At 40.0% G+C, this 60948-nt stretch overlaps 2 protein-coding genes, 1 long non-coding RNA gene and 1 pseudogene across 4 annotated transcripts; 1 reads left to right on the plus strand and 3 right to left on the minus strand.

Annotated features, from left to right (window-relative positions):
• Nucleotides 1-28067: 28067 nt before the first annotated feature.
• hsd17b10 (hydroxysteroid (17-beta) dehydrogenase 10) lies at nucleotides 28068-33928 on the minus strand. Its single transcript, XM_039653072.2, has 6 exons — nucleotides 33801-33928; nucleotides 32683-32847; nucleotides 32419-32583; nucleotides 31370-31498; nucleotides 28939-29047; nucleotides 28068-28581 (listed from the first exon to the last, which is right to left on the minus strand). The coding sequence occupies exons 1-6, from the start codon at nucleotides 33822-33824 to the stop codon at nucleotides 28391-28393; spliced, it is 783 nt and encodes a 260-aa protein (XP_039509006.2). The 5' UTR covers nucleotides 33825-33928; the 3' UTR covers nucleotides 28068-28390.
• Nucleotides 33929-34332: 404 nt separating this feature from the next.
• Nucleotides 34333-36356, minus strand: LOC148970623 (uncharacterized). Its single transcript, XR_016148028.1, has 2 exons — nucleotides 36307-36356; nucleotides 34333-34780 (listed from the first exon to the last, which is right to left on the minus strand). It is a non-coding gene; the product is annotated as an uncharacterized LOC148970623 (long non-coding RNA).
• An 824-nt stretch (nucleotides 36357-37180) lies between these two features.
• Nucleotides 37181-56107, minus strand: fam120c (family with sequence similarity 120 member C). Its single transcript, XM_039652884.2, has 16 exons — nucleotides 54788-56107; nucleotides 51157-51403; nucleotides 50980-51062; nucleotides 50712-50840; nucleotides 50490-50592; nucleotides 49897-49970; nucleotides 49136-49422; nucleotides 48789-49035; nucleotides 48121-48292; nucleotides 46809-47058; nucleotides 46568-46682; nucleotides 44434-44643; nucleotides 44131-44350; nucleotides 43907-44039; nucleotides 42435-42498; nucleotides 37181-42324 (listed from the first exon to the last, which is right to left on the minus strand). The coding sequence occupies exons 1-16, from the start codon at nucleotides 55307-55309 to the stop codon at nucleotides 42043-42045; spliced, it is 3138 nt and encodes a 1045-aa protein (XP_039508818.2). The 5' UTR covers nucleotides 55310-56107; the 3' UTR covers nucleotides 37181-42042.
• LOC120463635 (isocitrate dehydrogenase [NAD] subunit gamma, mitochondrial-like) lies at nucleotides 55746-60040 on the plus strand (annotated as a pseudogene). Its single transcript, XR_016147956.1, has 8 exons — nucleotides 55746-55756; nucleotides 57380-57508; nucleotides 57590-57723; nucleotides 58370-58476; nucleotides 58862-59008; nucleotides 59096-59194; nucleotides 59357-59417; nucleotides 59591-60040. The product of XR_016147956.1 is annotated as an isocitrate dehydrogenase [NAD] subunit gamma, mitochondrial-like (transcript).
• The last annotated feature ends 908 nt before the right edge of the window (nucleotides 60041-60948 follow it).

Genomic DNA, 60948 nt, shown 5'->3' on the forward strand with positions numbered 1-60948 from the left:
GATAGAGGGCCATGAGACTTAGACCTGAGTGCAAAAATGGAGGCTCTAGCCCCTTCCAGAGCTGAGATATCGAAACTCAAAAATTCGGCCCGAAAAAAAAAACGACAGTGGTACCCCTTACGTTTTTTTTTTTGGGCGAAAAATTAAGTTTCTCCAATCTTCCCAAAACTCTGGATTCTGATAGAGGGCCATGAGACTTAGACCTGAGTGCAAAAATGGAGGCTCTAGCCCCTTCCAGAGCTGAGATATCGAAACTCAAAAAATTTTGCCCGAAAAAAAACCGACAGTGGTACCCCTTACGTTTTTTTTTTTGGGCGAAAAATTAAGTTTCTCCAATCTTCCCAAAACTCTGGATTCTGATAGAGGGCCATGAGACTTAGACCTGAGTGCAAAAATGGAGGCTCTAGCCCCTTCTAGAGCTGAGATATCGAAACTCAAAAATTCGGCCCGAAAAAAAAACGACAGTGGTACCCCTTACGTTTTTTTTTTTTGGGCGAAAAATTAAGTTTCTCCAATCTTCCCAAAACTCTGGATTCTGATAGAGGGCCATGAGAATTAGACCTGAGTGCAAAAATGGAGGCTCTAGCCCCTTCCAGAGCTGAGATATCGAAACTCAAAAATTCGGCCCGAAAAAAAAACGACAGTGGTACCCCTTACGTTTTTTTTTTTGGGGAAAAAAATTAAGTTTATCCAATCTTCCCAAAACTCTGGATTCTGATAGAGGGCCATGAGACTTAGACCTGAGTGCAAAAATGGAGGCTCTAGCCCCTTCCAGAGCTGAGATATCGAAACTCAAAAATCCGGCCCGAAAAAAAAACGACAGTGGTACCCCTTACGTTTTTTTTTGGGGGGCGAAAAATTAAGTTTCTCCAATCTTCCCAAAACTCTGGATTCTGATAGAGGGCCATGAGACTTAGACCTGAGTGCAAAAATGGAGGCTCTAGCCCCTTCCAGAGCTGAGATATCGAAACTCAAAAATTCGGCCCGAAAAAAAAACGACAGTGGTACCCCTTACGTTTTTTTTTTTGGGCGAAAAATTAAGTTTCTCCAATCTTCCCAAAACTCTGGATTCTGATAGAGGGCCATGAGACTTAGACCTGAGTGCAAAAATGGAGGCTCTAGCCCCTTCCAGAGCTGAGATATCGAAACTCAAAAATTTTTGCCCGAAAAAAAACCCGACAGTGGTACCCCTTACGTTTTTTTTTGGGGGGGTGAAAAATTAAGTTTCTCCAATCTTCCCAAAACTCTGGATTCTGATAGAGGGCCATGAGACTTAGACCTGAGTGCAAAAATGGAGGCTCTAGCCCCTTCCAGAGCTGAGATATCGAAACTCAAAAATTCGGCCCGAAAAAAAAAAACGACAGTGGTACCCCTTACGTTTTTTTTTTTTTGGGCGAAAAATTAAGTTTCTCCAATCTTCCCAAAACTCTGGATTCTGATAGAGGGCCATGAGACTTAGACCTGAGTGCAAAAATGGAGGCTCTAGCCCCTTCCAGAGCTGAGATATCGAAACTCAAAAATTCGGCCCGAAAAAAAAACGACAGTGGTACCCCTTACGTTTTTTTTTTTGGGCGAAAAATTAAGTTTCTCCAATCTTCCCAAAACTCTGGATCCTGATAGAGGGCCATGAGACTTAGACCTGAGTGCAAAAATGGAGGCTCTAGCCCCTTCCAGAGCTGAGATATCGAAACTCAAAAATTCGGCCCGAAAAAAAAACGACAGTGGTACCCCTTACGTTTTTTTTTTTGGGCGAAAAATTAAGTTTCTCCAATCTTCCCAAAACTCTGGATTCTGATAGAGGGCCATGAGACTTAGACCTGAGTGCAAAAATGGAGGCTCTAGCCCCTTCCAGAGCTGAGATATCGAAACTCAAAAATTCGGCCCGAAAAAAAAACGACAGTGGTACCCCTTACGTTTTTTTTTTTGGGCGAAAAATTAAGTTTCTCCAATCTTCCCAAAACTCTGGATCCTGATAGAGGGCCATGAGACTTAGACCTGAGTGCAAAAATGGAGGCTCTAGCCCCTTCCAGAGCTGAGATATCGAAACTCAAAAATTCGGCCCGAAAAAAAAAAACGACAGTGGTACCCCTTACGTTTTTTTTGGGGGCGAAAAATTAAGTTTCTCCAATCTTCCCAAAACTCTGGATTCTGATAGAGGGCCATGAGACTTAGACCTGAGTGCAAAAATGGAGGCTCTAGCCCCTTCCAGAGCTGAGATATCGAAACTCAAAAAATTTTGCCCGAAAAAAAACCGACAGTGGTACCCCTTACGTTTTTTTTTTGGGCAAAAAATTAAGTTTCTCCAATCTTCCCAAAACTCTGGATTCTGATAGAGGGCCATGAGACTTAGACCTGAGTGCAAAAATGGAGGCTCTAGCCCCTTCCAGAGCTGAGATATCGAAACTCAAAAATTCGGCCCGAAAAAAAAAACGACAGTGGTACCCCTTACGTTTTTTTTTTTGGGCGAAAAATTAAGTTTCTCCAATCTTCCCAAAACTCTGGATTCTGATAGAGGGCCATGAGACTTAGACCTGAGTGCAAAAATGGAGGCTCTAGCCCCTTCCAGAGCTGAGATATCGAAACTCAAAAATTCGGCCCGAAAAAAAAACGACAGTGGTACCCCTTACGTTTTTTTTTTTTTGGGGCGAAAAATTAAGTTTCTCCAATCTTCCCAAAACTCTGGATTCTGATAGACGGCCATGAGACTTAGACCTGAGTGCAAAAATGGAGGCTCTAGCCCCTTCCAGAGCTGAGATATCGAAACTCAAAAATTCGGCCCGAAAAAAAAACGACAGTGGTACCCCTTACGTTTTTTTTTTTGGGCAAAAAATTAAGTTTCTCCAATCTTCCAAAAACTCTGGATCCTGATAGAGGGCCATGAGACTTAGACCTGAGTGCAAAAATGGAGGCTCTAGCCCCTTCCAGAGCTGAGATATCGAAACTCAAAAATTCGGCCCGAAAAAAAAAACGACAGTGGTACCCCTTACGTTTTTTTTTTTTGGGCGAAAAATTAAGTTTCTCCAATCTTCCCAAAACTCTGGATTCTGATAGAGGGCCATGAGACTTAGACCTGAGTGCAAAAATGGAGGCTCTAGCCCCTTCCAGAGCTGAGATATCGAAACTCAAAAATTCGGCCCGAAAAAAAAAACGACAGTGGTACCCCTTACGTTTTTTTTTTTTTGGGCGAAAAATTAAGTTTCTCCAATCTTCCCAAAACTCTGGATTCTGATAGAGGGCCATGAGACTTAGACCTGAGTGCAAAAATGGAGGCTCTAGCCCCTTCCAGAGCTGAGATATCGAAACTCAAAAATTCGGCCCGAAAAAAAAAACGACAGTGGTACCCCTTACGGTTTTTTTTTTTTGGCGAAAAATCAAGTTTCTCCAATCTTCCCAAAACTCTGGATTCTGATAGAGGGCCATGAGACTTAGACCTGAGTGCAAAAATGGAGGCTCTAGCCCCTTCCAGAGCTGAGATATCGAAACTCAAAAATTTTTGCCCGAAAAAAAACCGACAGTGGTACCCCTTACGTTTTTTTTTTTTGGGGGGTGAAAAATTAAGTTTCTCCAATCTTCCCAAAACTCTGGATTCTGATAGAGGGCCATGAGACTTAGACCTGAGTGCAAAAATGGAGGCTCTAGCCCCTTCCAGAGCTGAGATATCGAAACTCAAAAATTCGGCCCGAAAAAAAAAACGACAGTGGTACCCCTTACGTTTTTTTTTTTTTGGGCGAAAAATTAAGTTTCTCCAATCTTCCCAAAACTCTGGATTCTGATAGAGGGCCATGAGACTTAGACCTGAGTGCAAAAATGGAGGCTCTAGCCCCTTCCAGAGCTGAGATATCGAAACTCAAAAATTCGGCCCGAAAAAAAAAACGACAGTGGTACCCCTTACGTTTTTTTTTTTGGGCGAAAAATTAAGTTTCTCCAATCTTCCCCAAACTCTGGATTCTGATAGAGGGCCATGAGACTTAGACCTGAGTGCAAAAATGGAGGCTCTAGCCCCTTCCAGAGCTGAGATATCGAAACTCAAAAATTCGGCCCGAAAAAAAAACGACAGTGGTACCCCTTACGTTTTTTTTTTTTGGGCGAAAAATTAAGTTTCTCCAATCTTCCCAAAACTCTGGATCCTGATAGAGGGACATGAGACTTAGACCTGAGTGCAAAAATGGAGGCTCTAGCTCCTTCCAGAGCTGAGATATCGAAACTCAAAAATTCGGCCCGAAAAAAAAACGACAGTGGTACCCCTTACGTTTTTTTTTTGGGGGCGAAAAATTAAGTTTCTCCAATCTTCCCAAAACTCTGGATTCTGATAGAGGGCCATGAGACTTAGACCTGAGTGCAAAAATGGAGGCTCTAGCCCCTTCCAGAGCTGAGATATCGAAACTCAAAAATTCGGCCCGAAAAAAAACCCACAGTGGTACCCCTTACGTTTTTTTTGGGGGGCGAAAAATTAAGTTTCTCCAATCTTCCCAAAACTCTGGATTCTGATAGAGGGCCATAAGACTTAGACCTGAGTGCAAAAATGGAGGCTCTAGCCCCTTCCAGAGCTGAGATATCGAAACTCAAAAATTCGGCCCGAAAAAAAAAACGACAGTGGTACCCCTTACGTTTTTTTTTTTTGGGCAAAAAATTAAGTTTCTCCAATCTTCCCAAAACTCTGGATCCTGATAGAGGGCCATGAGACTTAGACCTGAGTGCAAAAATGGAGGCTCTAGCCCCTTCCAGAGCTGAGATATCGAAACTCAAAAATTCGGCCCGAAAAAAAAACGACAGTGGTACCCCTTACGTTTTTTTTTTTTGGGCAAAAAATTAAGTTTCTCCAATCTTCCCAAAACTCTGGATTCTGATAGAGGGCCATGAGACTTAGACCTGAGTGCAAAAATGGAGGCTCTAGCCCCTTCCAGAGCTGAGATATCAAAACTCAAAAATTCGGCCCGAAAAAAAAACGACAGTGGTACCCCTTACGTTTTTTTTTTTTGGGAAAAAAATTAAGTTTCTCCAATCTTCCCAAAACTCTGGATTCTGATAGAGGGCCATGAGACTTAGACCTGAGTGCAAAAATGGAGGCTCTAGCCCCTTCCAGAGCTGAGATATCGAAACTCAAAAATTCGGCCCGAAAAAAAAAACGACAGTGGTACCCCTTACGTTTTTTTTTTTTGGGCGAAAAATTAAGTTTCTCCAATCTTCCCAAAACTCTGGATTCTGATAGAGGGCCATGAGACTTAGACCTGAGTGCAAAAATGGAGGCTCTAGCCCCTTCCAGAGCTGAGATATCGAAACTCAAAAATTCGGCCCGAAAAAAAAACGACAGTGGTACCCCTTACGTTTTTTTTTTTGGGAAAAAAATTAAGTTTCTCCAATCTTCCCAAAACTCTGGATTCTGATAGAGGGCCATGAGACTTAGACCTGAGTGCAAAAATGGAGGCTCTAGCCCCTTCCAGAGCTGAGATATCGAAACTCAAAAATTCGGCCCGAAAAAAAAACGACAGTGGTACCCCTTACGTTTTTTTTTTTTGGGCGAAAAATTAAGTTTCTCCAATCTTCCCAAAACTCTGGATTCTGATAGAGGGCCATGAGACTTAGACCTGAGTGCAAAAATGGAGGCTCTAGCCCCTTCCAGAGCTGAGATATCGAAACTCAAAAATCCGGCCCGAAAAAAAAAACGACAGTGGTACCCCTTACGTTTTTTTTTTTGGGCGAAAAATTAAGTTTCTCCAATCTTCCCAAAACTCTGGATTCTGATAGAGGGCCATGAGACTTAGACCTGAGTGCAAAAATGGAGGCTCTAGCCCCTTCCAGAGCTGAGATATCGAAACTCAAAAATTCGGCCCGAAAAAAAAAACGACAGTGGTACCCCTTACGTTTTTTTTTTTGGGCGAAAAATTAAGTTTCTCCAATCTTCCCAAAACTCTGGATTCTGATAGAGGGCCATGAGACTTAGACCTGAGTGCAAAAATGGAGGCTCTAGCCCCTTCCAGAGCTGAGATATCGAAACTCAAAAATTCGGCCCGAAAAAAAAAACGACAGTGGTACCCCTTACGTTTTTTTTTTTGGGCGAAAAATTAAGTTTCTCCAATCTTCCCAAAACTCTGGATTCTGATAGAGGGCCATGAGACTTAGACCTGAGTGCAAAAATGGAGGCTCTAGCCCCTTCCAGAGCTGAGATATCGAAACTCAAAAAATTTTGCCCGAAAAAAAACCGACAGTGGTACCCCTTACGTTTTTTTTTTTGGGCGAAAAATTAAGTTTCTCCAATCTTCCCAAAACTCTGGATTCTGATAGAGGGCCATGAGACTTAGACCTGAGTGCAAAAATGGAGGCTCTAGCCCCTTCTAGAGCTGAGATATCGAAACTCAAAAATTCGGCCCGAAAAAAAAACGACAGTGGTACCCCTTACGTTTTTTTTTTTTGGGCGAAAAATTAAGTTTCTCCAATCTTCCCAAAACTCTGGATTCTGATAGAGGGCCATGAGACTTAGACCTGAGTGCAAAAATGGAGGCTCTAGCCCCTTCCAGAGCTGAGATATCGAAACTCAAAAATTCGGCCCGAAAAAAAAAACGACAGTGGTACCCCTTACGTTTTTGTTTTTTTTGGGGCGAAAAATTAAGTTTCTCCAATCTTCCCAAAACTCTGGATTCTGATAGAGGGCCATGAGACTTAGACCTGAGTGCAAAAATGGAGGCTCTATCCCCTTCCAGAGCTGAGATATCGAAACTCAAAAATTTTTGCCCGAAAAAAAAACGACAGTGGTACCCCTTACGTTTTTTTTTTTTGGGCGAAAAATTAAGTTTCTCCAATCTTCCCAAAACTCTGGATTCTGATAGAGGGCCATGAGACTTAGACCTGAGTGCAAAAATGGAGGCTCTAGCCCCTTCTAGAGCTGAGATATCGAAACTCAAAAATTCGGCCCGAAAAAAAAACGACAGTGGTACCCCTTACGTTTTTTTTTTTTTTGGGCGAAAAATTAAGTTTCTCCAATCTTCCCAAAACTCTGGATTCTGATAGAGGGCCATGAGAATTAGACCTGAGTGCAAAAATGGAGGCTCTAGCCCCTTCCAGAGCTGAGATATCGAAACTCAAAAATCCGGCCCGAAAAAAAAACGACAGTGGTACCCCTTACGTTTTTTTTTTGGGGGCGAAAAATTAAGTTTCTCCAATCTTCCCAAAACTCTGGATTCTGATAGAGGGCCATGAGACTTAGACCTGAGTGCAAAAATGGAGGCTCTAGCCCCTTCCAGAGCTGAGATATCGAAACTCAAAAATTCGGCCCGAAAAAAAAAACGACAGTGGTACCCCTTACGTTTTTTTTTTTGGGCGAAAAATTAAGTTTCTCCAATCTTCCCAAAACTCTGGATTCTGATAGAGGGCCATGAGACTTAGACCTGAGTGCAAAAATGGAGGCTCTAGCCCCTTCCAGAGCTGAGATATCGAAACTCAAAAATTTTTGCCCGAAAAAAAAACCGACAGTGGTACCCCTTACGTTTTTTTTTGGGGGGGTGAAAAATTAAGTTTCTCCAATCTCCCCAAAACTCTGGATTCTGATAGAGGGCCATGAGACTTAGACCTGAGTGCAAAAATGGAGGCTCTAGCCCCTTCCAGAGCTGAGATATCGAAACTCAAAAATTCGGCCCGAAAAAAAAAACGACAGTGGTACCCCTTACGTTTTTTTTTTTTGGGCGAAAAATTAAGTTTCTCCAATCTTCCCAAAACTCTGGATTCTGATAGAGGGCCATGAGACTTAGACCTGAGTGCAAAAATGGAGGCTCTAGCCCCTTCCAGAGCTGAGATATCGAAACTCAAAAATTCGGCCCGAAAAAAAAACGACAGTGGTACCCCTTACGTTTTTTTTGGGGGGGCGAAAAATTAAGTTTCTCCAATCTTCCCAAAACTCTGGATTCTGATAGAGGGCCATGAGACTTAGACCTGAGTGCAAAAATGGAGGCTCTAGCCCCTTCCAGAGCTGAGATATCGAAACTCAAAAATTCGGCCCGAAAAAAAAACGACAGTGGTACCCCTTACGTTTTTTTTTTTGGGCGAAAAATTAAGTTTCTCCAATCTTCCCAAAACTCTGGATCCTGATAGAGGGCCATGAGACTTAGACCTGAGTGCAAAAATGGAGGCTCTAGCCCCTTCCAGAGCTGAGATATCGAAACTCAAAAATTCGGCCCGAAAAAAAAACGACAGTGGTACCCCTTACGTTTTTTTTTTTGGGCGAAAAATTAAGTTTCTCCAATCTTCCCAAAACTCTGGATTCTGATAGAGGGCCATGAGACTTAGACCTGAGTGCAAAAATGGAGGCTCTAGCCCCTTCCAGAGCTGAGATATCGAAACTCAAAAATTCGGCCCGAAAAAAAAACGACAGTGGTACCCCTTACGTTTTTTTTTTTGGGCGAAAAATTAAGTTTCTCCAATCTTCCCAAAACTCTGGATCCTGATAGAGGGCCATGAGACTTAGACCTGAGTGCAAAAATGGAGGCTCTAGCCCCTTCCAGAGCTGAGATATCGAAACTCAAAAATTCGGCCCGAAAAAAAAAAACGACAGTGGTACCCCTTACGTTTTTTTTTGGGGCGAAAAATTAAGTTTCTCCAATCTTCCCAAAACTCTGGATTCTGATAGAGGGCCATGAGACTTAGACCTGAGTGCAAAAATGGAGGCTCTAGCCCCTTCCAGAGCTGAGATATCGAAACTCAAAAAATTTTGCCCGAAAAAAAACCGACAGTGGTACCCCTTACGTTTTTTTTTGGGGGGGGTGAAAAATTAAGTTTCTCCAATCTTCCCAAAACTCTGGATTCTGATAGAGGGCCATGAGACTTAGACCTGAGTGCAAAAATGGAGGCTCTAGCCCCTTCCAGAGCTGAGATATCGAAACTCAAAAATTCGGCCCGAAAAAAAAAACGACAGTGGTACCCCTTACGTTTTTTTTTTTGGGCGAAAAATTAAGTTTCTCCAATCTTCCCAAAACTCTGGATTCTGATAGAGGGCCATGAGACTTAGACCTGAGTGCAAAAATGGAGGCTCTAGCCCCTTCCAGAGCTGAGATATCGAAACTCAAAAATTCGGCCCGAAAAAAAAACGACAGTGGTACCCCTTACGTTTTTTTTTTTTGGGGGCGAAAAATTAAGTTTCTCCAATCTTCCCAAAACTCTGGATTCTGATAGAGGGCCATGAGACTTAGACCTGAGTGCAAAAATGGAGGCTCTAGCCCCTTCCAGAGCTGAGATATCGAAACTCAAAAATTCGGCCCGAAAAAAAAACGACAGTGGTACCCCTTACGTTTTTTTTTTTGGGCAAAAAATTAAGTTTCTCCAATCTTCCAAAAACTCTGGATCCTGATAGAGGGCCATGAGACTTAGACCTGAGTGCAAAAATGGAGGCTCTAGCCCCTTCCAGAGCTGAGATATCGAAACTCAAAAATTCGGCCCGAAAAAAAAAACGACAGTGGTACCCCTTACGTTTTTTTTTTTTGGGCGAAAAATTAAGTTTCTCCAATCTTCCCAAAACTCTGGATTCTGATAGAGGGCCATGAGACTTAGACCTGAGTGCAAAAATGGAGGCTCTAGCCCCTTCCAGAGCTGAGATATCGAAACTCAAAAATTCGGCCCGAAAAAAAAAACGACAGTGGTACCCCTTACGTTTTTTTTTTTTTGGGCGAAAAATTAAGTTTCTCCAATCTTCCCAAAACTCTGGATTCTGATAGAGGGCCATGAGACTTAGACCTGAGTGCAAAAATGGAGGCTCTAGCCCCTTCCAGAGCTGAGATATCGAAACTCAAAAATTTTTGCCCGAAAAAAAACCGACAGTGGTACCCCTTACGTTTTTTTTTTTTGGGGGGTGAAAAATTAAGTTTCTCCAATCTTCCCAAAACTCTGGATTCTGATAGAGGGCCATGAGACTTAGACCTGAGTGCAAAAATGGAGGCTCTAGCCCCTTCCAGAGCTGAGATATCGAAACTCAAAAATTCGGCCCGAAAAAAAAACGACAGTGGTACCCCTTACGTTTTTTTTTTTTTTTGGGCGAAAAATTAAGTTTCTCCAATCTTCCCAAAACTCTGGATTCTGATAGAGGGCCATGAGACTTAGACCTGAGTGCAAAAATGGAGGCTCTAGCCCCTTCCAGAGCTGAGATATCGAAACTCAAAAATTCGGCCCGAAAAAAAAAACGACAGTGGTACCCCTTACGTTTTTTTTTTTGGGCGAAAAATTAAGTTTCTCCAATCTTCCCCAAACTCTGGATTCTGATAGAGGGCCATGAGACTTAGACCTGAGTGCAAAAATGGAGGCTCTAGCCCCTTCCAGAGCTGAGATATCGAAACTCAAAAATTCGGCCCGAAAAAAAAACGACAGTGGTACCCCTTACGTTTTTTTTTTTTGGGCGAAAAATTACGTTTCTCCAATCTTCCCAAAACTCTGGATCCTGATAGAGGGACATGAGACTTAGACCTGAGTGCAAAAATGGAGGCTCTAGCTCCTTCCAGAGCTGAGATATCGAAACTCAAAAATTCGGCCCGAAAAAAAAAACGACAGTGGTACCCCTTACGTTTTTTTTTTGGGGGCGAAAAATTAAGTTTCTCCAATCTTCCCAAAACTCTGGATTCTGATAGAGGGCCATGAGACTTAGACCTGAGTGCAAAAATGGAGGCTCTAGCCCCTTCCAGAGCTGAGATATCGAAACTCAAAAATTCGGCCCGAAAAAAAACCCACAGTGGTACCCCTTACGTTTTTTTTGGGGGGCGAAAAATTAAGTTTCTCCAATCTTCCCAAAACTCTGGATTCTGATAGAGGGCCATGAGACTTAGACCTGAGTGCAAAAATGGAGGCTCTAGCCCCTTCCAGAGCTGAGATATCGAAACTCAAAAATTCGGCCCGAAAAAAAAACGACAGTGGTACCCCTTACGTTTTTTTTTTTTGGGCAAAAAATTAAGTTTCTCCAATCTTCCCAAAACTCTGGATCCTGATAGAGGGCCATGAGACTTAGACCTGAGTGCAAAAATGGAGGCTCTAGCCCCTTCCAGAGCTGAGATATCGAAACTCAAAAATTCGGCCCGAAAAAAAAACGACAGTGGTACCCCTTACGTTTTTTTTTTTTGGGCAAAAAATTAAGTTTCTCCAATCTTCCCAAAACTCTGGATTCTGATAGAGGGCCATGAGACTTAGACCTGAGTGCAAAAATGGAGGCTCTAGCCCCTTCCAGAGCTGAGATATCAAAACTCAAAAATTCGGCCCGAAAAAAAAACGACAGTGGTACCCCTTACGTTTTTTTTTTTTGGGAAAAAAATTAAGTTTCTCCAATCTTCCCAAAACTCTGGATTCTGATAGAGGGCCATGAGACTTAGACCTGAGTGCAAAAATGGAGGCTCTAGCCCCTTCCAGAGCTGAGATATCGAAACTCAAAAATTCGGCCCGAAAAAAAAAACGACAGTGGTACCCCTTACGTTTTTTTTTTTTGGGCGAAAAATTAAGTTTCTCCAATCTTCCCAAAACTCTGGATTCTGATAGAGGGCCATGAGACTTAGACCTGAGTGCAAAAATGGAGGCTCTAGCCCCTTCCAGAGCTGAGATATCGAAACTCAAAAATTCGGCCCGAAAAAAAAACGACAGTGGTACCCCTTACGTTTTTTTTTTTGGGAAAAAAATTAAGTTTCTCCAATCTTCCCAAAACTCTGGATTCTGATAGAGGGCCATGAGACTTAGACCTGAGTGCAAAAATGGAGGCTCTAGCCCCTTCCAGAGCTGAGATATCGAAACTCAAAAATTCGGCCCGAAAAAAAAACGACAGTGGTACCCCTTACGTTTTTTTTTTTTTGGGCGAAAAATTAAGTTTCTCCAATCTTCCCAAAACTCTGGATTCTGATAGAGGGCCATGAGACTTAGACCTGAGTGCAAAAATGGAGGCTCTAGCCCCTTCCAGAGCTGAGATATCGAAACTCAAAAATCCGGCCCGAAAAAAAAAACGACAGTGGTACCCCTTACGTTTTTTTTTTTGGGCGAAAAATTAAGTTTCTCCAATCTTCCCAAAACTCTGGATTCTGATAGAGGGCCATGAGACTTAGACCTGAGTGCAAAAATGGAGGCTCTAGCCCCTTCCAGAGCTGAGATATCGAAACTCAAAAATTCGGCCCGAAAAAAAAAACGACAGTGGTACCCCTTACGTTTTTTTTTTTGGGCGAAAAATTAAGTTTCTCCAATCTTCCCAAAACTCTGGATTCTGATAGAGGGCCATGAGACTTAGACCTGAGTGCAAAAATGGAGGCTCTAGCCCCTTCCAGAGCTGAGATATCGAAACTCAAAAATTCGGCCCGAAAAAAAAAACGACAGTGGTACCCCTTACGTTTTTTTTTTTGGGCGAAAAATTAAGTTTCTCCAATCTTCCCAAAACTCTGGATTCTGATAGAGGGCCATGAGACTTAGACCTGAGTGCAAAAATGGAGGCTCTAGCCCCTTCCAGAGCTGAGATATCGAAACTCAAAAAATTTTGCCCGAAAAAAAACCGACAGTGGTACCCCTTACGTTTTTTTTTTTGGGCGAAAAATTAAGTTTCTCCAATCTTCCCAAAACTCTGGATTCTGATAGAGGGCCATGAGACTTAGACCTGAGTGCAAAAATGGAGGCTCTAGCCCCTTCTAGAGCTGAGATATCGAAACTCAAAAATTCGGCCCGAAAAAAAAACGACAGTGGTACCCCTTACGTTTTTTTTTTTTGGGCGAAAAATTAAGTTTCTCCAATCTTCCCAAAACTCTGGATTCTGATAGAGGGCCATGAGACTTAGACCTGAGTGCAAAAATGGAGGCTCTAGCCCCTTCCAGAGCTGAGATATCGAAACTCAAAAATTCGGCCCGAAAAAAAAAACGACAGTGGTACCCCTTACGTTTTTGTTTTTTTTGGGGCGAAAAATTAAGTTTCTCCAATCTTCCCAAAACTCTGGATTCTGATAGAGGGCCATGAGACTTAGACCTGAGTGCAAAAATGGAGGCTCTATCCCCTTCCAGAGCTGAGATATCGAAACTCAAAAATTTTTGCCCGAAAAAAAAACGACAGTGGTACCCCTTACGTTTTTTTTTTTGGGCGAAAAATTAAGTTTCTCCAATCTTCCCAAAACTCTGGATTCTGATAGAGGGCCATGAGACTTAGACCTGAGTGCAAAAATGGAGGCTCTAGCCCCTTCTAGAGCTGAGATATCGAAACTCAAAAATTCGGCCCGAAAAAAAAACGACAGTGGTACCCCTTACGTTTTTTTTTTTTTTTGGGCGAAAAATTAAGTTTCTCCAATCTTCCCAAAACTCTGGATTCTGATAGAGGGCCATGAGAATTAGACCTGAGTGCAAAAATGGAGGCTCTAGCCCCTTCCAGAGCTGAGATATCGAAACTCAAAAATCCGGCCCGAAAAAAAAACGACAGTGGTACCCCTTACGTTTTTTTTTTGGGGGCGAAAAATTAAGTTTCTCCAATCTTCCCAAAACTCTGGATTCTGATAGAGGGCCATGAGACTTAGACCTGAGTGCAAAAATGGAGGCTCTAGCCCCTTCCAGAGCTGAGATATCGAAACTCAAAAATTCGGCCCGAAAAAAAAAACGACAGTGGTACCCCTTACGTTTTTTTTTTTGGGCGAAAAATTAAGTTTCTCCAATCTTCCCAAAACTCTGGATTCTGATAGAGGGCCATGAGACTTAGACCTGAGTGCAAAAATGGAGGCTCTAGCCCCTTCCAGAGCTGAGATATCGAAACTCAAAAATTTTTGCCCGAAAAAAAAACCGACAGTGGTACCCCTTACGTTTTTTTTTGGGGGGGTGAAAAATTAAGTTTCTCCAATCTCCCCAAAACTCTGGATTCTGATAGAGGGCCATGAGACTTAGACCTGAGTGCAAAAATGGAGGCTCTAGCCCCTTCCAGAGCTGAGATATCGAAACTCAAAAATTCGGCCCGAAAAAAAAAAACGACAGTGGTACCCCTTACGTTTTTTTTTTTTTGGGCGAAAAATTAAGTTTCTCCAATCTTCCCAAAACTCTGGATTCTGATAGAGGGCCATGAGACTTAGACCTGAGTGCAAAAATGGAGGCTCTAGCCCCTTCCAGAGCTGAGATATCGAAACTCAAAAATTCGGCCCGAAAAAAAAACGACAGTGGTACCCCTTACGTTTTTTTTGGGGGGGCGAAAAATTAAGTTTCTCCAATCTTCCCAAAACTCTGGATTCTGATAGAGGGCCATGAGACTTAGACCTGAGTGCAAAAATGGAGGCTCTAGCCCCTTCCAGAGCTGAGATATTGAAACTCAAAAATTCGGCCCGAAAAAAAAAACCGACAGTGGTACCCCTTACGTTTTTTTTTTTTGGGCGAAAAATTAAGTTTCTCCAATCTTCCCAAAACTCTGGATTCTGATAGAGGGCCATGAGACTTAGACCTGAGTGCAAAAATGGAGGCTCTAGCCCCTTCCAGAGCTGAGATATCGAAACTCAAAAATTCGGCCCGAAAAAAAAACGACAGTGGTACCCCTTACGTTTTTTTTTTTGGGCGAAAAATTAAGTTTCTCCAATCTTCCCAAAACTCTGGATCCTGATAGAGGGCCATGAGACTTAGACCTGAGTGCAAAAATGGAGGCTCTAGCCCCTTCCAGAGCTGAGATATCGAAACTCAAAAATTCGGCCCGAAAAAAAAACGACAGTGGTACCCCTTACGTTTTTTTTTTTGGGCGAAAAATTAAGTTTCTCCAATCTTCCCAAAACTCTGGATTCTGATAGAGGGCCATGAGACTTAGACCTGAGTGCAAAAATGGAGGCTCTAGCCCCTTCCAGAGCTGAGATATCGAAACTCAAAAATTCGGCCCGAAAAAAAAACGACAGTGGTACCCCTTACGTTTTTTTTTTTGGGCGAAAAATTAAGTTTCTCCAATCTTCCCAAAACTCTGGATCCTGATAGAGGGCCATGAGACTTAGACCTGAGTGCAAAAATGGAGGCTCTAGCCCCTTCCAGAGCTGAGATATCGAAACTCAAAAATTCGGCCCGAAAAAAAAAACGACAGTGGTACCCCTTACGTTTTTTTTTGGGGCGAAAAATTAAGTTTCTCCAATCTTCCCAAAACTCTGGATTCTGATAGAGGGCCATGAGACTTAGACCTGAGTGCAAAAATGGAGGCTCTAGCCCCTTCCAGAGCTGAGATATCGAAACTCAAAAAATTTTGCCCGAAAAAAAACCGACAGTGGTACCCCTTACGTTTTTTTTTGGGGGGGGTGAAAAATTAAGTTTCTCCAATCTTCCCAAAACTCTGGATTCTGATAGAGGGCCATGAGACTTAGACCTGAGTGCAAAAATGGAGGCTCTAGCCCCTTCCAGAGCTGAGATATCGAAACTCAAAAATTCGGCCCGAAAAAAAAAACGACAGTGGTACCCCTTACGTTTTTTTTTTTGGGCGAAAAATTAAGTTTCTCCAATCTTCCCAAAACTCTGGATTCTGATAGAGGGCCATGAGACTTAGACCTGAGTGCAAAAATGGAGGCTCTAGCCCCTTCCAGAGCTGAGATATCGAAACTCAAAAATTCGGCCCGAAAAAAAAACGACAGTGGTACCCCTTACGTTTTTTTTTTTTGGGGGCGAAAAATTAAGTTTCTCCAATCTTCCCAAAACTCTGGATTCTGATAGAGGGCCATGAGACTTAGACCTGAGTGCAAAAATGGAGGCTCTAGCCCCTTCCAGAGCTGAGATATCGAAACTCAAAAATTCGGCCCGAAAAAAAAACGACAGTGGTACCCCTTACGTTTTTTTTTTTGGGCAAAAAATTAAGTTTCTCCAATCTTCCAAAAACTCTGGATCCTGATAGAGGGCCATGAGACTTAGACCTGAGTGCAAAAATGGAGGCTCTAGCCCCTTCCAGAGCTGAGATATCGAAACTCAAAAATTCGGCCCGAAAAAAAAAACGACAGTGGTACCCCTTACGTTTTTTTTTTTTGGGCGAAAAATTAAGTTTCTCCAATCTTCCCAAAACTCTGGATTCTGATAGAGGGCCATGAGACTTAGACCTGAGTGCAAAAATGGAGGCTCTAGCCCCTTCCAGAGCTGAGATATCGAAACTCAAAAATTCGGCCCGAAAAAAAAAACGACAGTGGTACCCCTTACGTTTTTTTTTTTTTGGGCGAAAAATTAAGTTTCTCCAATCTTCCCAAAACTCTGGATTCTGATAGAGGGCCATGAGACTTAGACCTGAGTGCAAAAATGGAGGCTCTAGCCCCTTCCAGAGCTGAGATATCGAAACTCAAAAATTTTTGCCCGAAAAAAAACCGACAGTGGTACCCCTTACGTTTTTTTTTTTTGGGGGGTGAAAAATTAAGTTTCTCCAATCTTCCCAAAACTCTGGATTCTGATAGAGGGCCATGAGACTTAGACCTGAGTGCAAAAATGGAGGCTCTAGCCCCTTCCAGAGCTGAGATATCGAAACTCAAAAATTCGGCCCGAAAAAAAAACGACAGTGGTACCCCTTACGTTTTTTTTTTTTTTGGGCGAAAAATTAAGTTTCTCCAATCTTCCCAAAACTCTGGATTCTGATAGAGGGCCATGAGACTTAGACCTGAGTGCAAAAATGGAGGCTCTAGCCCCTTCCAGAGCTGAGATATCGAAACTCAAAAATTCGGCCCGAAAAAAAAAACGACAGTGGTACCCCTTACGTTTTTTTTTTTGGGCGAAAAATTAAGTTTCTCCAATCTTCCCCAAACTCTGGATTCTGATAGAGGGCCATGAGACTTAGACCTGAGTGCAAAAATGGAGGCTCTAGCCCCTTCCAGAGCTGAGATATCGAAACTCAAAAATTCGGCCCGAAAAAAAAACGACAGTGGTACCCCTTACGTTTTTTTTTTTTGGGCGAAAAATTACGTTTCTCCAATCTTCCCAAAACTCTGGATCCTGATAGAGGGACATGAGACTTAGACCTGAGTGCAAAAATGGAGGCTCTAGCTCCTTCCAGAGCTGAGATATCGAAACTCAAAAATTCGGCCCGAAAAAAAAAACGACAGTGGTACCCCTTACGTTTTTTTTTTGGGGGCGAAAAATTAAGTTTCTCCAATCTTCCCAAAACTCTGGATTCTGATAGAGGGCCATGAGACTTAGACCTGAGTGCAAAAATGGAGGCTCTAGCCCCTTCCAGAGCTGAGATATCGAAACTCAAAAATTCGGCCCGAAAAAAAACCCACAGTGGTACCCCTTACGTTTTTTTTGGGGGGCGAAAAATTAAGTTTCTCCAATCTTCCCAAAACTCTGGATTCTGATAGAGGGCCATGAGACTTAGACCTGAGTGCAAAAATGGAGGCTCTAGCCCCTTCCAGAGCTGAGATATCGAAACTCAAAAATTCGGCCCGAAAAAAAAACGACAGTGGTACCCCTTACGTTTTTTTTTTTTGGGCAAAAAATTAAGTTTCTCCAATCTTCCCAAAACTCTGGATCCTGATAGAGGGCCATGAGACTTAGACCTGAGTGCAAAAATGGAGGCTCTAGCCCCTTCCAGAGCTGAGATATCGAAACTCAAAAATTCGGCCCGAAAAAAAAACGACAGTGGTACCCCTTACGTTTTTTTTTTTTGGGCAAAAAATTAAGTTTCTCCAATCTTCCCAAAACTCTGGATTCTGATAGAGGGCCATGAGACTTAGACCTGAGTGCAAAAATGGAGGCTCTAGCCCCTTCCAGAGCTGAGATATCAAAACTCAAAAATTCGGCCCGAAAAAAAAACGACAGTGGTACCCCTTACGTTTTTTTTTTTTGGGAAAAAAATTAAGTTTCTCCAATCTTCCCAAAACTCTGGATTCTGATAGAGGGCCATGAGACTTAGACCTGAGTGCAAAAATGGAGGCTCTAGCCCCTTCCAGAGCTGAGATATCGAAACTCAAAAATTCGGCCCGAAAAAAAAACGACAGTGGTACCCCTTACGTTTTTTTTTTTTGGGCGAAAAATTAAGTTTCTCCAATCTTCCCAAAACTCTGGATTCTGATAGAGGGCCATGAGACTTAGACCTGAGTGCAAAAATGGAGGCTCTAGCCCCTTCCAGAGCTGAGATATCGAAACTCAAAAATTCGGCCCGAAAAAAAAACGACAGTGGTACCCCTTACGTTTTTTTTTTTTGGGAAAAAAATTAAGTTTCTCCAATCTTCCCAAAACTCTGGATTCTGATAGAGGGCCATGAGACTTAGACCTGAGTGCAAAAATGGAGGCTCTAGCCCCTTCCAGAGCTGAGATATCGAAACTCAAAAATTCGGCCCGAAAAAAAAACGACAGTGGTACCCCTTACGTTTTTTTTTTTTTGGGCGAAAAATTAAGTTTCTCCAATCTTCCCAAAACTCTGGATTCTGATAGAGGGCCATGAGACTTAGACCTGAGTGCAAAAATGGAGGCTCTAGCCCCTTCCAGAGCTGAGATATCGAAACTCAAAAATCCGGCCCGAAAAAAAAAACGACAGTGGTACCCCTTACGTTTTTTTTTTTGGGCGAAAAATTAAGTTTCTCCAATCTTCCCAAAACTCTGGATTCTGATAGAGGGCCATGAGACTTAGACCTGAGTGCAAAAATGGAGGCTCTAGCCCCTTCCAGAGCTGAGATATCGAAACTCAAAAATTCGGCCCGAAAAAAAAAACGACAGTGGTACCCCTTACGTTTTTTTTTTTGGGCGAAAAATTAAGTTTCTCCAATCTTCCCAAAACTCTGGATTCTGATAGAGGGCCATGAGACTTAGACCTGAGTGCAAAAATGGAGGCTCTAGCCCCTTCCAGAGCTGAGATATCGAAACTCAAAAATTCGGCCCGAAAAAAAAAACGACAGTGGTACCCCTTACGTTTTTTTTTTTGGGCGAAAAATTAAGTTTCTCCAATCTTCCCAAAACTCTGGATTCTGATAGAGGGCCATGAGACTTAGACCTGAGTGCAAAAATGGAGGCTCTAGCCCCTTCCAGAGCTGAGATATCGAAACTCAAAAATTCGGCCCGAAAAAAAAACGACAGTGGTACCCCTTACGTTTTTTTTTTTGGGCAAAAAATTAAGTTTCTCCAATCTTCCCAAAACTCTGGATTCTGATAGAGGGCCATGAGACTTAGACCTGAGTGCAAAAATGGAGGCTCTAGCCCCTTCCAGAGCTGAGATATCGAAACTCAAAAATTCGGCCCGAAGAAAAAACGACAGTGGTACCCCTTACGTTTTTTTTTTTTGGGAAAAAAATTAAGTTTCTCCAATCTTCCCAAAACTCTGGATTCTGATAGAGGGCCATGAGACTTAGACCTGAGTGCAAAAATGGAGGCTCTAGCCCCTTCCAGAGCTGAGATATCGAAACTCAAAAATTCGGCCCGAAAAAAAAACGACAGTGGTACCCCTTACGTTTTTTTTTTTGGGCAAAAAATTAAGTTTCTCCAATCTTCCAAAAACTCTGGATCCTGATAGAGGGCCATGAGACTTAGACCTGAGTGCAAAAATGGAGGCTCTAGCCCCTTCCAGAGCTGAGATATCGAAACTCAAAAATTCGGCCCGAAAAAAAAAACGACAGTGGTACCCCTTACGTTTTTTTTTTTTGGGCGAAAAATTAAGTTTCTCCAATCTTCCCAAAACTCTGGATTCTGATAGAGGGCCATGAGACTTAGACCTGAGTGCAAAAATGGAGGCTCTAGCCCCTTCCAGAGCTGAGATATCGAAACTCAAAAATTCGGCCCGAAAAAAAAAACGACAGTGGTACCCCTTACGTTTTTTTTTTTGGGCGAAAAATCAAGTTTCTCCAATCTTCCCAAAACTCTGGATTCTGATAGAGGGCCATGAGACTTAGACCTGAGTGCAAAAATGGAGGCTCTAGCCCCTTCCAGAGCTGAGATATCGAAACTCAAAAATTTTTGCCCGAAAAAAAACCGACAGTGGTACCCCTTACGTTTTTTTTTTTTTTGGGGTGAAAAATTAAGTTTCTCCAATCTTCCCAAAACTCTGGATTCTGATAGAGGGCCATGAGACTTAGGCCTGAGTGCAAAAATGGAGGCTCTAGCCCCTTCCAGAGCTGAGATATCGAAACTCAAAAATTCGGCCCGAAAAAAAAAACGACAGTGGTACCCCTTACGTTTTTTTTTTTTGGGCGAAAAATTAAGTTTCTCCAATCTTCCCAAAACTCTGGATTCTGATAGAGGGCCATGAGACTTAGACCTGAGTGCAAAAATGGAGGCTCTAGCCCCTTCCAGAGCTGAGATATCGAAACTCAAAAATTCGGCCCGAAAAAAAAAACGACAGTGGTACCCCTTACGTTTTTTTTTTTGGGCGAAAAATTAAGTTTCTCCAATCTTCCCCAAACTCTGGATTCTGATAGAGGGCCATGAGACTTAGACCTGAGTGCAAAAATGGAGGCTCTAGCCCCTTCCAGAGCTGAGATATCGAAACTCAAAAATTCGGCCCGAAAAAAAAAAAACGACAGTGGTACCCCTTACGTTTTTTTTTGGGGCGAAAAATTAAGTTTCTCCAATCTTCCCAAAACTCTGGATTCTGATAGAGGGCCATGAGACTTAGACCTGAGTGCAAAAATGGAGGCTCTAGCCCCTTCCAGAGCTGAGATATCGAAACTCAAAAAATTTTGCCCGAAAAAAAACCGACAGTGGTACCCCTTACGTTTTTTTTTTGGGGGGGTGAAAAATTAAGTTTCTCCAATCTTCCCAAAACTCTGGATTCTGATAGAGGGCCATGAGACTTAGACCTGAGTGCAAAAATGGAGGCTCTAGCCCCTTCCAGAGCTGAGATATCGAAACTCAAAAATTCGGCCCGAAAAAAAAAACGACAGTGGTACCCCTTACGTTTTTTTTTTTGGGCGAAAAATTAAGTTTCTCCAATCTTCCCAAAACTCTGGATTCTGATAGAGGGCCATGAGACTTAGACCTGAGTGCAAAAATGGAGGCTCTAGCCCCTTCCAGAGCTGAGATATCGAAACTCAAAAATTCGGCCCGAAAAAAAAACGACAGTGGTACCCCTTACGTTTTTTTTTTTTTGGGGCGAAAAATTAAGTTTCTCCAATCTTCCCAAAACTCTGGATTCTGATAGAGGGCCATGAGACTTAGACCTGAGTTCAAAAATGGAGGCTCTAGCCCCTTCCAGAGCTGAGATATCGAAACTCAAAAATTCGGCCCGAAAAAAAAACGACAGTGGTACCCCTTACGTTTTTTTTTTTGGGCAAAAAATTAAGTTTCTCCAATCTTCCAAAAACTCTGGATCCTGATAGAGGGCCATGAGACTTAGACCTGAGTGCAAAAATGGAGGCTCTAGCCCCTTCCAGAGCTGAGATATCGAAACTCAAAAATTCGGCCCGAAAAAAAAAACGACAGTGGTACCCCTTACGTTTTTTTTTTTTGGGCGAAAAATTAAGTTTCTCCAATCTTCCCAAAACTCTGGATTCTGATAGAGGGCCATGAGACTTAGACCTGAGTGCAAAAATGGAGGCTCTAGCCCCTTCCAGAGCTGAGATATCGAAACTCAAAAATTCGGCCCGAAAAAAAAAACGACAGTGGTACCCCTTACGTTTTTTTTTTTTTTGGGCGAAAAATTAAGTTTCTCCAATCTTCCCAAAACTCTGGATTCTGATAGAGGGCCATGAGACTTAGACCTGAGTGCAAAAATGGAGGCTCTAGCCCCTTCCAGAGCTGAGATATCGAAACTCAAAAATTCGGCCCGAAAAAAAAAACGACAGTGGTACCCCTTACGTTTTTTTTTTTGGGCGAAAAATCAAGTTTCTCCAATCTTCCCAAAACTCTGGATTCTGATAGAGGGCCATGAGACTTAGACCTGAGTGCAAAAATGGAGGCTCTAGCCCCTTCCAGAGCTGAGATATCGAAACTCAAAAATTTTTGCCCGAAAAAAAACCGACAGTGGTACCCCTTACGTTTTTTTTTTTTGGGGGTGAAAAATTAAGTTTCTCCAATCTTCCCAAAACTCTGGATTCTGATAGAGGGCCATGAGACTTAGACCTGAGTGCAAAAATGGAGGCTCTAGCCCCTTCCAGAGCTGAGATATCGAAACTCAAAAATTCGGCCCGAAAAAAAAAAAACGACAGTGGTACCCCTTACGTTTTTTTTTGGGGCGAAAAATTAAGTTTCTCCAATCTTCCCAAAACTCTGGATTCTGATAGAGGGCCATGAGACTTAGACCTGAGTGCAAAAATGGAGGCTCTAGCCCCTTCCAGAGCTGAGATATCGAAACTCAAAAAATTTTGCCCGAAAAAAAACCGACAGTGGTACCCCTTACGTTTTTTTTTTGGGGGGGTGAAAAATTAAGTTTCTCCAATCTTCCCAAAACTCTGGATTCTGATAGAGGGCCATGAGACTTAGACCTGAGTGCAAAAATGGAGGCTCTAGCCCCTTCCAGAGCTGAGATATCGAAACTCAAAAATTCGGCCCGAAAAAAAAAACGACAGTGGTACCCCTTACGTTTTTTTTTTTGGGCGAAAAATTAAGTTTCTCCAATCTTCCCAAAACTCTGGATTCTGATAGAGGGCCATGAGACTTAGACCTGAGTGCAAAAATGGAGGCTCTAGCCCCTTCCAGAGCTGAGATATCGAAACTCAAAAATTCGGCCCGAAAAAAAAACGACAGTGGTACCCCTTACGTTTTTTTTTTTTGGGGCGAAAAATTAAGTTTCTCCAATCTTCCCAAAACTCTGGATTCTGATAGAGGGCCATGAGACTTAGACCTGAGTTCAAAAATGGAGGCTCTAGCCCCTTCCAGAGCTGAGATATCGAAACTCAAAAATTCGGCCCGAAAAAAAAACGACAGTGGTACCCCTTACGTTTTTTTTTTTGGGCAAAAAATTAAGTTTCTCCAATCTTCCAAAAACTCTGGATCCTGATAGAGGGCCATGAGACTTAGACCTGAGTGCAAAAATGGAGGCTCTAGCCCCTTCCAGAGCTGAGATATCGAAACTCAAAAATTCGGCCCGAAAAAAAAAACGACAGTGGTACCCCTTACGTTTTTTTTTTTTGGGCGAAAAATTAAGTTTCTCCAATCTTCCCAAAACTCTGGATTCTGATAGAGGGCCATGAGACTTAGACCTGAGTGCAAAAATGGAGGCTCTAGCCCCTTCCAGAGCTGAGATATCGAAACTCAAAAATTCGGCCCGAAAAAAAAAACGACAGTGGTACCCCTTACGTTTTTTTTTTTTTGGGCGAAAAATTAAGTTTCTCCAATCTTCCCAAAACTCTGGATTCTGATAGAGGGCCATGAGACTTAGACCTGAGTGCAAAAATGGAGGCTCTAGCCCCTTCCAGAGCTGAGATATCGAAACTCAAAAATTCGGCCCGAAAAAAAAAACGACAGTGGTACCCCTTACGTTTTTTTTTTTGGGCGAAAAATCAAGTTTCTCCAATCTTCCCAAAACTCTGGATTCTGATAGAGGGCCATGAGACTTAGACCTGAGTGCAAAAATGGAGGCTCTAGCCCCTTCCAGAGCTGAGATATCGAAACTCAAAAATTTTTGCCCGAAAAAAAACCGACAGTGGTACCCCTTACGTTTTTTTTTTTTTGGGGGTGAAAAATTAAGTTTCTCCAATCTTCCCAAAACTCTGGATTCTGATAGAGGGCCATGAGACTTAGACCTGAGTGCAAAAATGGAGGCTCTAGCCCCTTCCAGAGCTGAGATATCGAAACTCAAAAATTCGGCCCGAAAAAAAAAACGACAGTGGTACCCCTTACGTTTTTTTTTTTTTGGGCGAAAAATTAAGTTTCTCCAATCTTCCCAAAACTCTGGATTCTGATAGAGGGCCATGAGACTTAGACCTGAGTGCAAAAATGGAGGCTCTAGCCCCTTCCAGAGCTGAGATATCGAAACTCAAAAATTCGGCCAGAAAAAAAAAACGACAGTGGTACCCCTTACGTTTTTTTTTTTGGGCGAAAAATTAAGTTTCTCCAATCTTCCCCAAACTCTGGATTCTGATAGAGGGCCATGAGACTTAGACCTGAGTGCAAAAATTGAGGCTCTAGCCCCTTCCAGAGCTGAGATATCGAAACTCAAAAATTCGGCCCGAAAAAAAAACGACAGTGGTACCCCTTACGTTTTTTTTTTTTGGGCGAAAAATTAAGTTTCTCCAATCTTCCCAAAACTCTGGATCCTGATAGAGGGACATGAGACTTAGACCTGAGTGCAAAAATGGAGGCTCTAGCTCCTTCCAGAGCTGAGATATCGAAACTCAAAAATTCGGCCCGAAAAAAAAACGACAGTGGTACCCCTTACGTTTTTTTTTTGGGGGCGAAAAATTAAGTTTCTCCAATCTTCCCAAAACTCTGGATTCTGATAGAGGGCCATGAGACTTAGACCTGAGTGCAAAAATGGAGGCTCTAGCCCCTTCCAGAGCTGAGATATCGAAACTCAAAAATTCGGCCCGAAAAAAAACCCACAGTGGTACCCCTTACGTTTTTTTTGGGGGGCGAAAAATTAAGTTTCTCCAATCTTCCCAAAACTCTGGATTCTGATAGAGGGCCATGAGACTTAGACCTGAGTGCAAAAATGGAGGCTCTAGCCCCTTCCAGAGCTGAGATATCGAAACTCAAAAATTCGGCCCGAAAAAAAAACGACAGTGGTACCCCTTACGTTTTTTTTTTTTGGGCAAAAAATTAAGTTTCTCCAATCTTCCCAAAACTCTGGATCCTGATAGAGGGCCATGAGACTTAGACCTGAGTGCAAAAATGGAGGCTCTAGCCCCTTCCAGAGCTGAGATATCGAAACTCAAAAATTCGGCCCGAAAAAAAAACGACAGTGGTACCCCTTACGTTTTTTTTTTTGGGCAAAAAATTAAGTTTCTCCAATCTTCCCAAAACTCTGGATTCTGATAGAGGGCCATGAGACTTAGACCTGAGTGCAAAAATGGAGGCTCTAGCCCCTTCCAGAGCTGAGATATCAAAACTCAAAAATTCGGCCCGAAAAAAAAACGACAGTGGTACCCCTTACGTTTTTTTTTTTTGGGAAAAAAATTAAGTTTCTCCAATCTTCCCAAAACTCTGGATTCTGATAGAGGGCCATGAGACTTAGACCTGAGTGCAAAAATGGAGGCTCTAGCCCCTTCCAGAGCTGAGATATCGAAACTCAAAAATTCGGCCCGAAAAAAAAACGACAGTGGTACCCCTTACGTTTTTTTTTTTTTGGGCGAAAAATTAAGTTTCTCCAATCTTCCCAAAACTCTGGATTCTGATAGAGGGCCATGAGACTTAGACCTGAGTGCAAAAATGGAGGCTCTAGCCCCTTCCAGAGCTGAGATATCGAAACTCAAAAATTCGGCCCGAAAAAAAAACGACAGTGGTACCCCTTACGTTTTTTTTTTTGGGAAAAAAATTAAGTTTCTCCAATCTTCCCAAAACTCTGGATTCTGATAGAGGGCCATGAGACTTAGACCTGAGTGCAAAAATGGAGGCTCTAGCCCCTTCCAGAGCTGAGATATCGAAACTCAAAAATTCGGCCCGAAAAAAAAACGACAGTGGTACCCCTTACGTTTTTTTTTTTTGGGCGAAAAATTAAGTTTCTCCAATCTTCCCAAAACTCTGGATTCTGATAGAGGGCCATGAGACTTAGACCTGAGTGCAAAAATGGAGGCTCTAGCCCCTTCCAGAGCTGAGATATCGAAACTCAAAAATCCGGCCCGAAAAAAAAAACGACAGTGGTACCCCTTACGTTTTTTTTTTTGGGCGAAAAATTAAGTTTCTCCAATCTTCCCAAAACTCTGGATTCTGATAGAGGGCCATGAGACTTAGACCTGAGTGCAAAAATGGAGGCTCTAGCCCCTTCCAGAGCTGAGATATCGAAACTCAAAAATTCGGCCCGAAAAAAAAAACGACAGTGGTACCCCTTACGGTTTTTTTTTTGGGCGAAAAATTAAGTTTCTCCAATCTTCCCAAAACTCTGGATTCTGATAGAGGGCCATGAGACTTAGACCTGAGTGCAAAAATGGAGGCTCTAGCCCCTTCCAGAGCTGAGATATCGAAACTCAAAAATTCGGCCCGAAAAAAAAAACGACAGTGGTACCCCTTACGTTTTTTTTTTTGGGCGAAAAATTAAGTTTCTCCAATCTTCCCAAAACTCTGGATTCTGATAGAGGGCCATGAGACTTAGACCTGAGTGCAAAAATGGAGGCTCTAGCCCCTTCCAGAGCTGAGATATCGAAACTCAAAAATTCGGCCCGAAAAAAAAACGACAGTGGTACCCCTTACGTTTTTTTTTTTTGGGCAAAAAATTAAGTTTCTCCAATCTTCCCAAAACTCTGGATCCTGATAGAGGGCCATGAGACTTAGACCTGAGTGCAAAAATGGAGGCTCTAGCCCCTTCCAGAGCTGAGATATCGAAACTCAAAAATTCGGCCCGAAAAAAAAACGACAGTGGTACCCCTTACGTTTTTTTTTTGGGCAAAAAATTAAGTTTCTCCAATCTTCCCAAAACTCTGGATTCTGATAGAGGGCCATGAGACTTAGACCTGAGTGCAAAAATGGAGGCTCTAGCCCCTTCCAGAGCTGAGATATCGAAACTCAAAAATTCGGCCCGAAAAAAAAACGACAGTGGTACCCCTTACGTTTTTTTTTTGGGCAAAAAATTAAGTTTCTCCAATCTTCCCAAAACTCTGGATTCTGATAGAGGGCCATGAGACTTAGACCTGAGTGCAAAAATGGAGGCTCTAGCCCCTTCCAGAGCTGAGATATCAAAACTCAAAAATTCGGCCCGAAAAAAAAACGACAGTGGTACCCCTTACGTTTTTTTTTTTTGGGAAAAAAATTAAGTTTCTCCAATCTTCCCAAAACTCTGGATTCTGATAGAGGGCCATGAGACTTAGACCTGAGTGCAAAAATGGAGGCTCTAGCCCCTTCCAGAGCTGAGATATCGAAACTCAAAAATTCGGCCCGAAAAAAAAACGACAGTGGTACCCCTTACGTTTTTTTTTTTTTGGGCGAAAAATTAAGTTTCTCCAATCTTCCCAAAACTCTGGATTCTGATAGAGGGCCATGAGACTTAGACCTGAGTGCAAAAATGGAGGCTCTAGCCCCTTCCAGAGCTGAGATATCGAAACTCAAAAATTCGGCCCGAAAAAAAAACGACAGTGGTACCCCTTACGTTTTTTTTTTGGGCAAAAAATTAAGTTTCCCCAATCTTCTCAAAACTCTGGATTCTGATAGAGGGCCATGAGACTTAAACCTGAGTGCAAAAATGGAGGCTCTAGACCCTTCCAGAGCTGAGATATCGAAACTCAAAAATTTGACCCGAAATAAAAACGACAGTGTTACCCCTTACGTTTTTTTTTTGGGCAAAAAACTAAGTTTCCCCAATCTTCTTAAAACTCTGGATTCTGATAGAGGGCCATGAGACTTAGACCTGAGTGCAAAAATGGAGGCTCTAGACCCTTCCAGAGCTGAGACATTGATATCCCACATAGCACTCATGGCATTATAAATATCTCAATATCTCAGCTCTGGAAGGGTCTAGAGCCTCCATTTTTGCACTCAGGTCTATCAATGTCTCAGCTCTGGAAGGGTCTAGAGCCTCCATTTTTGCACTCAGGTCTAAGTCCCATGTCCGTCTATCAGAATCCAGAGTTTTGAGAAGATTGGTGAAAAAAGATAGGGGTACCCCTGTCGTTTTTTCTTTCTTTTTTTGGGTCGAAATTTTGAGTTTATCTGATCTTCTTGAAACTCTGGATTCTGATAGAGTGCCATGAGACTTAGACATGAGTGCAAAAATGGAGGCTCTAGACCCTTCCAGAGCTGAGATATGGACATCCCACATAGCATTTATGCCATTATAAAAATAGTGGGTTCATGGATGGTAGAATTATAGGATGGTGCTTGGTGCCACAGACTGAGGGGGCCCCCCTGAATGCAGTAAATAGTTTGTTCTATTTATTTTATTTTATTAATAATATATATTAATTGCATGAATAATATATTAATTTGAATAATTTTAAGTCACCTGGTTGAAAACCACTGATTACAACAAGTCCCATAATATCAGTATTGTGACAAATCCAATGTGTCTTATTGAATGTCCTTGACCATCTTTATTTTCAATTCACTACAGTTGATCCATGAGCTTTTCTACAAAAGCAAATAGTCATTCATTAAAACATCCTGTTGTGCTATAAATGTTTTATTTTACACAAAAAGTTATGTTGATTCAGAGACATTCAGTTTACATGACTACAACCTTATGATTGTATGAACACAATCATTAGTTAGATCACAATCCCTCTGTGGCACAAAAGTGCAATCAGTACCAGACAGATTTAAGAGTGTAAAAATCTACAAGATTTCCAAGAAAAAAAAAAACATGGTAGCACTTCCACTCCGGTACAAAGTGTCCTGACTTTATACTGTATCGTATGTATATATTTTCATCAGCCACAGGGTAGTTTAGGGTTTTTCAAGAGTCTGTCCATTCTGTTCTCTTTTTTCCTTCAAGGTTGCATGCGAATGGCTCCGTCCAAGCGTATCACTTCGCCGTTGATCATGGGGTTTTCTGCAATTGCAGTCACAAGGTGCGCAAACTCAGCTGGATCTCCCAGACGTGACGGGAAGGGCACCTGCCTGGCCAGGAAGTTCTGCACTTTCTCAGGTAATCCTGCTAGAAGTGGTGTTGCGAACAGACCTGTAAGGAAAGAAGAGGAAAAATGGCAAAGATGATATAATAGAAAAGGTAACAAAAAGGCATAATAATGAATTAACTATGTTAAAAGTATAAGACTAACAAATGGAACATGATGGGGATATCATTCTGTTTATGTTTGTCATCTTTGACTTATGTTCATTGTTTTCAGTGTTTGCTTGTATCCATCTGCTTCTCTGCATGTTCGCTTGATATAGCCTAATAAGCTGACTGCCTGTTTCTTTTTTCTGTCTACAATTTGTATTATTATTTTTTTATGAAGCGACCTTGGGTTCTTGAAAGGCGCTATAAAAATAAACATGTTATTCTTATTATTAGATATGTTTCGGCGATACTGACCTGGAGCGATGGTGACCACGCGGATCCCCATTGGTGAAAGGTCTCGAGCAATAGGAAGAGTCATTCCCACAATCCCACCCTTAGAGGCGGAGTATGCAGCCTGACCCACCTTTAAAAGTCAACAAAACACCTTACAAAACATGTAGTGCTGCAATGTTATACATCTGTAAGATTGACAAGTTCAAAAGAAGGGTTCAGTAAGATGTCTCATACTCACCAAAGCTACATTTATTTGATCAAAAATAAATGTATTAAAATACATTAAAAAACTTATTTTAAATTGAAATTATATAATAAAATGTAATTTATCACTGTGATGCAAAGCTGAATTTATAGCATCATTACTCCAGTCTCCAATGATCCTTCGAATTCTAATATGCTGATCATTCTGATATGCACATTACCAGTGTTAAAGGGGTGATGAACTGAGAAATCAAATTTTCCTTGAGCTTTTGACATCTAAGAGGTCATCATATAATAAGAATATGCTGTAAGTTTCAGAACTGAAAACGTCCTTGTTAGTCCAATAAAAGCTTTTATTGACACGGCCTTTGAAAACGCCTCGTTTTTAAAAGTGGGGAACTATGACGACAAAGAGGATAAAACACCCCCCCTGCAGAAGATGATCAACGCCTGCTTCACCACGGCAGGTTTAGCCCCGCCCACCGATTCGCGCATTACACACATAGCTAAGCATCATACATGCTTACTTCGTGATGACAAACTGGATTGCTACCGAGCAATAGGACCTTATTTCGGAAAAATATGAATAGTCAATGGCGAGAGACAAATTATCTTTTTATTCCGTCTGAACTGTGACCTCAATTACACATATGATGTTTGTCAATTTAAAAGATAATTCTGAAAGTCAAAAACGTCACAGTTTGTCATACAACAGAAGAGTAACATTTAGTTTTATGTGAAAATCGCTCTGTGAACTACATCTCCCTGGAAGAGAAACGAGATCCGCTGCTTGTGTGTGTGCAGTCTGGTACAAAACACTCAGGCAGGACGGCGTAACGTTACGATTATAACGTAAGACTGTAGAAACAATGACAGACAGCCTCAGTAAAGTTAGCTTCATTCATTGGGAGAAAATGTGCGCCTTTGGGGTTTGTAGTCTTTGTAATTACGTATTTTCACAGTCTTTACCTCAACGGTTTTACATCAAACTGCGACTTTCTTGACTTTAAAATGTATCTTTTAAATTGACAAACATCATATGTGTAATTCAGGGCACAATTCAAACGAGATCAAAATATTTGTTGTCTCTCGCCATTGACTACCATTCAATATTTTTCCGAAATAAGGTCCCATGGTGGTCGACCGGAAGGGGCGGGACTTAGGCTCTCTATACAGAATATTGTGCAGTGCCTGGTTGTGGAAGACAGTCGCTGCATAAGCTGTGGATTCCAATAGGACTGCATGGATAAACTTTATTTTTAATGACGTTCCAGCTGATGAGGGTAAAACATCGTCGTCTGTTGGCTTCATTTCACTGAGGATTGTTTTTTCAACAAGACTGGATTTGCAGACCGATTAAGAGTAAAGAACGGTGCTGTGCCGTCTATATTGGATCTGACAGGAATATTGTGCAACACACGGACTCTGGGTTGAACATGTATGGACGAGTCCGGTTGCCATTTTACAACATTGGACTTTTTCCCCCATGTGCACCGTCGGGTGAGTTAAACTCATTATAATATGCAAAACTGTTCTCCACTCACAGCAGTGGGTGTTTACTTCCAAGTCTTCAGTGCGACACGCCCAAAAAAACCGACTGTTTTTTAGGTAGGCTCAAAACCAGGGTACAAAATAGCCTATTACTTATTCATTTTGATGTTTTTGAATGCAAAAACCAAGCGAACGTTATAAGTTGACCTCAGACAACAATATAATAACATTTAAAAAGCCAGTTCATGACCCCTTTAAAAACTTTTGTGCTACTTAAAATTTTTGTGGAAACATTGATACATTATTTTAGGATTCTTTGATGAATAGAAAGCATTTATTTTAAATAGAAATCGTCTGTACCAATATAAATGTATTTACAGTCACTTTCACTATCCTTGCTGAATAAGAGTATGTAAACAATCCGTGACCAAAGTAAACATGAAGCTTAATGTATTAATCACCAAGTGGTGAACTGGGGTGGGATTAAATAAGTTTTCTTCTTCCCACTCCCTTTCAGGCAGAATTCAATTTGGTTTTTTTTTTGTTTGTTTTTTTTTGTTTTTTTTTTATTGTTGTTTTTTTGTTTCTTGTTTCCTTTGCACTGTATGACTTAACAAACATTTTGTCTGCCTTGTACTTTTGTGCCATTGCCTGAAATAAATAAATAAAAAATAAATAAATAAAAAGTATTTTTTAATTAAAAAAAAAAAATCTTACAGAGCCCAAACTTCTGGACGTTAGCATATGGCTGTTATACCTGCCCATCATAAGCAGCAACACTGGCTGTGTTGATGATGCAGCCTCTGTGTCCATCTGCATCAGGCTCATTTTTTCCCATCTCCCCTGCAGCTAGTCTGATAACATTAAAAGTCCCAGCGATGTTCACCTTTAATAGATAAAATATATAATTCAGGCAATAACATGGAAAAAAAGACTGATGCTTTAGAAATTACAGAGATAAACTTTACAGTGACAAATGGCAGTTGCTTTGGCATATTTAGAATAATCATCAGCTGTGGAAGTGTATGATTGAAACTCTGGTTTCTGATAGAGGGCCATGAGACTTAGACCTGAGTGCAAAAATGGAGGCTCTAGACCCTTCCAGAGCTGAGATATTGATATATTTATAATGGCATAAATGCTACATGGGATGTCCATATCTCAGCTCTGGAAGGGTCTAGAGCCCTAAAGTCTAAAAGTCTAAAGTCCCACGGCCCTCTATTAGTACCCATGTCGTTTTTTTGTGTGCGAAAAAATAAGTTTCTCCAATCTTCTTGAAACTCTGGATTCTGATAGACGGCCATGGGACTTAGACCTGAGTGCAAAAATGGATGTTCTAGACCCTTCCAGAGCTGAGATATTGAGGTCCAAAGTAGCATTCATGCCATTATAAATATCTCAATATCTCAGTTCTGGAAGGGTCTAGAGCTCCCATTGTTGCACTCAGGTCTAAGTCCCATGGCCCTCTATTAGAATCCAGAGTTTCAGGAAGATCAGAGCAACTCAAAATATGTCGTTTTTTTTTTTTGTGTGCGAAAAAATAAGTTTCTCCAATCTTCTTGAAACTCTGGATTCTGATAGAGGGCCATGACACATGAGACCTAAGTGCAAAAATGGAGGCTCTAGACCCTTCCAGGGCTGAGATATTGAGATATTTATAATGGTAATCATTTATTATAAATGATTCATCCGTAATTTTCATCCATAATTTTATATTAGGGAAGAAAAACTACCACAACTTCTGTTTCATGCCTAAAAGTGTCAAATATGAGTTTCATTCAGCATTGTAAACACAGTGAGGCTTACCGTGATAACACGAGTGAAATCCTCCAGACTGTGGGGAAGGTCCTTTTTAAAGTTGTACGTTTTCACAGCCACAGCTATCCCAGCACAGTTCACCGCCAAGTCCACTTTGCCATACTTCTCCTTGGCCAAATCCACAGCCGATCTCACATCCGACTCCGACGTGACCTGAAGGAAAAAAACATTCTTTGAAATCTGCACTTTCTAAAAGATCAAAAAGAGAAAGTGAACAATACAAAAGGGTGGTTAATAATAAATATCACTTACATCAGTTGGTGCAAATGCACATCGCTCCCCAAGAGCAGCGGCCAGATTGTGTCCATCTGAACTGGGCAGGTCCAGGATCACAGCGCTGGCCCCCTGACCGATGAGCCGCTCCACAGTCGCTCTCCCCAAGCCAGAGGCCCCTCCTGTCACCAGACCCACCATACCCTGTCAAATTGTCAAAATGCCCGTTTGGGGGGTGTATCCTCTTTGGGGTGTATCCAAGTGCAGTCTTAAAAGAGTTAATAAGATATAAAGGGATACTCCACTGTTTTTCCATAGTAGCCCGCAAATCATATTCACTTTATAGCCCTTAATCCTGAAGACTCAGGAGTGATCCTAATTTTTATTTATTATAAATGTTATATCACTGTCTTTGATAAAGTTTTGTCTATCCATTTATTTTTTATTTTGGGGGTATTTTTGAATTTATTTATTTCAAAAAGTACCATATTTTCTATGTAAATTATGCTTATTTAAATGTTTTATTAATTTTTTTAACCTACATTAAAATATCATTCCAATAAGTTCTTAGAGCTAAATCCTAAAGATGAAGTGAATTTGCCGTCACCAGGTGTCTTATTTTGGCTTGTTTTAGAATTTATTTTCAATATTCAATGAGAATTTTGTATTACAACATAAAAAATATATTACAAATTTAAATGTTAAGTGCTATTATTATTTACAGAAAGGAGACTAATTTTAATCGCTAGACACTAGAAAGACAGACGTAAGGGAAAGAAAGATAACGTTACACAACCTGCATATAGCTTGGTGATGTTTCAGTTATACTACAAACACATGCAGTCATGGTTCAACGGTAATATACGGTACCTTATATCGAGGACTAATACAAAGGAACAAATAAGAGCAAAGCTGGATAATCGACATTGTTTAAAATATTTACCTGTTTATTAGTCAAACTCAACTGCACAGAAGTTTCATTCAACTAGTTAGCAGTGAGGCTAGAACTTCAAAATACTGTGAAATACAACCATTTAACGACGCAAAATTCACACGAGTGGTAAACCAACCTTGACCATTTGAACTAACTTACGGGACAGAAAACTTTTTTGAGACAGTAACGTTACATTTCTGTTAATTCGTTCAATTTCTCTCACCTTGACATTTCTGATGTTCGCCATATTGACACGCTGCAGTGTGCAACTGCTGCTTGGGTACCAGAGGTGACGTCAACGCACGACGTAAGATCCCTTGCTTCAGACCAATCAGAAATACGGAGACGATGACACCCTTTAACGCGATTGGCTGCAGTTCATTTGATTGACATCTTCACATGAAGTCGCGCGCCAGTCATTCATATTTTAACCAGAGCCATGTATTGAGAAGGTATCACACCAGAAGATCCAAATCCATGTATTATCTCAATACAAGGCTCTGATTTTAACTAAGTGCTTGACGCATTTAATATAGGAAGTAGTGCTGCTGTGCTCTGGCATAAGGTCAATTTACACCTCTGTAACCATTAAGTAGTAGTAGTAGTAGTCCCTTTACAGGGCAATTTAAGTAGCTTCAACCTCACAAAACATCACAGACATTACACACACACACAAAAAAAAATAAAAAATAAAAAAATAAAAATAAAATAATAAATAACCATTAAATTAACCATGAAATAAATTAAGACCTTCAGTTATTACCATCAATATTTTTATTTGGGGATAAAAGTCACCATGAAATCAAAATCACATTTTTTTTTCTTCTTTTTTCATGGAAATGCAGTATTTATTTTAAAATGATTCATCCGTGTACATCATCATTATTTTAAATTTTATATTAGGGAAGAAAAACTATCACAACTTATGTTTCATTCCGACTTTAAGGTATTGTAAAATTTGTACAGTGAGACAATCACCAAATCTCCACAATTTAAACTAAAGAAGAAAGCACACAGTACAAAGATAGGTAAATTCAGCTATCCACAAATGAAGGACCATCATTGGTGAATCTGATGTGAGGGAGCAGCTGTGAGAAAGACAGTAGGCTGTATAGTTATCTCCCAGATCTGGTGTGATCCCAAACTATACAAACTACTACCTCATTCCACAGCCCCCATGCAGCAGCTCCTCTACCTGAAACCCTGCGGGCGGACACAGAAGGCAGAAAGACATGTCAGTGCTACAAATAAATAGCTTATTTGTGCTATTTTTATTCTAAATTTAATGAACTATCTTTTCCACTGCTAATGTGATTTTCATAAATCCCACAGTGAAGGCTGTCATCATCATCATCCTTTAACCCCTAGCTCAAACATCCATGGAGTGTGGGCAGACTTCTGGCATATTTCTTTTGAAATATGAGTCATCATGATATATCATGAACAACAAAGAGATTACACAAAATGGATCAGGATCTGGTGCTCCACAGCATTTGATGTTATAAATGTATTGCCACTTGTATGTGCTTAGAGAGCAATGGCAAAAAATAATGAATACAGCATATTAAATTATGCTATGCTTTATAATATTGTTACTATGCATTATTTATTTTTATAATTCTATATTTCAAAAAATAATATCACAAAATAATATTTCACCGTATGACTGAAACCCTTGTTATAATATGCATCATGCAGTGCACCGTATTAGAAAAGATGATGCAATAATAACAGTGTCTAGATGTATTAGGACTGGTCCTTGAGTGAAATTAAGCAATGAATCAACCCCTATGGAAGATTTTATTGCCACATTCAATACAGCATAGACGCACTGTCACATACACAGAAAACTTGTCCAGTTATTAATATCCCTGCTGGAAAATCCAAATTAAGCTGGAGGCTACATTTTGGAAGATGGTAGCTTGTTTCTTGACTCTGTTTGTTGCTGGTCCATGATGATCAGCTAGAATCAAACTGCCATGCTCCAAAGCAAACTGGTAAACTGATAAGTTACCATCTTAAACTGGATTTTCCAGCAGGGATGTGATTCCCACCCGTGCATATTTCAAGAGAGCATCAAAATAAACTGCATGTAAACGGAATGTTAGAGGTGATGGTGACTGTTCTGGTATACCGGTATAGTTATTATTGCAAACCATAACCATCTATCCTAGCTCAGTAACGTACTTCTGTCTTAGTAATTTACGTTAACAGCTGGCAGAGGCGTGATAATGTCAGTCTGGTATGTTTGAATCCCATCAGTGTTTGATCGGCTGATCTGATCAGTAGACTGTCTGGCCGCCAGATTAACTTTATCATGACAAGCAGAGACACGCGTGCGATTATCATTTTTATAATTATCAGTGTCTTATCGAGAAAATTCAGCTTTACAAATCACAGATCGACACCCTAACTAGACTGACTTACCGCTTGAAATTGAGCATTGTATCAGCTTATTTTTCAGTGAATATCTGCATGCATGATCTATTTTGCCTTTCACATATTAAGATCATATACTCTGAATAAGCTATCAAATACGAAAAATGGCGGTTGCCTCACTAGTGCCCCCGGTTTGGTAATCAATTAATTGCATGCTAAAATAACCCAAGTCATAATATTATACGGAAATGTGTCCATGCAGATGTAAGACAGAATGTAAATTGCTGTGCCCGTGTTCGCAGTGACTGCGGCAATAACAATTTAAAGAAGGAACGTGGTGTTGCGCTCACCTGAGATCACGACTGTACATGATACCGCCATCTTACATCAGCACAAGAGCAGAGTGAGAGACGCTGGCTGCAGGCGCGCAGATCTACCCCTGAGGTGACCTGCCCCTTGAGTGATGGGATCCGATCCGCCGCCCTCTCAGTTCACGATTAGGTCATTTAATGGACTAAAAAGTGTGCAATTAACAACTAATTATTGTCAAATGTCACAACTTGCACGGAAGAAAATGCCATTTGTTGCCATTTCACGAGGAAGGTTGCTTTCCCATTTTTAAATGGCGATTTAGTCAAGTTAAAAGTAGCCTACATTTGAAACATTATAGGCCGATCAGTGTTTAAATGTTAATAAATGGGACTTCCTCGAGCTAAATTTTAAAAAATCGTTTTCGAATATGAGCTGCGTTATGCTGTTATGACATAACATGATGTTTAGTAAAAAAAAAAAAAAAGTAGCCAAACATAGGCTTATATTTCTCAAAAGGTCAAAAGATTTATAGCAAAAAGATCATAGAATATAAATTATAATTTTATTCATTTTAATACTTTTAATAATACATTTAGAAATTTTAGAAGTAACACTTTACAATAATGCAAATGTGCTTGCTAAAAACAGTAACATTAGCATCATTACTTCAGTGTCACACGATCCTTCAGAAATCATTTGGTGCTCAAGAAACATTTATGTTGAAGAGTATTTCCCCAAACTGTAGAGCCTATTAAACGCTACAATTTTTCATCATCAGCTCATGATACTTAATGTTAACCACTTTAATCTAGTACGAGTGTTAACCCTTAATTTAGAACATGGCAGTATAGCAGCAGGTTCTTCGAGTAGCCTTTAACAAAAAGAAAAAAAGGAAAATAACACCCCAAATCCTTTTTTACTAAAAGAATAAATTTTATTTCAGCACTGTAAGTCATTTCCCAACCATACAAACATGACTGCCAACTTTGACTTTCTCTCTCTCTCCCTCTCTCTCTTTCTTTGAGCCTTTTGGCTTTCTCCCCAATCCATTGTGAAATCAGACCACAACAGCAAGACAAATTAAAAAGAAAAGTTTCTTTCCAAAACAATCAGGTGCTTTCTTTATACTAAAAATAAGAAATTGTTAATAACGATCATAACCATAACAGCAATAATAATAATGAACTTTACCCTTCACTTCACAAGTTTTTTGGAGCTTTTGATGCATGCATCAATGCGATTGTGTGTTGATGAGTGGATCAGTTTTCCAAGCACAAACGACAGAATGTGTTGCCTACAAATGGATGTGTCTTGAGTTGAGTCTTGGGGGCACATGCTATAAAGCAATGGGGACAAGATATAGAGGCTACTACATACTTCTAGGAAATGTAGGATGTCAGTGGGCCACTGTACACAACACATTGCTGTTATCAGACTAGGATTGAAACCACACCAGTGGTCCTGTGGAGTGAAGGGCTACTGAGCCAGGATACAGGGGAAACAGTTATAAAGCAAGAGTCAGATCTGAGGTCCAGACACAAATCTACAGGAATGCACAGGCAAAACTCTTTTTACCAAAATAGCTGTGTGTGTGTGTGTGTGTGTGTGTGTGTGTGTGTGTGTAGGCGCGCATGTGTGCATGGTTACAGTATGTGTTCAAACTTAACCTATCCATGACTACATTGAAGCTACATTTTTCAGAGGGACAACACATGTGCAGGGGAGCTAAAGTGTTCTAGGGTTAATCGCTAAGCTCCACTTGAGAGGAAAAAAGAAATTGTATTTTAGCAATGAAACTGGACGATACAAGATTTAGCCACTTTTCACCAAAAGATGTAAACATCACATTTTTTCTTCATTTAGAATCGGATTACGGACCCTTTACGTCGTACTCTAATATCTCAATTACTGAAAACACGTAGCTGTATAATCATATATACAGGATCCAGAAAGAGAATCAAAGACTGTTAACTATATACTGGAAGTAGGTTCCAGAAATTTACTTTGGTTGAAAATTAATGTCGCACAGATGTATATTAGTCTGCTTTGTGTGCAAGGAAGCAAAATTAGATTTCCTCAAAGTAATTCAGCTTGTAACAATTTTAAAGAGACTGAAAAATCAATGCTTAAAACAAAGTAATGGGTTATTTACGCAAGTAACAAATTACATCATGATGGTGAAGTGGTTTGAAACGATATTATACAAAATACAGGTGAGGAAAATTGCAATCATTACACTTAAAAAATATCTAGTTATCTCCGCTAAGCAAATTTTAATACTAAATGTAGCAACGGTCAAAGGAGTAGCTGTTGTAATCATTTTTTTTTTTAACGTAAGAAAAACACAATTTCACAATTGAAAGAAACCAAAGATGGTAAGGTTAAATTTCTCAGTTCACTGTTGAAAATGTTACCAACTCTCGTTTAAGATTACCCTACAGGCTAATTATAAAAGTTAAAATCTCTCATTGTTAGTATGAAGACTGCAGGGGAAACAAAGGCAATAATAAAAAGGGAAAACATTAAAAAGTGTATAAGACCCAAAACTGTGGGGGGATCTGCATTTGTGACCAGATTTGAGTGCTGAAAATTCAGTTTTATCAGGACCAACATCTGGAGTGAAACAGTGCCATTCTAACAGCAACGGCCAGAGCGACCTCACTGATTTCCAGGGCATCAACTAGATATCTTTTAATCTATATTTTACTCGCGTGAATCGCTATAAATGTATGATTGAGAGTTTAAGCAGCAATCTAGAACAGAGAAGAGAAGCTTTGGAGAGGGTAACTTTGGAACCGAGCATCTGAAACTGCAAATTTAAGTATCCAAATAATTATAAGTGAAATGAACACACTGGACAATACATTAATTATCTGAATATGAAAACATTATACTATTTTTCTTCTCCTTTATACTAACTGACGTCTAGCTAAAGGTATAATAAAAGGTATTGTGTGTGTGTGTGTGTGTGTGAAAGAGAGAGATTATATCTTTATTTGGTGTGTCTGTATATTTCGGTTTATGCTGTTCCTTTCTTAGATTATACTTAAAACTAAATGTGAAGGAGTTACAGATACTCTATGACAAACACACTGAGGAAAAAACCCAACTAACTGAGAAGGCTGTTAATCACAGATGAAAAATACATTTTTTTTTAAAAGGATCTACAGTTATTCGGCGGAAACCAAAATTCCATTAACGGGTGTGTTTGCATGTTCATATGCACTAACATGCTGGAGATCCTTTCTTGAAAACTAGCACTACTGTACTTAACTCGTAATAAAACGTGACAACCTAAGGTTGAGGTTTAAATGCTCTAGCGCACATGACCGTTTAGCGTATAAGTTCACAAATACTACCTGTCACACTACGGTCAAGATTCTTCTTGGTTTAGTCTGTCCGGTATTGTCTCATATTCTGACACCGATATATCGACGTCATTTTTTTTTCTTCTTTTTTTTTTTTTTTTTTACACATTTTGACCATAGCAAACTGCATTCATAATGCATGCTTCAGGTAATTGTAATATTTCTGATGGGCTGATCTGTCTGGGTTCCTCAAGAGTGAGAATTTGCAGAACATACATAGTCGCATAACTATAATAATGGGTGTCTTCCATAATCTGACTTAGAGCTTTCGATATACTTTTAGTGGCACTAAATATAATATTAACTTTTTAACAAAATAAGGTGCATCATAAAACTTCAATAGAAAGCAGTGATGTAATCTTGACATTGTCAATTGTACAGATTTTAAACTACGATAATTAAATGCAATAGCCTCTCTCAAGTGTATTAGTTAATTATTACATTTAAATTCTCATTTATCAAGTCCAACAAATTATTGGTACAAAACAAGTATTTTGTTTTTTAAAATGGATTTAAAACATTAACATGTAAGTAAAATTAATTTCCTAACCATCCGATGCAAAATGGTCAATATAATGGCAAGTGCAGCTTTAATCTTTAGGGTGTTTCGTTCGGCTTTGACTTAAAAGCCCATTTGCCTCGATAGAAGTACTGTCTTGAACACAGAAGTGCACGAGTTCATAGGACTGTCACAAAAACGAGACGAGACAGATCATGAAACGGTCTGGAGAACTACAGACTCTGATTTGTTTTTAAATGACTGTCACGATAAAAGATGATCCTAAGGTTTGTTCAATAATTACTTTGCAGAGAAACAAAATTGCAATGATTTTAGCGATGGTGGGAGAATGCACATGTACAAAAAAGCATCCACGTGGTACACATGCACAAGGGAGACGTGAACAACGAGAGAACGAAAAGAGCTGCTAGAACCCAAAACGGTGTGAAGCTGAGAGATGTCAAATGGCAGGGACTGTGTGCATTCTCGACCACTGATAAAATCACTCCCGTAAATCACGTCATAGCGTTACAGGATCATGTACATTTGGGTCTATATACAAACGGCTGGGATGTCGAACAGTATCACGGTTCAATCCGAACACATCCCTAATTCTGGTAGAGGCCTCGATTTTTCTTTATCCTGGTTCGAGGACAACCCAGTTGTGTTTTCAGTTTTAAAACAAAGTGCAGACTACAACACACTCCGTTCTCACATTCAAATGGGTTGGTGTTGATTTGTACGTCATACTGGTAAACAACACGCAAGGTAAAAGTGTATTTGGACAGTTAAACTGTTGAAAGGAATGACTTCAGGTCTGCTGCTCATTAAAAGGAAGTTAACCAATTAACCAAATTACTGTCTCTCTATATAGCATAGTACTATCTTAAATAAGTGCTTTTTTTAAGTGCTCTACGTTAGAATACAATCAATTGTGGGGAGGAATTTGCATATGTATATTTTCGACTGTAAGGTGCTTTAAAGATCTCATTTGGAACTATTCTGGGACTCTTCAGTGGGTTGTGGGCCTAAAAAGAAGATTGTCTACATGTGAGATGGATAAAGCAACAGAGTGATGCTGAGTGTAACCTGTACAACTCTTTCCCTTCCTCTTGCTCATCCTTACTCAAACACGTCTCTCTGGGCCTGGACTTCACGGGCCGCCTGTGGCCCCTGCGCTGAAGACAATTGCAACTTCTCCACATGCAAATCACTTTTTGATAAGATTCTATACAAAACAAAACAAAACCAAACAAAGGGACTACCATGTGTGTGTGAATGCACACTGTGACATACAAATACAACCCGCGTTCTCCGGTTTCCACTCGTCTACTCTATTCAGGGCAGTGTTGACTTAAAATCCTTGCCTATGTGGTACACTGCAGAACAAATAGTGTAATTCTTTGCTGTGTGGTGGAAACTTTAAAAACAGCTGGAGCTGCTGTGCAACTGACATGTGCAAGTGTTTCGAGTAGGTCATTTTTCAAATATACTTTGGGCATTACGGGGCTTTTCGTAGCCATTTTAGGCAATCATTTAATATACTATGGTCTGAAAAGAAAAGTGTGTCAAAATAAAAACACTCGAGAGCTTTTCACTATGCTACAACAATGATGGGCCAGCGGAAAGGATGAGGTCCAGAATCCGAAGATTCAGGGTAATGTGCGATCGAGGGTTGTGATTTAAACGAGCTCAGTTTTAAACCAGACCCGGCTCTTAAGGTGACACATAGACCGCATTCCTGACACTGTCCATCTGTCGTTTCCAGCATGTGCAGCATCATAAATTATACCATGACAACACAAAGTGGCTACTGTGCCCTAAATATTCAATTTTGCAAGGAAAAGGCAGTCGACCTTAAATCATTCCCTCTCACTCTCTCATTCTTATTACATTTTGGGATGTAATTACTCCTCTTTCTGTAGTGCACCATCTGATGGGCAGTCGTCAAGGCAACAAGGGGCCTCTACCTCCACCCCATCTTCTGACTGGTTGTCTCTGCTGGCTAAGGCACACTGGATTGGCTGGGCCAGTGGTGGCAGGTCAAGGGCTTGACCAGTGGCGCTTCCTGAAGAGCTGCCGTTCAGCTGCTGTGAAGGAGACCCCGTTCCCTCCATGGGCCGTCCCACCGCTTTAACGTCCTCGGTGAGCTTTGGGGGGCTGGAGGAGGGAGGTGAGGAGGACAAAGTCTACGAGAAACATTGGGAAAGGAAGCAAATCAAACTCCATCTCATCCCTAAACAATGTCAATATGAATTCTGTGCGTTTATAGAGCAAAATAGATATATGTCGGACTGACCTGTGTTCTGTTGGTTGTCACTTTCTTCCCTCCCCTTGCTTTCACTGTCAATTCTTTACCCCTTCTGGGAAATAAGAAACAATAGAAGAAAAGGGGCAGAGGTTTTATATACATGTGTGTTAGGAATGCAACAATATTTTGGCAGTATTTTTTAAAGCTAATAACCAATATGCCTGCTAATACTGTATATTAAAGTAAAATCAAGCACTGAAAAACAAAGATCTATTTAAAGTGCTATTTTAAAGTGTCTGAATCCCTACACACCTCGTTTTCAGACCAGCGAAAACATTTTCATAGGCGAACAGATCAGCGCAAATGTATTCGCCATTTAAACAACGTGGCACAGGACGGGAAAATGATAACTGTGTTGGGCTAAAACTAGCAAAAAACACGTCACAGCTTCATTTTCAAGTGCATTTAGACCATGCGCTTAGATCGTTAAAATAGGACCCAAAGTCAAAACAATTCATACATCGTTTTGACAGTTTTTTAGTACAGAATCTGAAAAAAATTAGCTGCTTATTGCTACCCATTTTGCCAGCACGGCTCACAAATAATGTTTGTGCTTATATTACAAATGTAAACACTGCACATTTGTGTAGTGTGTGTCAGACCCATGTCGTGCGTCATGTATTGAAGTGACAGCAGCCTAATAAACCTCCTGCTGCTGTTATTAATGTTAACCAAAGAATAAAAGAAAATCCCTCACTGCTGTTGACTGAATAACTTTTGTAGCTTTAATAAGGATTCTATATTTAAAGTATACTTTTTGCAGTGAAGAACGTGCAATGTTTGATAACTTTCTTCAATTTCTGTATATTTCCTATCTGTTTAACCAACCTGAAAATCTTAAAGCAATGTTTCCAATGTTACATGGGTTAAAAACAACAAAAACAATAACTTTGTGCATTTAAGCAGAGCAAGTAAAAATCTGAACTGGCCAGTAAAAAAAACTTAACATTGAGCCCTGACATATTAAAACATTTATTACAATGTGTTTATGCTTTTTTTTAGCCTATTAAATGTTTTATAACATATCTTTCATACTGTACTGTTGATTGGATATAATCTATGGCTTAAACTAATTAATGACATTGGCCTTTAATCATAATACTTGGGAAATATTTAAAATATACATCTTTATGTGGTTTCTACAATGTGTCTTATGTCCGTACAAGCGCAAGGAAACGCGGAAGATGAATCAATTTGGTGTTCGAGTGCTAACCGTGATGATCCATTACAACCCTAGGAAATACATATGCAGTCAGCATGTATATTCACTGCATGAAAAAAGATCTCCACCTGCTGCTATTAGTCCTTAACAGTAGATGGTGTGAGCGAGAGATAATAAAGATCAAGAGCAACAGGGAGAAAGAAGACCTCACAAGCAAGTTATTTGTTGTGAGGCTTTGTCATATTTCCATAAATAATCTGCCAAATGGCCACTATATCATGACAAAAAATGGACTCACCCTTTCCCTCCTACTGACACCACCTGCATATTAAACCCCCCTCTGCCACGGATTGGCTTGTTCCCAGCCCACTGACCAACAACCATGCCAGCTATTTCCAGCTTGCCACCTTGTGGAGGTATAGACTGGATTCCTAGAGGAATTACAGACAATTACTAAGTGACACCCAAAGGGCAGTAAAGAAAATGTAAATATAAATGTGCTAAATAAGAGGAAGGTCTAACCTGGGAAGGCCCTGGGCCGGTGCTGGTGGTGATGGTGAGGAGGCATGGAGCCTAATGGGCGAGGAGGATAAAGAGGATGCATGGGGTAGAAAGGGGGCACCATGGAAGGGGGGAGGAATGCAGGGGGTGGCAGTGGTGGAGGTGGAGGTGGCGGCCGGGACAGGTTGATGCCTTCCAGAATGGCCTGGCGCATCTTCTCCACCCTTGAAACCAGTTCCTCCTGCATGGATAGTGTCAAAATCATTTAAAAAAAAACAAAACTGAAATATTAAACAGCTGCACTTGCAGATATACGTTTGTTACCTGGCCTTCACACATATCAAGTAAGGAGGCTCTGTCTCTGGTGGCTTTAGCTAGCTTGCTCTGGAACAACTTCCCATCAAAAAAGCCCCAAGGGCAGCAGTGGTCCCATGGCAGGGGCTGTCCACATACATCATTCACAAACAGGGCAGTGTCCACTCCGCTCATGAACAGAGAGGCCAGCTGCACCCCACGGTTATCCACCTTCTCCACCTGGTATCAGTGTCAAAGAGAAGAAATATGATCCGGAGGCATGCTTGGCATCAGCCTGGTAAATGTCACAGAAGCGTGTCATTTCAGATTTTACAGAGCCCTTTCAAAACAGATTATTGACAGCCTGACAGTTGAAAGACAGCATCCATTTTAAAGAAATGCTTGAACATTTTGCTTTATGTGACATACAGCTATTGAAGTTGAGCTAAGCTATTGAGTCCTTATTTACAAGTGTTGCCTCAAGGCAAAAAAAGCGAAAAGAAAAAACCTGTCAAAATTGTTGTGAACAAACATTTAATAAAGCATGGAAGATACAAAGATAAAGACTGCATTGGGGTATGTTGTGTGCAGTGTTCAATTCAATCCCTCCTCCCACAGCTTTTACTGTAATCTGAGTCTTTACCGTTATATAAGAACATGAAAACACATGCAAATGTGCTTTAGTCTCAAACCACAGCTCTCTATCCATCTGCTTTTAACAATTTCACTTTAACAAAAAGTAAATATTTAATTAGAAACATGATTCAAGGTCAAGAATGGGCGATACTTGATGCACTTTAAACTAAACAAAACATAGATTTTGAACTGTAAATTGTCATGCTGGTTTTTAAGTCTTATTACTGAACATACCAACATACAATATTTATTTTTGAGCATAGTTCCACATTCATAGAATAAATTAAATAAATCTGCCCAAGTAATAAAGCAAAGTAATTTTTTGGTAGGGCTGCACGATTAATCAAAAATAAAACCGAAATCAAAATTCGACTTTGCAAATAAAATGATCAAATTGCAGATGCTGCATTTTAATAAAATAAATTTATGGGCTGGGTGTTTCAGTCTGAAACACGGCAATGTCTCAGAATGTTCGGTTTGCAGTAAATGCTGCCCTACACTAGTGTTAATTTCGTTAACGAAATCTGTGACGAAAAATGTTCGTTGACATCCTTTTGTTCGAGACAGGCCTTTCATTTAGTGTTGAGATATTGTTCATTGAGAGTAGGCCTAGAGATAATCCAAATAGCATAGGCTGATATACGGAAAGCATGATAGTCGGAGGTTGACACATTATATGATGTTTTATTTATAATTTGAATGTGTTTAACAAATCAGTTAATGTAAGAATTAGCCTACTATATTACTGTACTCTCACCTAAAGGATTATTAGGAAGACTAAAACTGTGTTTGACCCCCTTTCGCCTTCAGAACTGCCTTAATTCCACGTGGCATTGATTCAACAAGGTGCTGAAAGCATTCTTTAGAAATGTTGGCCCATACTGATAGGATAGTATCTTGCAGTTGATGGAGATTTGTGCGATGCACATCCAGGGCACGAAGCTCCCGATCACATCCCAAAGACGCTCTATTGGTTTGAGATCTGGTGACTGTGGGGGCCATTTTAGTACAGTGAACTCATTGTCCTGTTCAAGAAACCAATTTGAAATGATTCGAGCTTTGTGACATGCTGGAAGTAGCCATCAGAGGGTACATGGTGGCCATAAAGGGATGTGCATGGTCAGAAACAATGCTCAGGTAGGCTGTGGCATTTAAAGGATGCCCAATTGGCACTAAGGGGTCTAAAGTGTGCCAAGAAAACATCCCCCACACCATTACACCACCACCACCAGCCTGCACAGTGGTAACTGTGGCATGATGGATCCATGTTCTCATTCTGTCATTCTTGCGGTTGCCAAATGTCAAGATTTTAAATCCCCAATCAGAGCTTTTCTATTGAAAGAATACATTTTTCTGGCAGATTTTTTATTTATTTGTGTCGCTTATAACTAAAATTGCCTAAAATTGTAACGAGAAGCACTTGTAAACCGCCTGTTGTCAACAAAAGAGAAGCTGTAAAATATCCTACAGTTTTTGCCCTAATAATAGGTGGTCACTGTATGACAACAGTTACTGAGACATAACTTGCCTTGAGTTCCTGAAGTTGGTCAGGCTCATAGAGCTGGTTGGACACAGCTTGAGCCAAAAAGGCATCAAGCTCATGGCGCTGAAGAATGCGACCCCCCGGCCACTGCATCATATACCTGTAAACACACATTATTGTTCAAAACACCCAGAGCTACTCAGATTTAGTGCTGACCTACTAATCTAGTCTTTCAGAGTGGAGTGAACCATATCAATGTCCTATGAGAAACATCTCACAAGCATACCTGAGCACGCAGCACATGAGCAGCAGGTGAGATGGCACACAGGTCGGGTTGAGCAGGGCAGGGCAGTCAGAGCGCATGCAGGCTAGAAAGGCTCGCGTACGACGGCTACGGTCCTCTGAGGCTCTGCCCAGCCACAACCGCCTCAGGTTGGGACATGTCCACTCGCGGAAACACAGGGCTGGAACGAGCTCTGGGGTCAGGGCAGATTTAGCTTTACTGGCACACCACTCCTTTACAATCACTGGGGGAACTGCAGAGTCAAACAGAAACAAGATTTAGATTGATTTTGATCTTTTGACGTTGTCTTCCTCAGTTAGTGGAGACATAGGAGGCCAAAATATCTGCATTATTAAAAGCAAAACAAGATCTAAAACAAGATCACTCCTACCGGTAAGAGAGCGTATTAGTTAAACAACGTCTAAAAGTCTAAAGGCCACTAGTGAGTCTCCATGATGAGTCTGCCGGAAAATGTGTTTCGAGAAGACCCGTAATGTCCGGGATTCGGCTTTTGCGTTCTAAAGTCGCCATTCGTTATGTTTACTGTGGCGAACAGGACAAGGCTAGGGCCGTGTGGAGAACGGTGCGAGGCCGGTGGCGTGACTACCGATGAGCGACTCCTGTGAGACGCACCGGTCTCGTATCTCTCACGGAGGAGCAGGGATTTTCTTAGCAATGTTAAAACGCACATCAACCGATCACTTGTTTAGCGTTCATGTAAACACTACATTCAAATTCACCAATCAGAATGAATCCAGTTAGATTGAAACAAAACGGTGAGCATGTAAACAATGAATGGGGACTGCAGAAAGCAAAAGCTGAATCCGACATCGACGGCCAGACATGTCCGGGAAAAAGAGGATGGTAACCCCTACTACTCAGCTTTCACCACAAGAGCCTGCTAGCTTAGCTTCCAAATAAAAGTTGGCTGACACTATGTGAACATTCTGTGAGTGCACATCTAAAAGAACAGTGCACATCTAAAGTGTCTCAGCTGAAGACACTTCCTTAAATTTATCAGCTTTAAGATATCGGCCAAATTTTCTTATCGGGAAATGTTCTTATTGCTATTTAAATACATTACATTTCACAAATAATTAAGACAACTTTTTGGTAATACTTAATCTAAACATTATTGTGTTAAATAACGCACAATTTTCTGCTGTTGTTCTGAAATAAGCATTGAGAATCACAAAATTTTCCTTGTATTGATATCAGCTATTGATTTTTTGGTATTGTAACAATTACAACATGAACGCTATTCTAAAGTCTCATCTACACAAGGTTTATGTCCAGTGCCCACCCTGCCTCTCACCATCAATGGGACTACGCTTGCGCATGGCCAGTCTCTCAAGCCTCCGCTGGGTCTCAGCCAAGCTGAACAGCACCCCGTAGCCATACTGGCGGGCAGAACGGAAAAGTAGAGAAGCAGGAGGCAGGTCAGGGTTGCACTCATCCTCTATACACACTGGCATCTTCATTTCCCCCTGGGAGGCGACAGGAAATAAGAGAAGGAAGAAATGGAGAGTAAGAGAGAAAAGAGTGTTAGAGCTCTCAAAGGTATTATAAGCTGCTTTTGAATATTTCAGAGCATCGTAAATGTCAGCAATTTTAGTTTACAATTAAATTATTATTTATATATTACTACATTATTTAAATGAAAATATACTGCACAGTTTTATTATTAATTTTTGAACTACATATACATGTTGTCATATAAACACCAATATTGATACTGAATTGAGGTGCACAAGGAGGTTTCATTTTTAAGATAGACTTGACGTAAAGGAAAAACTAAACAAATAAATGAGTCACTGTTAATTCAGTAAGCCACTCTGTTTCAGTGAAGGAAAACAGTAAAACTAAGAGTTTTTTTTTTTTTTTTTGGCTGTGCCATTGCATATTCAGCAGAGAAAAATACTAAGGCTGAAACTCTCCCAGAATGCTATTTATTTGTGAGCACATGCTGTGTGACTGCGGTACCTTGGTCAAGATGTGGTAGATCTGTGGATACATGAGTCCTCTCCTGTGTCTGTGCTCCGCCACTCTCAGCACCTCGGCACTGACCTGTGGAAGGGGTGGTGTTGTGATGTCCATGTGAGTCCGTGTTGGCATGGATAGCAATGATGGAATGGACGGCCCACTTCCGTTACCATGGTGGCCGTCCCCAGAGCCACTCCCGCCCCGTCCACTGGGATCTTCCCATCTTGTGGACTTGTCAGCCAAATGACTACGACAGAAAATTCATATTTATTTTGCTCTAAATAATTTTTGATTGCTAGTTTAACAGGTACGACACAATGAACAGGTTGCGTACAAAGTGGACTCACTTAGTGCTGGTGTCATTATGCTCCTCCCCATCTGAAGACGACGACGATGAGGGGGAGGGGCCTGTGGGAGCAGCAGTGTGATGATTGGGCTGTCGGTTGCCATCTTGAGAGGAATCATATGGAGCAGACCAATCAGCAAAGCCCATTTTCCCAACTAGTGAATCATTACAGTCCTGCAGAGGCTGAGTTGGGTTCTGGCATGAAAGGGCTGGACCAGTTACAGGGCTGGGTCCGTAGAGCCCACCTGGATAAGGCACCTTAACACCTGACACCTGGGGTGGGCCAAACTGTGGAGAACAGCAAAAGGTTATTTGCTGAAATCTGTTTCTGGAAAATAAATGTTATTTGAAGCACTAAACATCTGAAGTGTTTCCCACAGGATTTTGTGAATCTGTTCAGGGGCACTTTGAGCGTTCAAAATTAAGAGCTCTAACCCAAACTGAAATAAGAAAAGGTCTGTGCACTGACTTGTACCTGAACTTTAAAGGGGACTCAAACCTCTTTTTAGTTGTGATAGTGTCTATAATTACACTGTATAATACTTTTAATGCTAATAAAAATAATATTCCTATGGCAGCAATAGCCATATATTGTATAAAAAATAATTCAGAATTTCTTCACATGCAAGAGATAACCCCATGAGCTTTTATTTTGGCGGAAAACAAGTCTATAAACGTGTCGATTTTAGTTTCTTTGCCAGCAATGTCGCAAACCACAACATTAAAGACCTTTTTTTATGTTACTGTACGGTAAATAATTACCTGAGCTTTTAGAGGCTGTATTGCCCCCATGTGGCCGGGAGGTCCGCCAAATTGATTAGGCCCAAAGCCTGGAACTGAGAGAAGGAAGAGTCAAGAGAAAACAAATTAACATTGTATGAGTATGTCAGAGCTTGTCTTAAGGCTGCTGAAAGCTAAACAGATGAAACTAAACATAATATAGTTCAAAAGCTTGAGGTCTGTAATATTTATTTTTTTTATATATAAAAGAAGTCTCTTTTGCTCACCAAGTAAAAAAGCAATATTGTGAAATATTACAACTTTTCTATTAGAATAAATTTTCAGCAACCATTAGCCATTACATATATTCTAAAATGCTCATTTGTTGCTCAATCCACATTTGTCTTATTATTACTAATGTTGAAAATATTTATAATATAATATTTCACTTAAAATTTGTGAAAAGCAATTTTTTTCTTGAATCTCTGATGAAAAAGAATGTTCAAGAGCATGTATTAAAATTACTGTCACATTTGTTCAATTTAATGCATCCTTGCTGACCCATACTGACCCCAAACTTTTTAAAAGGTTGTGCGTGTACAGTGAATAGTCTTCAAACACCACATTCTACCTACAGAGGTAAGGAGAAGGTCCCATGGAGAGAGGTCTTGGTTTACTGGCCGCTGAAAAATACTCCACTGCCTTCTTAAACCTCTCAAATTTGTCTTCTGTACGTGACTAGACGTTAGAAAATGGGAAGTCTCCATGTTAGGATAAGCATTTAAGATAACAACAGTACAGTAAAAGTGTACAAAGTAGTACATGAAAATGCAAATGTTAACACAGCCATGCCTCACCTGTGACTGCTTGAAAACATCCTTGGCCACCGAATCTAAATTCCCAAGATCTTTGATGGATGCCACATACTCAGATACAGCCTTGATAACAACCTCACAAGGAGGGAGGACTAACTGATGAGCCCTTACCTGAACAAAGGGAAGAAATTAAAAGAATGGGTTATAGTGATAAATCTGATGCTTAAGGATGCACAAGTCTATATTATCTATTACAATTACAGAAGATTAAAACTATTTTAAAATAAGTGAAATGACATTGTATAAGCACCTTGAGGGAGGCAAGAGGGTGTTCTGGGCCTAGAAGACTCCAATGAAAGGCAGCCAAGTCTTCATCTGGCAGAATGTGGTTACCTGATTTTGATGAAGACCCACATTTAGAACTAAACAACGTAATTATAAAATAAATTCACATGCCAGGACACAACAAAACTGCAGTGTTCCTTACCAAGAAGAGCAGCAAAGATTGGCAGGTGCTGGGTCTTGAGGCCGAGCTGGCGAGCCGCTTCTGATAGCAGGTACTGGTGAGTGGTCAGGTTCTTGCCATTCCAGGAGAGCTTGAGAGCGTGGGAGCTGAAATAGGCTGGAACGTTGCATAGCGCAAACTCGGAGTCCTGTGCAATCAGACCCTGAAAACCATAGTCTCTGTACAGGGATAGCACCTCCTGATGGTGGTCCTCCAGGGTCTGCACCACCTACACCACGAGCAGAGTGGAGAACAACCATGTAACAAGCTCCCATTGCGCTGAACTTTTGATCAAACCACAATGTAACCATTTGTTTAAAGGTGCATTCAGTTAATTTTTGCTTATGGAATTTTGAATTGGAACGCATTAGTGTTGTCAAAAGTATACATTTTACAATACATATTGATTCTGAATATTTGAAACTGTTTTAATGATCATTTTCTTCAGTATCAATGTACTGGAACCAGCTGAGCTTTCTTGCTTCGCAGTGTCTTTAAATTAAGTATCTGTTGCGTGTTTCATAGTGAAGGGCATCACTGTGTTCTTATACTTGAGTGGCTCAGTTCACAGTAAATGCAGCAAACTCCATCTCTGTCTGCAAGTTTAACATGCACCAGTTATGCAGTTTTTTTCATATTCACATTATTTCCAACACTCCTGTGAATAGATGATTACAGTATCACACGGATTTGTAATGAGAAGAGTTTATAAATCTGTTGTTACTGTCACAAAAATAAAAGCTTGAGGGTTAATTCCCTAACTTGCAAGAATTAAAGTCATAAGTATTGACATTTTACTACTGTAAAGTAAAATAATCAATATGCTTATTCAATAATCTTTTTATTTTATTTTTAAATAAAGTTATTATATTATATTATATTATATAATCCCACTCAGAGCTATAAGCCAGAGGTAAGTCAGATCAATTTATTTGATAAGAAAATATCTGGTCAAAAGTGAACTAGATAATAAGATAATTGTATTGAAAATCCAAAATTGTATTTAATATATTTTTGTATATTAATCTATTAGGGTACTGTTTGTGTCAAAGATAAATATTCCAGACAACACTAACACATACTAGCTAGAAAATGTCTAACCAACTGTTAGCCATGATTAAGTTATTCCGCCAGAAAAAGTGTCCATGGGTTATTAATATAAAGCTAGTAGTATTCGACTTGTCCTGTGATGCAGTCGCGTGCCGTGTCCTGAAATGAGGTGGCAAACTGGCAAAGTCCTCACTGTTTGCTGTGTTAAATATAAAATTATGTTCCAGTTATACCCAATTTTGACATTTTCTTAATAAAAAAAATAAACATTACTTGCACAAAAATAACAACCAAAACAATTTTTACAGTAACAACTGAATCATTGTTCTTTTTTATTAAAAAGTGTATTTCTGTAGGCTACTTTTATTTTTCAGTTTTACATTTACTGCAAAATAATAACTATAAGAATGCATATATTTCATTTAGCCTATACTTTGTTAACTATAGTTAAGTTGTTCTTTTAAATCAACTTAATTTCAGATCAGTCATCATCAACGCTCGATTAACGTGAAATAAAACAGCTTTTATTGCAGTACTGATTTTGACTAGTCTCACATGAAGATCATTTGAATTTGATAAAATAAAATTTAAGTACTCAATTTAAGTACTGACAAAATAGTTGAGCATTCCATGGAATGCAAATGCAAATTCACAAATGCTGATCCACATGAACTGTTATTATTTATATGCGTGCAGCGCATCTCATAACTCCATCTCAACATATTCCATAAGTTTAAGTTGCTTATAACGTTCATCTGGGAACGCAATGTGCACCATTTCATCAGATTTGTAAGGTAAACATTTATAAACCAACACAAAGAATACATACATCAGTATGTTTCTAAATATGCGAACTGTTCATCAAGATTTCAAAATAAAAAGTTTAAACCCCCACTCTGAGTTTGCACGTTTTGATGTCCACGTATTCTTGTTCAAGAAATTACAGTGGATGTAGCGTTTTTCTATCATAAAAATATAACAAACAAATTAAAGATTAAGTTGAACATTTGAATTAAATGTCATTTGGCCAATTTTAACAAGGATTTCATCTGCTGTTAAAGTGTAACAATACTAGGCATCTGCAGACTGTTGTGTTAAAACCGTAAATAGCCGAATGGTCACGCGTTGTTTAAATTATGTGTATTGTATTATGTATTTTAACAGTGTTGTTCAATGAAACCATATGATCACTTGCTTATAATACCAAATAGTACTGCCTCATTGTTATTCTACATGTATTTTAAGTCATTTTAAATTTAAAGGCACTTGTTCAAGTTGTTTGCCTAGGTCTGTTTTTACCTAGTCTGGGTTTCCCCATGCTGCCGTCCCGCAGCGCGATTTTATTCACGCTAAAAGGCGGTCTGGATACCATGGCCCAGATTTTCGCCTCATTTACGGAACCAATCACAGAATGGGGAGGGAGCAGCAAGACGATGACGACATTACCATTTGATGCAGCCTTATATTGTTGTAGTTCAGAATGCAAGTTTATTTTGAAAAAAGAGTAGCATTTGGCATTAAAATTCACAAGACCCCAGTCATTATTGTTGTCTCGCCATTAATCGCCCTAATAGAGGACGAGGTACAGGAGGCGGTCAACCTTTATTAATATCATATGGCCATTATACCTGTACACTACCTACTGTGGTTGTCACAGTTGTGTTGCTTTTCAATATCAATATACAGCTACCGCTTTTAGCATAACTTTCAGCTGTGCACACGTACCTGATTAAAGTTGTTGACACTTCAGTCATTAAATTAAATTTAAAATTTTTTTTTTAAACTTGTGAAGTACAAGCGCAAACAATTTCCAATGCAATATCTATGTGAAACTGTACTTAATACTTGTGTTTTTCTAATTGAAACGATTGGCTATGAGCTACAGGCACATTTGATAGACATTCTTAGCACCCAATAAAGGCACCGGGCATTCGTAAACCACGCCTCAAATACGAGAAAATGAACATGTAGTTCCCAGACCCAAGTCTCAACGAGAATGGGCTTTATGCCCAGCTGCACTACTTCCTGAACTTCAGCCAGCTTCTTGTTTCCTGTCTGCCATTATTGGCCAAATTGATTAATTCAGGTGTGTCTGATTATTGTTGCCATGCCAACTGAGGCCAGGCACACCTGGATTAATCAATTTGGCCAATAACTGCAGACAGGAAACAAGGAGCTGGCTGAAGTTCAGGAAGTAGTGCAGCTAGGCATAAAGCCCATTGGGTCTGGCGTTAGCCAGGCTATGTTTTACGACAAAAAACATCCGATTAATCGCCAAAATAATCGTCTGATTACTTGATTACCAAAATATTTGTTAGTGACAGCCCTAAAAGATTGTGTGTAAACTTTGCACGAGTGCACCTTTAAAAGTAGTTTAACTAATATAATGAATATTTCTGACTTTTTAATTTTTATTTATAATATCACGAATAACTGATCTTACAGAAGCAAACCCCAAAAGCATTTAAATCACGTTGCATGTATAGAAGGAATAAAAGAAGACAATTCATAGAAAGACAACAGAAGCCAAAGATCCTCTCGAAGAGGGCATCAGGCCACTCACCCGCACGCGGAATCGGAACATGGCGAGGCGGACACAGTGGCTCAGGCAGGCCGGGGGCAGGAACCAGGCCCGCGGAGGGGGCGTGGCCTTGCTTCCGACATGGTTAACGATGAGCTGGGCCGTCTGCCGCTGCCCCTGTGCCCGCCGCGCCCACTCCGGCCAGCGATCCTTCCCAAGCGTGCCGTTAAAAACTACCACCAGCTCCAGTCCGCCTTGGTACAAACAGGCCTGGGAGAGCGCCGCCAGATAGCCGAGCATTGCATTCCACTCGCCTCCACAAACCCAGTCGGTCTGGTAGCCCCCGTAGAGCCGCTGAAGGCCAGAGTCTGCGTCGACCAGAATGCGAGCTGGCGGGGGAGGCGGAGGCAGTGAGCTTGGATGATGGGGATGGTGGTGGTGGTGATGGTGATGATGGTGTGGGGGCTGACGGCCTGCCGTTCGGGCGAGCTTGAGAAGATCTACTGGAACTGCCGCCCCAGGGCAGCGTTTCTCCAAATACTCCTGAAAGCCTTGAACTCCCATGTTGTGTCTGTCTATGCGCTTGAGATGGATAAACCTAGTTATAGAAGTTAATTTCTTGGTTATGTGTTCAGAACTAGATCTGACCGGTTATAACGTTAGTTGGATAACTAAAGATCTGAAATGTCTGGTAAATCATCCGACAAATGCAACTGTCAACCGACCCCCTGTAAAATTCCAGATACGCGTGGCTATTTATTACATTTGGTCGAGTAAGTGCGATCTGTGTCCATTCCTTACGGTGTCAATATTATAATCCCGCTAAAGTCTCTCTATTTTCATCAATTATTATGTTGCACGATCTACAACGTAACGATGGGGGATAACGGCGCGCACGCTACAGTTATGATGTCGACAATGTTGGTAACATCAAAATATAATCCTATTTGTAACACATCTAGCTGCAAACTAAACAACAACTACGCCGTTGCCATCGAACATGCCCGTTAGGTAATTAAAACTAACTCTAGCTGGTAGTGGATACAGTATGTCCTGTACTGGTTAACAGTTATAAGAGCTACAGTTTGTGGCTAACAAACTAGCTCGCGCACTTAGCCAGTTAGCTCAGATCCCGGCGTGATTGACGCGTCAACTAGTCGAGACAAATCGGGGGCTGCTGCGATTCGGAATGAGATGAATAATTAAGGGGAAAATAAAGTAAAACAACTAAAATAAAACAAAAACAAAAGCCCGACGTAAGCTCCCTCGCTCTCTGTCTCACTCACGACTTCATGTTGAGGAGAGGAACATACTTTCATGCGACGTCGGCCATCTTGCGACTTCCCCGCGGACCAACAGAAAGTGGGAGTGGAGGCGAGCTGAGGAAAGTGGGAGGGGCGATGTGCCTTGAGTCTGGAGGATGTAGTTTATTTCTGTCTGAATTTGTATCAGGATGTTTGCTTAAAAGACTACAACTACCATACAGCAAAGTGACAAACCCGAAGCATGCCATTTCCAAAAGAACCGGTTCATTCAAAAGTTGATGAAGAAAATTGGTAGATTAAAATTTCTGAAGTTTTGTGTAACTTTTGTGGGAATAAACTGTTTTTAGGGCCAATGGACTGCAAGAGTAGCCTAAATTAGGGGCTATTTTTTCAATTAAGGATATTTTTTAGCAAATGACTGGTATGTCAAATATCATATTGATTATATTATTTTCAACACATACCTTTTTTTCCCTTTATTTACTGTTTTAATTTTAATTCGGATTGACTGGTTAGTGTTTGTTTCAATTGACAGTTCTTGACAGCAAGTAATAAAAAATGTAATTGAAATATTCTTTTCATCTCATCAATTCTCTGTACAAATGCTTTGAAAAAGCAAAACTTGTTCAGTGCCACATGTAATACCATTTCTATTAGGACACTGGTTGGTTCTTGGTCCCCCTGTGACCTGTGAGCTTATTTTAAAAAAAATAAGTTGCTTCATAAGGAGAGGCCTACATAATAAATATTTTATATGTCTATGACCTTATTGACCTACAATGGTTGTCTTGGTGTATGATTCAAGCACGTAAATTCACACTTCTGAAAATCTATATCAGTTTTAAATCATGTCGAAATTCACATAGCATTTAAAATAATTGATTATATTTTTAATTTTAGACAAAATGGTATAGAGTTTTAAAATCGGCCACTTAACTGTTAACAAAAATTTGAACATTGGATGAAGTCAGGTTTAAAATTCTTGTTTTTTTAATATATATTAGAGTCATATTTTCACTGAAGGGATTTTGGATATCTCTATCACTCCACAAATCAGAAAATACGGTCAACAGCCAGTAAATAATAAATAAATACATTTTTGCCATTTTTAAGGAATAAAATGTTGTATAAAATCAGAAAAGATACTTAGTGTAGTGTCTCCCCTTAACATAAAAGTAATGGACTTTATCATCATAATTAAATAGCGGTGCTCGTATTTCTAATGTAGTACAGGGAATACTCTTTAAATCTCATAAAGTGAAATCTCATAAATCCCGGAACAATTTGCTTCGGTAAGATGTTTAAATATATTTTTGTCTTTACTTGATTATCTTTAGAGTTTATATAAACTGTTTTAATTCTCCCACAGTACATCTTTGGACCTGTATGCTAACGTAATGCACTGTCAGTCTCTCCCCGGAGTCCCGAGCCACCACAGAGACATTGATGTCATCATAGGGAGAATACTGAAGGAGAGTACAGAAGCTTGGAGCATGAGGTCTGTGTTTGGGTCTCTTACAGTTTGAGGACACCTGGTACTGAACACACATTCCTCAAGTTTAAATCTTCTTACTTTCAGAATGTTCCTGGGGTGGTGGAGAGTCTAAAGATCATAACACGTGTAAATTCATTGCGGATCGCTGAGTATGCCTTTAACTTGGCCAGGGAGAAAGGTCACCACAAGGTCACAGCAGTACACAAAGCTAATATCATGTGAGAGCCTCTCGTTACCTGCTTTATTTTCAGCCAATTCATCAGGCAAAATACTGCTTCAGAAAATATCTGCCTATAAGTTATTGTTCAAAAGATTTTTTTATATATTTTTTATATATATTTTAAAGAATGAATACTTTTTCTGCAGACATTAAACTAATCAAATGTGACAAGAACATTTTTATAATGTTTTTTATTTATTAAATACAAAATATTTCTATCTGAAATAAATGCTGTACTCTTGAACTTTCTATTCATCAAAGAATCCCCAAAAATGGATGTTTTCCACAAAAATAGTAAGCAGTTTTCAACACAGATAATAAGAAATGTTTCTTGAGCAGTAAATCATCATATTAGAAGGATTTCTGAAGGATCATGACACTGAAGATGGAGTAAAGATGCTGAAAATACAGATTTACAACACAGGAATAATTTACATTTTAGAATATATTGAAATAAAATGCCTTAATATTAATATTTTGCTTTATTTTTGATCAAATAAATTCAGCTTTGGGGAGCGTAAGAGACTTCTTTAAAAGACATTTTACCAAGCCCAAACTTTTGAATGGTTGAATCTTGTTCACATATTGGTTTTATATGGTACAAGTTTGAATTAGTTTGGGATTGTTTTTCTTTTGCTTTATAGGAAGCTTGGTGATGGCCTTTTCCTGCAGTGCTGTAAAGATGTGGAAGCTGGATATCCTGAATGATATCACGTTTGATGACATGATTGTGGATAATACCACCATGCAGGTATTTAAATGGGAAAATACATGATATTGTATTGCATGTTATAACTATTCTTTGGAGGCTTAAGCATAATTTTTGACAATTTATTTAACATCAGAAATGTTTCTTGAGCATCAAATCAGTATTGGGTATTTCTGAAGGATCATTTGACTCTGAAGACTGGAGAAATGACACTGAAAATTCAGCTTTTCATCACATAAATAAATTAAAATTCTACTGTATTTTTGATCAAATAAATGCATACTTGGTGAGCACAAAAAAACAACAACTTAAAAAATCTTTTAAAAAGTCTCCAAACCTTTGAACTGAGCATCCATTGAAAGGTTTAAAAAACAGACCCATAATTACTCTATAGGACAATGTTTATATATCATATTTTTTTCTATAGCTGGTCTCTAAACCCCAGCAGTTTGATGTGATGGTGAAGCCAAATCTCTATGGAAATGTGGTGAGCAATGTGTGTGCTGGACTTGTTGGAGGTCCAGGTCTGGTACCAGGAGTCAACTATGGCAAGGACTATGCTGTTTTTGAGAGCGTAAGAAGAATGAACAGAGCAGGCACTGGATATGTCAGCTGTCGGAGTGACTAGAGGAGATATGAGGTATTCTTTGTGTTTATACAGGCCACAAGAAACACTGGGAAAAGCATTGCTATCAAGAATATTGCAAACCCCACGGCCACACTGCTGGCCGGATGCGTGATGCTGGACCACTTAAAATGCGTGAGTATAAATATTAATTTTTATTATTTTCAATGGACCTTTTACCAATATTCCAGTTATTAGATCCTCATTTCCTTCATGCATTATGGCATACACCATAAATATACATACACATCAAGAACTGTGGATTGTTCATGTCTGGGCTGTCTTTTCCTTTCCTAGACTTCACACCTATGCCAGGATGATTCGAAAGGCAGTTTTGAAAACTTTGTCTGAAACTCGGGTATGATACATGCTAAATCTGATTATGTCAAACAGCTGTATGATTGCATGCCATTCAACTTTGCCAATGATAAGCCAAATAAGTTAATGTTACTCTTGTTTACTCAAAAACATGTCTGCCGTAATACATCTCCATACCTCTCTACATCTGTATTTTGATTTGTTTCCCTGCAGTTGCAGACTGCTGATTTGGGAGGTCAGTGTACTACATCTGAAGTGGTCCACTCCATTATGCAGGAGATCCAGAAAGGAGGACCACGCACATCAGAACAGATCTGAACTGAAGTTGGGATTTCAGCAGGTTCTAGGGACCACACAAACAATGCAAATACATGATAATGCTACTGTGAAAAACAGGTGAAATACAGAATCTGTATGTTTAACAGTATAAATGTAATAATCGGGTTAAGTAAAGCCTTTATCTGAAGTGGCATATGATTTTTTTTTTAATTTATGGATATTTGTTGACTTTTGTTAACTGATGATGCACCAAACACTTTCATTAATACATTTCATACATTGCACATTAAACTTTTGTTCATGCCTCGAAAGACATTTAATGAAGTTTAGTGAAGTAAGAAAGAAAAGATTACTTGGTTTGATGAACAAACTTTTTCCAGTAGATGGCACTGAAACGCTTTACTTCAGCCTCATTAAATTTGGATGCCTTTTGACATTAATTCATGAAAATCCTAAAACGTTTTGACTTTGTTTTTAGTGCAGAAAATTAAGAAAAATATATTACATGCAATGTTTACTTTCAGTGCAGGTGTGCAGTAATAAGTGACATATAAATTAACTGATATATTTGAACATAAGTGTTTTCAACTATGCTGGTGATTCATTAGATATTTTTTAATCTATCATCAGTAAAATGTGAATTTGAGATACTTGCCCAAAACATATCCCTATGAAATTTCTCTGTAGGAGAGTGTTGGCAGTCTTGCTGTTTGATTATAATTAATACTAGCCATTCTTTTGAGGTTGATTTTTATATATTTATTTGGTTCATCCAACGATACAAGTATTTTCATTTTTTATAAATGATGCAGAGAAAGGGAAATCACTCAACTGCTGGCTGAATTAGTGACGTGTGACAAGCGGCAACACCTGTTTTTGACCTGCAGGAGTTCAAATAATTGTATTGAGGAGAAACAAAAAGGTCAGATCAGGAAAAGATCCATCAAAGGGGAGAAAGTCTTCAAAGGAACTAACGTCACCCTGTGGTTATTAAATCAATGCAAGTGAACTCTCTTGATGAGGGAGCAATTGAGTGGAAAAAATACATTTTCCCATTGCCAGTGAGAGGGCGATGAAAAGGAAAGAAATGGAATGTCAAAAAAGGAATGAAAAGGAAGAGAAACTGATGTTGAAATGAAGAACAAAGACCTTAGCAGGGTTATATTAATCACATTTTTCTGTTGATCACACGTAGATTCTCACATGATTTGAATTATTGGCTATGTATACATATATATATATATATACACACACACATTTGGCCATCTTTGCTCACAGCAAGAGGGAGAGGG

Source organism: Pimephales promelas, chromosome 20 (genome assembly GCF_988280905.1).
Source record: "Pimephales promelas chromosome 20, fPimPro1.hap1.1, whole genome shotgun sequence".
In the NCBI taxonomy this organism is placed as follows: Eukaryota; Metazoa; Chordata; class Actinopteri; order Cypriniformes; family Leuciscidae; genus Pimephales; species Pimephales promelas.

What these genes read in the sequence shown, in the direction of transcription:
- fam120c (XM_039652884.2), bottom strand. Translation starts at nt 55,309, where the DNA reads ATGGGAGTTCAAGGCTTTCAGGAGTATTTGGAGAAACGCTGCCCTGGG. An exon ending in GGGACCTTCTCCTTACCTCT is followed by an intron (nt 49,971 to 50,489) that starts GTAGGTAGAATG and finishes TCCTTCTCTCAG; the next exon opens with TTCCAGGCTTTGGGCCTAAT. An exon ending in TCTACCACATCTTGACCAAG is followed by an intron (nt 48,293 to 48,788) that starts GTACCGCAGTCA and finishes GTCGCCTCCCAG; the next exon opens with GGGGAAATGAAGATGCCAGT.
- hsd17b10 (XM_039653072.2), bottom strand. Translation starts at nt 33,824, where the DNA reads ATGGCGAACATCAGAAATGTCAAG. An exon ending in GTGCATTTGCACCAACTGAT is followed by an intron (nt 32,584 to 32,682) that starts GTAAGTGATATT and finishes TTTTTCCTTCAG; the next exon opens with GTCACGTCGGAGTCGGATGT. An exon ending in TTGCTGCTTATGATGGGCAG is followed by an intron (nt 29,048 to 31,369) that starts GTATAACAGCCA and finishes TGACTTTTAAAG; the next exon opens with GTGGGTCAGGCTGCATACTC.